The following is a 72089-nucleotide window of genomic DNA, read 5'->3' on the forward strand; positions in this document are numbered from 1 at the left end:
AATTAGATCTTCAGCCGTTCATATGATCAACCAACTTAACCCTCCTAAATCATTGAGAGGTCCTACAATCAAACGTATAATTCTTGAATTCATAAGTCAAATTCAAGGTAGACTTAAGAGTTAAGTCTTGAGAGTTGTTTTGAGTCTTTTTGAGAAGTCTTTTGAGATATTTTAAATTTGTTTTAAGATATGAGTACTTGAGTTAAGAAAGAGTAAAGTTGAGCTTCATTTTTTTAAAATGAATATATGGGAACTAAGTATTCCCAAGAAAAATGTTTTTACATTTATGAAAAGAGGAAACACCGATTTCCAAACGAGTTCATGAGGATTTTGAGCACTATATCTTCAAAGAGAAACCTTTTGAGTAATAATCTCAAAGTTGAGGAAGAGGAAATGCTTTTTTAAAAAACATATGTGCTAAGTTATATTTTGGGAGTAGTATTGAGAACGGATATAGGGGAGAGTTCTAACGATTCATAGCCCCCATAAACCATGTATCCAACGTGGGTAGAAAGGGTCATACTTTTTAGATGATTCCTTATTGGTTTTAAGTATAGACTAGTGGATCCGCTTAGTTGACAAGTTCTATATCATGGTAAGGTATAAGACAGTTCTGGTAGCGTGGGCGAGACGTTGCATCATCACATAGCTCATAGTGATGGTTGTCGGTTAGCGAATCTCCCAAATAGAGTTATTTTGTATTTTTACATACAAACAGACTTATTATTGTATTTTTAAATACATGGAGTTGCTATCTACTATTTTAATCGCTTTATATAAACTACATTTTTATCGTTGTTTTATATTGCATTGAGTTGAGTATCCATGAGTTCAGTAGAGTAGAGGTAAGTATGTTTCATATTTATCAGTTCAATCTCGCAGGTTATGTTCAGTGATCCCCTTACATACTCGTACATTCTATGTACTGACGCCATTTGGCCTACATCTTTCTTTATGCAGCTACAAGTAACCATGATTATCAACCATCATTTCGTTAATCAAGTCGAGTTCCAGATTTGTTTGGTGAGCCTCTTTGCTTCCGAAATATCCCTCAGTTATATGTGTCATGTTATTTCAGTTTGTTAGGATGATTCGGGGTCTTGTTCTGATATCCCTCATAGTATTAGAGTCTTCTTAGATAGATAAACAATAGTTCATGAGTTTTTTTTCATTTCAGTTAGTAATGCTTAAAGACTTGAGTTGCCTTTTTGGCCAGTTGAATATTTCCTTTAAAATATTCTGAGTTTGTATTTTGAGACAATTGAGTAAAGTTTATCTTATGTCGAGTAAGTCTTCCGCTGAGAGTTGAGCCAAGCCTAGGGTTTGCTTGGGGCCGATAATTGTTCTCAAGTGCCATTCGCGTCCAGGGTTTAGGCTCGGGGCATGACAAACTTGGTATCAGAGCCTAGAGTTCAAGAGTCCTAGGGTGTCTATGAAGTCGTGCTTGTAGAGTCCTAGTTATAATTGTGAAGTACGTCACATCTATAATTAGGAGGATACGACATTTAGGAACTATCTCACTTCTTGCATACTCTATTTCATGCGATAGAGTTCATCATTATAAAAGTCTCTCTAATTCGTGCTTGCGTGTATCTTTCAGATCATTCCTCCATGAAGAGATTTTTGAGGTCGTCCTGCTAGGATAAATGTTGATCCTCAAGATCAAAGGGTACCCAATAATGCACGAGAAGTGCAACCCCAAGGAGAGGTCACTAATGCAGTGTTCCGGGATGTTATCTAGATGTTGATTCAAGTGGTGGCCAACCAAGCTAGTCAGCAAAGAAGGGATCGATAGGATGTGGCTGATACATCCAGAATCCGTGATTTCTTGAGGATGAATCCCCCAAACTTTACTGGTTCATATGTCGCTGAGGATCCAGAAAACTTTATGTAAGAGTTGTAAAAAGTGTTTGAGGCTATGCATGTGGCCGATGATGAGCGAGTGGAAAAAGCTGCATAGCAATGGGAGGGTGTAGCTAGGGTATGGTTCGATCAATGGAAGAAAAGAAGATCTGAGGGTTCACCAATTGTGATATCCACATCTCTTTGAGCCCATAGAAATTCCAGATCAAGGTATTAATTCATTTCTTAGTACTATTTAATTGATATACTGAATGTGTTAGATTGGCTTGTCGGGTGTTTGAGCTGATTGTTAGATGTTACACCCTTAGCCTACTAAGAGTAATCTCATTCGAGGACGAATTTTCCCAAGGGGGAGATATTGTAACACCCCGTTGTTTGAAAGAACTAGAATTAGAAAGAAACCATTTTTGGAAATAATTAAATTTGGAAAGTTTGACAAAGTTAAGCTAAGTATGAGTTTTGGGTCAACTTCAAACGACCATAAATCCTAGCTCAGGATGATTTTGGTGTGCTACCAGATATCGTAGGAAAGATCTTTGAATTATCATTCCAACGCCACTAAGTTTGCTCAGGGAGATATGCCCATTTGAAGTCGGGTTGTCTAGATAAGGAAAGTCAAAACTGGATTTTAGAAGGGTATCATAGTCTTTTAACTACCAAATTAATTAAATTCATTCTTGGTAATTAAGTTGGGGTCTAAATTGATTGGATTCAATTTACGCTTCATCAAAATAAGATAGGGTTTTGAGAGAAGAGAAAAGAAGAGGAGAAGGAGCAAGGAATCGTCAAGTTCTTGAAGCTAGGCTTGTCGATTTCGTCAAGGGTTGATCGCTACGAGGTATGTGAGATCACATAGCGTTAGGTTCATTCACCCACGCGCTAATCATGATTTAATTAAGCAAAGTTATGTTCTTGAAAGTATAGAAATTGAGTTCTTGATGAATTGTGTTAAAAGATCTATTGGGTTCTTGATTGTTGAAGTTGTTGAGGGGTTCTTGATTTAAATCCATGAAATTAGATTTCTTTTTTAGTAGATTCTTGCATATTTTGGTTATGTATTTGAATCTATGTATTTGGGGAAAGAACCAATTGAATCTAGAGGGTTTTGAGTTGAAAAAGTACCAAGGAAATTCGTCAAAATTCTTAGGAAAACGGGTAGGGTGATGCGCCACTCAGAACTCCCCAAAATAGTTTCTGAAGTTTGGGCTCTGGGGCGCCGCGCCACTCAAAGCACCCCAACATAGGCCCTGAAGTTTGGGCTCTGGCGCCCTGCACCGCTCAGAGCGTCAGGGACGTCAGGTCTTCTACCCTTTCCCACTTCTTTTCGCTTAAGTTCCCTTGAAACGTACCTATATTTTCTAGTTGATTTCTACACTGTAAGATACGTCTAAACAACATGAAATCATCCATAATATGAGATCATAAGCCTTGAATCCATAATTCAATTCAAGGAAAGTTAAGAGTCAAGTCAAGAGAAGTTCATAGAGTCTTCCAAAAGTCTTTTACAAATGTTCTAACTTTGTTTTAAGGCTTGAGTTTTGAGTTGAGTAAAGAGTAAAGGTTGAAGTTCTTTTCTTCAATAGAGTATATCGGGACTATGAATTCACAAAGAGTAAATGTTTTCACATTTAAACAAGATAGGAAACATCAATTTCCAACAGAGCCTTTGAGCTAGTTTTTCTAGTAAAGAGTAAATGCTTTCACAATTAAGCAAGAGAGGAAACTTCGAATTTCAAGAAAGTCTTTGAGCTAAGTTTAGAGCAATTATCTCAAACCACAGAAAGACGTTATGTTTTTAAAACTATGAGCTAGTATCATTTGGGAGTAGTATTAAGCACCGATATGGGGGAGAGTTCACACAACTACCAACCCCCATAAACCATGTAGCCATCATGGGTTCAAAAGGGTCATACTTTTTAGATGATTCCTTAGTTCTTTTTAGCATAGACTAGTGGATTCACTTAGTAGTTAGGTTTTATGCCATTGGTAAGGTATAGGACTGCCCTGGCAGTGTGAGGCAAAATGTTGTATCATCACATAGCTCTAAAGTGATGGTTGTCGGTTAATTAAACTCCCACAGTTAGATTTTGTATTCTTATATACACAGAGTTAAATGTATTTTTATATACATTAGAGATTCTATTATATCTTTGCATACATATAGAGTTGCGATTGTATTTCTAAATACAAAGAGTTGTTATAAATATTTTAAAAGCTTTTCGTTATATTGCATTTATATTATTGCATTATACTGAAATGAGTTAAGTTGAATTGAGTTGAGCCCATGTATGTTCTTTCAGTTCCTTTCAAGCTTATGCGTTGTTTTAGAATTCCGCTCGCATGCTCGTACATTCAATGTATTGATGTTATTTGGCCTGCATTGTTGTTATGATGCAGATACAGGTAACCAAGATCAGCATCCAGTGCATCATTTATTCTATTTGAGCATTCAGAGTCATTTGGTGAGCCTCCTTACTTATTGGAGAATCCCCTTTTTATCATGTTTTTATTATTTCAGATGTTAGGATGATCGGAGGTCTTGTCCCGACATCCCTCTCGGTATTTAGAGTCTTCATAGACACTTAGTTATTAGTTCAGTTGTCTTGTTATTTCAGTTGTTTTGAATATTAGACTTGAGTTGCCATTTTGTCTAGTTGAATATTGATCTTTAAAACATTCTAAGATATTTGTTGAGACAGTTTAGTTTGATTGTATTTCAATACATTCTTTTATCATGAGTAAGTCTTCCGCTAAGAGTTAAGCCACGCCAAGGGTTCGCTTGGGGCTAGCAATGGTTCTAGAGTGCTAGTCCTACCCAGGATGTAGGCTCGACAGCGTGAGGCAAAACGTTGTATCATCACATAGCTCTAAAGTTAGGGTTGTTGGTTAGAGAAACTCCCACAGTGAGATTTTATATTCTTATATACACAAAGTTAATTGTATTTTTATATACATCCAGAGTTTATATTGTATCTTTGTATATAGACAGAGTTGCTATTGTATTTCTAAATACAGAGAGTTGTTATCCATGTTTTAAAAGCTTTTCTTTATATTGCATGTATATTATTGCTTTATATTGAAATGAGTTAGGTTGAGTTGAGTTGAGCACATGTATGTTCTTTCAGTTCCTTTCAAGCTTATGTCTTACTTTACAATTCCACTCGCATGCTCGTACATTCAATGTATTGACGCCATTTGGCATGTATTATTGTTATGATGCAGATACAGGTAACCAGGATCAGCATTCAGTGCATTGTTGATTCTAGTTGAGCATTCAAATTCATTTGGTGAGCCTCCTTGCTTTCTGTTGTTAGGATAATCGGGGGTCTTGTCCCAACATCCCTCTCAGTATTTAGAGGCTTCATAGATAGTTAATTATTATTTCAGTTGTCTTGTTATTTCGGTTGTTTTGAATATGAGATTTGAGTTGCCATTTTGGCCAGTTGAATGTTGATCTTTAAAACATTTTAAGTTATTTGTTGAGAAAATTTAGTTTGATTGTATTTCAATACTTTCTTTTATCATGAGTAAATCTTCCACTAAGAATTAAGCCAGGCCAAGCTTTCGCTTGGGGCCAGCAATGGTTCTCGAGTGCCAGTCTCACCCAGGAAGTAGGCTCGGGGCGTGACAAACTTGGTATCAGAGACCAGAGTTCAAGAGTCCTAGGGAGTCTATGAAACAATGTCTGTAGAGTCCTATTTATCGGTGTGCAGTGTGCACATTTATAATTAGGAGGCTACAACGTTTTAGGAACTATCTCACTTCATTCGTCCTCATTTCGGGCAATGGAGTGTATCTCTATAAAAGTCTCTTTCTAACTCGTGCTTGCGCGTGTCTTTCATATCATGCCTCCGCGAAGAGTTGTCAGAGTTCGTCCCGCTAGAAGGAATGTTGAACCACAGGAACAAGGGCTACCCAATGCACCTGAAGTGCAACCCCAAGGAGAGGTCACCAATGCTGAGTTCCAGGAAGCTATACGAATGTTGAGCCAAGATGTGACCAATCAAGTTGGACAAAGAGAGAATCGTCAAGAAGTAGCTAATACTTCAAGGATCCGTGAGTTCTTAAGGATGAATCATCTAGGCTTCACTGGTTCAAGTGTCACTGAGGATCCAGAAAACTTTGTTGAAGAGCTTCAGAAGGTTTTTGAGATCATGCATGTTGTCGATGCTGAGAGGTTTGAAATAGTCGGATACCACATGAAGGGTGTTGATTTAACGTTTCAAGGACACTTCATCCAATTATAAGTGTCAACGATCGCTAGTCAGAATATAACCCAACTAAATGCGTTGGGGTTGAATCCTATAGGGGGTGGTACGTGTTTAAGATTCAAAAGGAAAGTATGAATATGATCAAATCAGTCATAGGAATAGAATTTTACGAATAAAAACATAATTCAAATCAGGGGGTGACATGAATGTCAAATAAGGGGGTTTTGGTTTCAGTTATCAACTATAACAACAACAAATAATACGAAATAACAATAATGAGACGGGTTCTTGGGATGTGATTCGATTATTGGCTAATGTAAACAAATGGATAATTGCAATTGTTAGAAAATAGTTGTAAATTAGTTAATAAGCTAGACTATAGAGGAGGTAAACTTTCTCTCGAACAATTTACCCCGAATTAAGTTGATTTCTCTCGAACATCGACAAGCATGTAAAATTAGAATAGCCTACACTTTAGTCCATTCACTCTATCTAGCTAAATGTGTGGAAAAGGATTTAGGATTCACTCCCTTGAGATGAACCCATGACAACCCAATACCCACGGACCATCAATCAGTAATCTTGGTTCTTTAAACCTCTCTCTCGAGCAAGCCAAAAACACAAAGGTAGAACTACATTTGCAACTACAATTCTTTAAATTAAACCATAATTACTGATTGAAATCACTTCTAAACAGCCTTTAAACTAACAATTGGCAATACCCGTAAACTACATCAGCCCATAATCACATAATCACACCCCAATAATTGGGGTTTTAGCTAGACATCATAAAAATATAAAAATCGTTACCAAATTGAGTTTCCATCGACTGGGTAAGATTGATTTCATCTTTACAAAGGTCCAAATTGAAGAATCTCGAAGACCCATTTCCAATTTCTCAAAAGTGAAAAACTTCAACTCTTCAAACCTAAGGAAAACTTGTTTCAATACTCATAATTCAATACCTTGAAAGTATGATATACTTACTAATTGACTAAAAGCTCCTAAACTAAATGTTCAAAAACGTATTTATAGTCGCCAAAAATATGTTGCGAAGGGCCATTCGGCGCAGGAAGTTGGGCTAGCCGATCAACTCGGTAATCCGCCATTTGGTCAATTCCATCGCCTTTTTGCCTTGGCTTTCAGCATCCTCCAGGTCTGTAACTTTGGGCGATCTAACACTGCATCGCGGAACCACTCGGCGATCTGCCGACTGCTCTTTCTCTGGCCAACTTGATTTTCTCCTTCAGGGCTTGGCACACTGGAACTTTAGGTAGTCAAATGGCCACTGGGTGACTTGCCAAATGGACTTGGCAATCACCAAGCTCTCTTTTGTTACTTCTTTCAGCTCACTTTATTCCTTTTTGCAACTTAGTGTCCTTGCTTTGCTCTTTAATCCATAATCCTAAAAATCAAGGATTTTGCATCAGTTATTGGCACAAAATGAGCATTTGAGGACACTAAACCTATACAAATAAAACCCTAAATGAGTCCAAATCTTGGACTCATCAACATCCCCAACTTAATCTTTTGATTGTCCTCAAGTAGAACTTAAGTTCAGCAGTTCAAAAACGATGTCTCAAACAGTGCTACACAAGACTCAATCATGAATGCACACAACAAGACTCAACTTACTCATGCAAGGATCAATTCTACACTCAAAGATTCAAGTTGTGACCCACCACTATCAAAGATTCTCAATTTCACAATACTTGCTTCAAATGCAAGTTCAAGCTCAAGAAAAGTACTCAAATGCCCTCACAAAAAGATGATTCCATATTTACACAATTGTTCAACACTTTATAGTTCCAGAATCACAAACAACTCTCACACTCACAAAGATGAACACATTGCAGGACTTCACCCATAGGTTTGCCCTTATTTTCCAATCCACACTTGTTTCAGCTCACTCAAGATCAAAAAGGTCTTTCCAAGGCTTATAACAGGGTTGAGTGTAAAGGTATGGTCATTTAGGCTCAGTGGCTACTATCCTCATCAAATGTAGTATGAACAACACTTTCTTTATTTTTCTTCAACATTTTCACCCATGCTCAAAAGTCACCCCATTATTCCCTTCTCATGGAATCCCAGACACCCCATTTCTTTTGCACTTTCATAAATTTATTCCACAACTTTTTCATTCTTTTTTTTCTTTTCATTCTTTTTCTCTGTTTCTTCTTTTTTTTGTAGTGTGCATTGTTCATCACAAGAGACTCAGTTCGATAGTCGGCTAGTCACAACAAGATGCAAAAAGTTCACATATTGTCTATGCAGCTTCATTTGGCCTCATCGTAGCCGCACATCCATGTTTGTTCGATTAAGTGAACTATTCAAGTCATCGGTATTGATCATGACCGACACTCAAATTTTCACAAGAACAACAACAATTAAACAAAATCAAGTGGCAAATTTTTTTAAAAGGGACCAGAACCATTTGCAATTAAAACAAGGAGCAACAAGCTCATATATTCACAGCACAGTGCCAAAACACAATAGATAGCACAAAACCCAATATATACAAAAAATATCATCAACACAAGGGAAATACATCACCCCACCACAAACAACAAGTAATTTGTCCTCAAATGCAATACAAACACTAAAAATCAATAAAAGTGACAGATATGGAGGTAAAGAGAAGTCCTGTCTACGCAGCCGCTCCATCTATTGGGTCATCAATGCCCGGTGAATCACTCTGATTTTGGGCATCAGTGCCCGAAGTTACATTAACAATACCAGTTCCAGTATGGTCAGCTATGGGTGTGTCTACTAATGAGATCTATACAGCTGCATCTATCATGACCTCTTCAACCTACGTAAGGCCCTCATAAGAAGCCTCATCATCAACACCAAGTTGCTCTTCATCGGCCTCAGCCTCGGACTCAGCAGCAACCATCTCCTCAACTCGAACCTCATCTTCGGTGGTAGCCGGAGGCACATGTGGATCAACTCGCATATCAGGGATCTCTACTGTCCTAAAAATCATCGAAATGTCGGTGGACTTCAGCTGGTTCACATATCTTCTCAACTCAGCCATAACGGCCTTTAGAGCCATCACCTCCTCAGTGACCCCTTGACCTTGCTCATAACTATTATCCTTGCTGCAAGGGCATAAATAGTAGAACTCAGAGGTGTCACAACATCGGCAAGGGCCCTCTCGATCATGCAAGGAATGGTGGCCTTAAGTCTGGAGGCACGTCTATCAGCAGAATGGGCTAGCTACCCCATCCATAGTAATGCAACCTGGGTGAGTGGAGGTCGAGTAGCAGTAGTAGCAGTACTAGGTCCAGGAGGCAAAGAAGTAGTGAAGGAACTGGGAGTAACAAAAGAGATAGTACTAGATGTACCTGAAGGCCCAGGGGAATGAGTAGGCAATACTGCCTCTGCAGGTAGTGTCTGAACATCAACAACCTGGAATGTATCCACTGGGGCTGCCTTCTTCTTCTCGACCTCATCTTTCAAGTACTCCGCCTCAATCCTCCGGATGTCGGTAGAAGATGTGGGAATCACTTCCACATCCTTCTTCTCATCTAGAGGAACCCGAGCTTGTTTGCACAGCTTGGTATTCAACACCAAGAAAGGTAGAGATGTTTGGCGCTGCTTGGCCCTCATAAGCATCTTCTGTGCAATGATAATCGCAAAGTTCAACCTCGTCCCATCAATGATGCAACCAAGACAGGCTGTTTTGGCATGGTGGAGAATTGACTCGTTCTGGGATGGCATAATAGTACTGCTGATGAAGCCAAACCAGAATCTTGCTGCTATATTGAGATCCTTATTCGTAATGGGTGCTCCAACCTCGAGCCACTTAGGAGTACCATCTGATATCAGAGGAGCCAACCACTTCTTCATGTTTTCTAACGTATTTGTCGTGATCTTATATTGGCATTCATCCTCAATTCGTGTTGAAACCCTCAGGATTTCATTGATATCATCACTATCACATTTCACCTTTTTACCCTAACTACCACATAGTCAACCGACTTGAATTTGGCTGCCGGCTTCTTCCTTTGTGGCACCAGGGCTCCGTAAGCAGTGTAGAACTCTCGGACTCAATTTAGAACATAAGATTCTCGGGGTCGGGTGAACAACTGGAACTTGTGGGACCTTAAGCAGCTCATGATCTCCGAATACATGACTATGACGCTATCAGTAAACAACCGCTTCTCTTCTATTATGGTCCTCAGCCCCTCAGTCTTCAGTCTATTCAAAGACCGTGGAATAGGACCATGTACAGCTGGTGCAGGAACCAAAACCTGTGTTGGAACAGAAGGAGTAGTGGTGGCCTGGGGAGTCCTGATCTTTGATGGATCATTCACCCTCTTGGATCGCAGCTCCGCCCTCTGGGCTTCTAGTAGCTCATCAACCTTGGGCCCAGAATTGGTAGCCTGAGGATCTTGGTGCTCACCCCCACCCTCAGAAGTGGTGAGGTAAGTGGTATAGATCCTATCACTATCGGAGCTGGCCTCCGGTGACGCAAGAGAAGGTGTTTTTCCTTTCCTTTTTCCTTTCCCACTTGTGGTGGGATGTTTTGTAGCCTTAGTCTTGGATGCAGCTGCATCGTCGTTGATTTTGATTCCCTTGGCCCTCTTGTGGGGTGGCATGTCTCTACTAGCCACTTTTGGTTTAGCCATATCTGCAAACACATTATAGAAAGTAAGGAATAGTTCAAACAAAGTTGCAGAAAAATAGTTGCAGACGAACTTGCCGAACCGATCGGCGAGTCACCAAATCTTTTTGGTAAGCTAGATCAAGCTTGCCATAAGGATTGGCTAAAAAATTCTTAGAACAACTGGCATGTCGGCGATGGGAGGGGCCTTTCGGTGAATCGCCAACTGCATCCGCCGAGCAAGGATTAGCCCGCCGAAAATTACAGTGCATTTTAAGGGTTAGGGATGCAGAAAAGGCGATCAAGAAAGATTTTCAGTGAGTCTCCGAGTGCACTCGGTGAACTCAGGCTTCTGGCCGAAAGTTACAGTACCCAAACTTAACAATTGCTTGAAATTAAAGGCGATGCAGGGGGATTCAGCGAACTGTCGAGTGGTTCGGCGAGCTCGACCCAGCTCGCCAAACTGCCCAACGTGCTTACTTTCAACCCTGACTTCCAAAATCAACCCCGCAACCCCAGAAAATAGAATCAAATCACACACTAGCTCAATTAGACTTAGACCCATAAGACCCATGCCCCCCAGATACTCAAACTTCTCCCAGTTTGGCCAAATTTGGCCATTTGATGACTTTAGCCTTAAGAATGACATCAACCGCTCCATCATTGGGCAAAGTACGTCATTTAGCACAAATATAAGTTACTCAGACTTCACCCGACTAGACCCATTAACAACTTAGTACAACCCAATGATTTAGACCAATTTCTAAGCATAAATTTTAGGAAATCAACAATATTGGCATTTTAGGCACGACTACGAATTCAAAACAGGCAAAGAAGCAAACATTTATGATTCAGAGAGGCTCAGCACACATCACTATGATCTAAATAATTGCAAATGAGTAAAAATAGCTAAATATGAGTTTGGGGTTCGGAAAACCAACCTTCAATGATGAATAAATAAGTTAAAATTCTAGGCGGTAAAGATATCCAACTCCGACACACAACGACTAAGAAGTTGTAATAACATGAGAATATAGAAAAATATAGTACGGGTGTGAGTTTGGTAAGTTAAAAAGTGAGGAAATGTGAAAGAGTTTGAAAGTTTAAACCTTTGGCCTTTAAAACCATCTAGTTCTCACCCTTTTAACGACATTAGTCTTGCTCGCCGACCCACTCAGCGATCCGCCATGTGGGCATTTACCTCGCCGAGTTTTACTGGACCTCCAGTTAATGTGGGGGTCCAAACGGCGAACAAAGTCGTGATCACCGACTTGGCCGTCGATTCGCCAAGTAGTCTATGGGCTTGCCGAGTTTTACAGACTCCAACCTTAGAATTTCTTAAGTCCAACGACGGTCCAAGTCTGGATCGCCGACCTCTTCTGCGAGTCGCCGACTGGACATTTAGCTCGCCAATCACCACTTTTCAATCACATTCCACGTTTTCACCAACACAATCAACACATCATTATTTCAAAAGAAAAAATAAAGAAAATAAAACTTGGATTGCCTCCCAAGAAGCGCCTTAGTTAACATCATGGCACGATGCAAGTCCTCACTCAAACATCATTCTTGAGGTTGGCCATAGTGTAACTAGGCATCCCCCATGTTGTCTCGGGTTTAAATGAGACAAATAATGGCCCATTTGGGTCTCCAACTATTTGATAGAGACGGAATGAGAGGTAACCGTCTGGCTAAGGGTCGACACATCTTCCTTCATCTCTTTCAAAATTTTATCAGACCCCTCAACCTTGTTGAGAATACGAGACAGCATATCCTCAGACCGGCTACCCTCAGAATCCTTTCGCTTTTGACGCTCGTGGGGAGGAATGTACTTGTCCTTCTCCCCATCCCTTTCCTTCCAAGTGGGGTTACGATCCCTTTACTCTCTATAATGATCTCTCCAACCTTCATCCCTGTTCCAACCTTGGTTACCATCCTGCCTCAGGTAGTTTGCACAATAACCACCTCATTGGTTGGCTAGGAAATTCACCTCCTCATTGTGCAACGCTTCAAACTTGGCCTCTTCAGGGTTTACACACCTGACAACAACATCATTGACACTTCTAGCACCAGCTCCCATGACATTTGACAAAATGTCAAGTTGAGTCATGATCTTGGCCATGTTTTGGTCCCTCTCTTGGTCTTTGTCAAGTTGCTCCTTGGTCAATTTAAATGTGAGAGGGGAGACTTTATCTTCGCGAGTGTACAAAGCCCGATTAATTGTGGTCATACCATCTGAAAGTTAGGCTGCTATAATGTAAGGTTGTTGTATCAAACCTCCCAGAGAAAGTTGGCCAGCTTCACCCTTATTCACCGAATCAAGGCTTCGGTAAAAATATTGCAGCAAAATATTGTTGGGCAAACCATGAGTTGGGCATTGCAGCACCAACTTCTTGAATCGTAGCCAAGTCTCATGAATTGGCTAACCCTTCAAATGCTTGAAGCTTTGGATGTTGTCCCGAAGTGTCATCATCTTCGAAAGAGGGAAAAATCACACTTGAAATGCGATAACAAGCTCTTCCCACGAAGTGAATGATTCTCTTGGCAACCCAGCCAACCACTTACATGCTTCTCCCATTAAATAAAAGGGGAACAACCTCAACCGGACCGACTCTTGGGATATGTTCTTGAAGGAGAATGGCCCGCAAATATCAACAAAGTTTCTTATGTACTCATGGGGATTCTCATAATCCAACCCGCCAAACAACCCTTTCAATTTAAGAGCTGCAACATGGTACTTGTAATATGGAACATAGCGTTCCTTTCAGCTAGGGGCAAGCGAATGGCACCAATTCCACCCATTAGATTAGGGTCATTAACATTCAGCTCATTGACATCGTTGAGGTTGTCGATGTCATCTTGGTGGCCCACTTGGATACCATTGCTCGCATTGACACTCATTTCCTTTGTTTCAAATAACAACACACAAACCAAAACTAAAAATACGTAGATTCAACTATAACTAAAAAGAACAAAATTTAACTTAACCAAAGAATCTTAACCAACACCACCCCCTGAAAGTGGCGCCATTTTGATTTAACATTTTAAGGATACTTCATCTAATTCTAAGTGTCAACGATCGCTAGTCAGTATAGAACCCAACTAAATGAGTTGGGGTCAAATCCCACAAGGAGTGGTACGTGTTTAAGAATCAATAGGAAAGTATGAATATGATCAAGTCAGTCATAGAAATAGAAATTTATGAATAGACACATAATTCAAATAAGGGGGTGACACGAATGTCAAATAAAGGGATTTTGATTTTAGTTATCAACTACAACAACAACAAATAATATGGAATAACAATAATGAGAGGGGTTCTTGGGATATGATTCGATTATAGGCTAATGTGGACAAATGGGTAATTGCAACTGTTAGAAAATAGCTATAAATTAGTGAATAAGCTAGACTATAGAGGAGGTCAACTTTCCCTCGAACAATTTACCCCGAATCTAGTAGATTTCTCTCGAACATCGACAACCATGTAAAATAAGAACAACCTACGCTTTAGTCCATTCACTCTCTAGAGCTGAATGTATGGAAAAGGGTTAAGGATTCACTCTCTCAAGCTGAACCCATGAAAACCCAATACCCACAGACCATCAATCAATAATCTTGATTTTTGAAACCTCTCTCTCAAGCAAACCGAAAATACAAAGGTAGAACTGCATTTGCAACTACAATTCTTTAAATTAAACCACAATTACTAATTGAAATCACTTCTAAACAGCCTTTAAACTAACAATTAGTAATGCCCATAAACTACATCAGCCCATAATCATATAATCACACCTTAAGAATTAGAGTTTTAACTAGATATCATAAAAAGATAAAAATCGTTACCAAATTGAGTTTCCATCAACTGGGTAAGATTGATTTCGTATTTACGAAGGTCCAAATTGAGAATCTCAAAGACCCATTTCCAATTTCTGAAAAGTGAAAAACTTCAATTCTTCAAAGCTAAGGAAAACTTGTCTCAATACTCAGAATACAATATCTTGGAAGTATGATACTTACTAATTGACTAAAAGCTCCTAAACTAAATGTTCAAAAACGTATTTATAGTAGCCAAAAATATGTTGTGAAGGGCCATTTGGTGCAGTAAGTCGGGCTCACCGATCAACTCGGCAATCTGCCTTTTGGTCAATTCCATTGCCTTTTTGCCTTGGCCTTCAACATCCTCTATGTCTGTAACTTTGGGCGATCTAACAGTGCATCGCGAAACCACTCGGTGATCCGCCGACTGCTCCTTTCTCTCACCAACTTGATTTTCTCTTACAGGGCTTGGCACACTGGAACTTTAGGCAGTCAAATGGCCACTCAGCGACTTGCCAAATGGACTTGGAGATTACCAGGCTCTCTTTTCTTCCTTCTTTCAGCTCACTTTGTTCCTTTTTGCAAGTTAGTGTCCTTGCTTTGCTCCTTAATCAGTAATCCTAAAAATCAAGGATTTTGCATCAATTATTGGCACAAAATGAGCATTTGAGGACACTAAACCTATACAAATAAAGCCCTAAATGAGTACAAATCTTGGACTCATCAGGTGTCGCTAGAATCTAGTATGATCAGTGGAAAATGAATAGAGCTGAAGGTGCACCACTTGTGAGTTGGCCTTTGTTTGAAGAGGCATTATTGGGGCGTTTCTTTCCCCATGAATTGAGGGAAGCAAAGGTACTAGAATTCCTTACTCTTCAGCTGGAATCAATGACTGTTCATGAGTACAGTATGAAGTTCACACAACTTTCCCGCTATGCTCCGAAGATGGTTGCTGACATGAGGAGCAGGATGAGTTTATCCATTGCTAGGTTGTCTCGCCTGTCAAGGAAGGAAGGCAAGGCAGTTATGCTGATAGAGGATATGGACATAGAAAGGCTAATGATCCATGTGCAACAAGTCTAGTAGAATAAGTTGAGGGATAGAGAAGAGTTTAAGAATAAGAGCGCTAAGACGGTGGGAATGATTTTGAGCAACAAAAGAGTAATGTGAACTGGTCTTCCTTCCAACAAAAACAAAAGGGACCTACTTCATCATTTGCGAGTGCACCTGCACCAAGAAACAAAGGTGAGTTCTAGAATCAGAATTCACAGAATTTCAGAGCTAGACCTGCACATTATCAAGGTAGTATGGTAAAAGAGGGTACTAAGAATCTTTCATGTGCTAAGTATGGTGTGAGTTACGCAAGGGTGTATTATGAAGGCTTCACTGGTTGCTTCATGTGTGGTCAGAACGGTCATTTTATGAGAGAGTGTCCTACTAACAGGCAGGGTAATGGTAATAGGGGTAATAGAGCCCAATCTTCTTCACTTGCTCCACCAAACAGAGCTGCATCTGGAGGAGCTACTTCAGGGGCAGGCGGAAGAGCAAACTGTCTTTATGTTGTTACTAGTCGGCAAGAGCAAGAGGATTCGCCAGATGTTGTCACTGGTATGATCCAAGTCTTTAACATTGATGTTTATGCTTTGCTAGATCCAGGAGCAAGTCTATCTTGTGTGACTACTTATGTTGCGATAAATTTTGATGTTCTTCCTGAGCAACTTCTTGAGCCCTTCAGTGTTTCTATACCTATTAGTCGGTCCATTCTAGCTGATAGAGTCTGTCGTGATTGTACAATTTCCGTCAATAACAAGAGTACCATGGCTGACTTAGTTGAGTGAGTATGGTAGATTTTGATGTCATTTTAGGTATGGACTGGCTTCATGCCTATTATGCATCAATAGATTGTAGAACTCGAGTAGTCAAGTTCCAAATTCCCAGTAAACCAATTATAGAGTGGAAGAGTAGTTTAGTAGTGCCTAAGGGTCCTTTTATTTAGTACCTTAAAGCAAGAAAGTTAGTTTCCAAGGGGTGTGTCTATCACTTAGTCCGAGTTAATGACTCTTGTGTTGAGATACCTCTTATTCAGTCAGTTCCAGTAGTAAAAGAGTTTCCAAAAGTCTTCCCATATGATCTTCCCGAAGTCCCTCTGAGAGAGAAATAAACTTCGATATAGATATTCTTCCCAAGCAGAGTTAAAAAAGTTGAAAGAGCAGTTGAAAGATTTCCTAGAGAAAGGTTTTATTCGATCAAGGGTCTCACCTTGGGGCGCTCCGGTCTTATTTGTAAGAAAGAAAGATGGTTCCCTTAGAATGTGTATAGATTACCGTTAGTTGAACAAGGTTACCATCAAGAATAAGTATCCCCTTCCGAGAATTAATGATCTCTTCGATCAACTTCAGGGTGCCTCGTGTTTTTATAAAATACACCTCAGATCAGGCTACCATCAGTTGAAAGTAAGGGAATGTGATATTCCAAAGACAACATTTAGTACCCGTTATGGTCATTATAAGTTTCTGGTCATGTCTTTCGGTTTAATTAATGCACCTACAACGTTCATGGACTTTATTAATAGAGTATTCAAGCCTTATTTAGATATGTTTGTTATCGTATTTATTGATGACATTCTAATCTATTCAAGAAATGAGGAAGATCATGCTAGTCATCTCAGAATTGTTCTCCAAACTTTAAAGAACAAGGAGTTATATGCTAAGTTTTCTAAATGTGGCTTGAGTATGTGGCATTCCTTGGACATATTGTTTCCAATGATGGAATTAGAATTGATACTTAGAAAATAGAGAAAGTGCAAAATTGGCCTAGACTCATATCTCCAACTGACAATATGATTTTCTCGGGATTGGCTGGTTATTATAGAAGGTTCGTCGAGGGATTTTCATATACTTCATCTACTTTGACTAAGTTGACTCAGAAAATAGTTAAGTTTCAATGGTCTGAAGCTTGTGAGAAAAGCCTTCAGGAATTGAAACAAGAGGTTGCCTACTACCCAGTATTGACCTTACCAGAGTGTATGCAAGGTTTTGTAGTATATTGTGATGCGTCCAGAGTTGGTTTGGGTTGTGTGTTAATGCACAATGACAAAGTTAGAGCTTATACCTCCAGACAGTTGAAAGATCATAAGAAGAATTACCCAACCCATTATCTAGAGTTAGTTGTCGTAGTATTTTCTTTGAAAATATGGTGTCACTATCTTAATGGTGTTCATGTGGATGTATTCACCGATCACAAGAGCCTTCAGTATGTGTTTAGTCAGAAAGAGCTTAATCTCAGACAGCGAAGGTGGTTAGAGTTACTCAAGGATTATGACATGTGTATTCTTTATCACCCAGGTAAGGCTAATGTTGTTGTTGATGCTTTGAGTAGATTATCTATGGGTAGTACCACCCATCTTGAGAAAAAGAAAGAGTTAGCAAAAGATGTGCATAGACTTGAACGATTAGGAGTCCGACTAAGGGATTCCACTGAAAAAGGAGTAATGGTGATGAATGAGGTTGAATTATCATTAGTGTCAGAAGTGAAAGAGAAACAAGACCAAGATCCTATTTTGCTTGAATTGAAGGCAAATGTTCATAAGCAAAAAGTAATGGATTTTGAACAAGGGGGAGATGGGGTATTGAGGTGTCAAGGTAGATTGTGTGTACCAAAGGTGGATGAACTCCAAGAGAGGATCATGGAGAAAGCTCATAGCTATAAATATTCTATCCATCCAGGTTCCACAAAAATGTATTGTGATTTGAGAGAGGTTTATTGGTGGACTAGTATGAAGAAGGGCATTACAAAATTTGTTGCTAAGTGTATGAATTGCCAACAAGTTAAAGTAGAGCACCAGAGGACCGGTGGTATGGCTCAAAATATAGAACTTTCGGAATGGAAGTGGGAGATGATGAATATGGATTTCATCACAGGTTTACCAAGGTCTCGCAGGCAACATGATTCTATTTGGGTGATTGTTGATAGAATGAATAAATCAGCCCACTTTTTACCGGTAAAGACTACCCATTCAGCAGAAGATTATGCTAAGTTATATATTCAAGAGGTAGTCAGACTTCATGGGGTTCCGATATCGATTATTTCAGATAGAGAAGCACAATTTACTGCACAGTTTTGGAAGTCATTCCATAAAGGCTTGGGTTCAAAGGTGAACTTGAGTACCATTTTTCATCCTCAGACCGATGGTCAAGCAATGCTCACCATTAAGACTTTAGAATATATGTTGAGGGCGTGTGTAATCGATTTCAAAGGTAATTGGGATAATCACCTACCTCTCATTGAGTTTGCTTACAACAATAGTTACCATTCCAGCATCCAGATGGCTGCTTATGAAGCTCTTTATGGGAGAAGATGCAAATCTCATATTGGATGGTTTGAGGTTGGTGAAGCTGGGTTAATAGGACCAGAATTAGTCCATCAAGCCATGTTGAAAGTTAAAGTTATTCAAGAGAGGTTGAAAACAACGCAGAGTCGCCAGAAATCCTATACAGATGTTAGGAGAAGGGACTTAGAGTTTGAAGTAGATGATTGGGTTTACTTGAAAGTTTTAGCCATGAAGGGTGTTATGAGATTTGGTAAGAAGGGAAAACTTACTCCCTGATATATTGGTCCTTACAGAATATCCAAGAGGATTGGCAACGTAGCTTATGAGTTAGAGCTATCACAAGAGTTAGCAGCGGTTCATCCGGTATTCCACATCTCTATGTTGAAAAAGTGTATGGGCGTTTGATGAGTCCACAAATTGGACTCATTTAGGGCTTTGTTTTAATGGAAATAGTGTCCTTGAATGCTTGTTTTACCCCAATACCTGATTAAAATGCTGAAGATTCAGGTATTTGATATTTTAGTGGAAGCATGGATACTTAGGTACAAAACGGAGCAAATAGGGCCGAAAAGAACAAGAAATGGAATCCTACGAATCACTGAGTTTAACTTGGTGAGTCACTGACATGACATAATCCGCCCTTCGTTCCAGTACACGAAGCCTTGAAGGAAGTAGATCAAAAGGCGAGGAAAGGAGTAGTTGGCGGGTGGTCGATCAGTTCCGCGAAGCAGTACTGTACCGCCCAATGATCCAGAATGCAAGGTTGCTAAAGGCAAGATACTGAAGGCGATGAGCTGACCAAAGGGCGAATCACCGAGTTCATCGGCGATCTCGACTAATGTCGTCGAACAATCCTACGCAACACATTCTGTGAAAACTATAAATACTATTTAGAGTTGTAGTCTTAGGAGAGATTGGAGTGTGGAACAATTATTATTATTATTTTCACTTTAGAACATATTCTAGCTAATATTTTCTCTCAAGTTTGGAGAGGGTTTTGTGGAGACTTGAAGAAAGGTGTTCTTTTTCCCCAAGTTGGAAGTGGTCTTCTCTATTCACTTCCCTTTGCTTAATTCAAGGTTTAATTTCTTATACCCAGTTGATTTCATTATCATGTTAGGTATAATTTTTTTATTTCTTGATGTGTGGCTAAAAATCCCCATTCTTAGGGTGTGATTTAGCAAATATGGGTTGATATTCTTGTTGGGTCTTCATTGCTGATAGGTTAGATGTATGTTAATGGCGATTTCACCTAGTGGTTTTAGTTTAATCTAAAGGGTTTGTAGTTGCAAATACAAAGACACCTATATGTTTTCGGCTTGCCCGAGAGGGAGGTCGCGAAACCAAAACCACTAGACTAATGGCCTAAGGAGTGGGTCGACATGAGTTTCATCCCGAAAGGGTGAGCCCTAATCCCATATCCTAACACTCAGCTCGAGAGAGTGAGTGGGGTAAGGCGTAGGCTGGTCTTCATGCGGCAAATGGGTGTCCTAGAGGAACGCATTTGAAACGGGGTAAGTTGCCTGAGAGGGAACTTATTTCCATTTAAAGCTTAGCCTAGTAACTATTATCTTGCAAATTTCCTATTGAAAGCATGTACCCAGTAATTTATCTCAACTTGTATTGCGGTCACATCCCAAAAACCTTTCCCCATACTTGATTTTTTTGTTTATTTTGTTGTTTTAGCACTTGTTACTAAACCCCCATTTGACAGTTGACACTTTCATTTCATCCCCTTTAATTTACAATGTCTTTTATCGCAAACATTTTTAACTACGACTAACTTGAATGAAATTCTAATTGGTTATTAATTCTCAAAAACCACTCCCTTGGGACATGACCCCAACCCTCGATTGGGTTAATATATTATCGACGATCGTAGACACTCATATCATAGGATAGTGTCGTTGGTCATGATAAGCATCAGCGTTCCTTCACTTATCATACCTACTGAAGATATTGGTATCAAGGATAGCTTATCACATGAGGAGATTCCGGTTCATATTCTAGATCGTCAAGTTCGCAAGTTGAGGACTAAAGAAGTAACATCAGTCAAAGTTCTTTGGAGAAATCAGTTTATTGGGGAAGCTACTTGGAAAGCTGAGGAGGATATGAAGAAGAGATATCCACATCTCTTTGAGCCCAGAAAAATTCCAGATCAATGTACTAATTCTCTTATTAGTACTCTTTAATTGATATACTGATTATGTTAGATTTACCTGTTAGGTGTTTGAGCTGATTGTTAGAAATTACACACTTAGCTTACTAAGATTATTCTCATTCGAGGATGAATGTTCCCGAGGGGGAGATATTGTAACACCCCACTTTTTGAAAGAACTATAATTAGAAAGAAACCATTTTTTGAAATAATCAAATTTGGAAAGTTTGACAAAGTTAAGTTAAGTATTAGTTTTGGGTCAACTTCAAACAACCATAAATCCTAGCTCAAGATGATTTCGTGTGCTACAAGATACCGTAAGAAAGATCTTTGAATTATCTTTCCAACGCCACTGAGTTTGCTTAGTTTCGAGTTTGTACGAAAGGAGATATGCTCATTTGAAGTCGGGTTGACTAGATAAGAAGAGTCAAAACCTAATTTTAGAAGGGTATCATGGTCTTTTCACTACCCAATTAACTAAATTCATTTTTGGTAATTAAGTTGGGGTCTAAACTGATTGGATTCAGTTTACGCTTCATCAAAATAAGTTACGATTTTGAGAGAAGAAAAAAGAAGAGGAGAAGGGGAAAGGAATCATCATGTTCTTGAAGCTAAGCTTGTGAATTTTGTCAAGGGTTGATCCCTACATCAAGAGTTTATATTATCTTTGCATACATACATAGTTGCTATTGTATTTCTAAATACAGAGAGTTGTTATCCATATTTTAAAAGCTTTTCTTTATTGTGCATTTATATTATTGCTTTATATTGAAATGAGTTAAGTTGAGTTGAAATGAGCCCATGTATGTTCTTTCAGTTCCTTTCAAGCTTATGTCTTGTTTTAGAATTTTCCTCGCATGCTCGTGCATTCAATTTACTGATGCTATTTGGCATGCATCATTGATTCTAGTTGAGCATTCAGAGTCATTTGGTGAGATTTCTTGCTTTCTGAAGGATCCCCTTTTTATCATGTTTTCATTATTTCAGTTGTTAGGATGATCGGGGTCTTGTCCCGACATCCCTTTCAGTATTTAGAGGCTTCATAGACAGTTAGTTATTAGTTAAGTTGTCTTGTTATTTCAGTTGTTTTGAATATGAGACTTGAGTTGCCATTTTGGCCAGTTAAATGTTGATCTTTAAAACATTCTAAGTTGTTTGTTGAGACATTTTAGTTTGATTGTATTTCAATACTTTCTCCTATCATGAATAAGTCTTCCGCTAAGAGTTAAGCCAGACCAAGGGTTCGCTTGGAGCTAGCAATGAATCACGAGTGCCAATCCCGCCCAGGGTGTAGGCTCGGGGTGTGACATGTGATTAAGTTCTCAAAATGTAAATCTAAATATTCTTTTTTTCTTATTTTAAACTAGAATATGGATGAGAATCTCAAAGTTGATGGTGATGTGGATCCAGTATTAATGGAAGTTCCTCTAAGTTTTCTTACACTTGATAAATCAAAAGCTGATGTTTCAGAGGTAAGCTTTTGAAAAGTTTCTTTCATTATAAAGTGTTTAGCTTAATTTACTTTAAGACATGAACTAAAATTATACTACCCTCCCCCCCCCATCAAATTTATGTGATGTAATTTTAATAGACATGGAGTAAGAGTAAGCCTTTGTGATTTTTTTTTTTCAAATAAGTGGAACCCAACAATAGTAAAATATTGATAGTTTCATAAAATATTTGTCAAATAATTAAAAAATAAATCATGATTTTGGGACCGACTAAAAAGGAAACTATGTCACATTAATTAGAATACAAGGAGTGTATAAATAATAGAATTAATAAATATATCATTTTTAAATATTATCTTATAATTCTAAATTCTATACTCCAATTGTGCCCTTTTTTAGTTAGGTCCTACATACATCTAAAAATGATAGGTCTTTCAAGATAACTTTCGTCTATATGATAACACAAATAAATATTTTTGTTTCACGTCTAAACCACACATGACTTAGAAAACTAGGATGATGTCATCTCAGTATAAAATATATGTAACGTAATGAAAAAACTCAAACCTCTACCCTTGATTAATAGACATAAAATATACATTGTGATTTTGATTAAAATTTAACAAACACTGAAATTAGCGTAGAGAACATGACTTAACATCATTACTCACTTTAAACTAAGTTATAAGTAAATATATTAAAAGATTAATTTAATTTATTTACCATTAAAATATATTTTTTTATACAGGAATATGAAGTAAAATTTTCTTTTTATGTGAAGATACGAGAAGCGTTGCAAAGAAAATCATTGTTCTTGTTATTGAAAGCATAAGAAAACCATCTATTTCTTAATATTTTTGGATATTCTAGGAATTTTGTCATGTTTTTAAAATATTAACTTACATGTACATAAAATAGTAGCAAATTGGCAATTTTCATCATTATTTTCTTTAAATAATGTCTTTTCATTATTTTCTCCAATTACTTCAAACAATTTTTAATTTTACAAAACATATATCTAAGTGTTTCATATTTTTCTACTACAATATGGATAAGAAGCACAAAATTGATCGTGGAGATGCAATGGTGGTTCCCATATCTTCTATTCCACCTCAAGCTGGTGTTTCATTGGTAAGTTTTGAAAAATTCCTCCATTATTCAACCTACTTATTATAAGGTGTTTAGTTATTTTCCTATTTAGATATGTATAAAAATATTTTTATGTATTTAGAAATTACTTTTTCAATGTTAGTTATCTTATGGAATAAAAGCGTATGGATGAATAGTGATGGTTGTTGTGATCTGTAGTGATGGTTGTTATGAATGAAAATTGAGGATGGCATGTTGACTATTGATGGTGTTGTGGATAGTAGGTATTGCTAATGGTGATAGTAGAAGTTTATAACAGTAGTTTTGTGGTAGTTCATATTTGGATGATAAATAAGGGGGTGTTTGGATGAGTTTTTTTTAAAGAGACTTATAAGTCAAAAGCTAAAAGTTGGGGACAACACCCATCTTTTGATTTTTGGCTTTTTTGGTACTTTTTCAACCTTAAAAAAAGTGTTTTCCCAAACATTTCCAAAACTAAAAAATATCTTAAAAACCAAAAGTCACAAAAAAAAATAAGTCAATTCAAACATCCACTAATAGCTAATGGTTGCGGTAAATAATTATGGTAGACAATATATAGTGGTGACGAATGATGGTCATTGTCGATACTGCTTGATGATATTTGTGGTAATGATGATTGGTATCAATAATAATTGTAAATAGTAGCTAGCTAGTGTTAGTGTTAGTGTTGGCTGATTGTATTGATTCATAGTGATGGTGATTGAGAATAAAATCGGCACATTAACAACTTAGTGCTACTTGATATAATTGAATGCATTATATTTTGTACTAAGTTATTTCCAATATCTTGTGTACCACTTAATGTACAAATTATTGATGCTCCCAGCTCCACTAGGTAATTAACATTTCGAAATAAATTTTGGATATATTTGAATTCATAAAATATAACTTGTTTTGGTTGCATAATGAGAAGATTAAGAATAAGGTTATAGAGATGATACCAGAAAATATGCATTACCTGCATACACATACATTTAAACAGAGAAGGCAAAACTGGATCATCAAGAATAGTTCTCATCGAGATGGGTCAACAATTGATTACGTAAGTCTTTTCATCTAAATAATAGAAATCTTATTTTTGCCAATATTAATACCAAGCTATACTTTGATTGATGAATTATGTACTTCACATTTAATAAGTGTTGGCAAATAGGTCTACCATCATTTGGAGACAAAAGAAAAGTTTCGATCTATGATAGAGGTTTATAAGTTTCTTATATATGGAGAAATTCCTGAAAAAAATAAAAAAAATAAAGTGAAAAGGGAGAAACATTGCAGTTTAGCTCTAGCTCAAGAAAGTTAGATTAGAATAATAATGAAATTGGCTATATTTATGCATGGTCACTAAAACGGTTTAATTTTCAGGTAACACAAATACGTAAAACATGTATGCGCGGTAACAAATTGATCAAACACTATGTGGTAGGAACATGTGAATCTTGCAATGGAGTTTACATAAAAGATCACAGTGGAGTTAATTATTTATCCGAACGTGACATCCCTTCAAACATAGGTAAACAAAGTTAAGAAAATCAAAATAAAACAATTAGTTCCTTCATATATTGGTGTTATTATTGCTGTTTTCATATTTATTATCATAACTGTCTGGTTGATTCTTATAATTTTGTACATTTTTTGTGGCCAGTAAAAAAAAGAAAAAGAGAAAATGAAGATTTGTTTGGGCATCAACAGGTCAACTTGGGAAGTGATGCATTAAGTGCACAAGTGAACTCGGGAGATGTTGCAATAAGTTCTCCTGTGAAATCCTTTGTTTACCTTTAGGATTTTGAGCTCTTAACCTAGGGAACCTGAATGTCGGTGAATATTACTATCTTTCATTATTTAAGAAAAATATGGAATTCTGACTCTTTATCATTTATAGCACTAAAGATTTTGTTTAATGTAAAACTTATAGTACTGCTTTTGTCCCAATACTATTGTTGATATAAATAATTCAAAATATAATTAAATTGGGTCGAACAAATCTAATATTATATATATATATATATATATATATATATATATATTCTAAAAGTACGAAGGTAAATATATGCCAAGAAGAATATATTTATTAAGAGTTCTATGATAAGTCTATTGAAGAAGAATAATTTTTTTCCATATTTAGGTAATTCTTTCTTGGAGAAAAAAGTTTTTTTCTAGGTAAGATTATTTTCCATACTAACTCATATATAGGTCAATTGACCAAACCATTTTTATATATTATGAGTATTATTATAATTTATCTTTGTTATCGCCGTTCAAAGTTTCTTTGCTAATTTTGGCTTAATAACTTGGTGTTTTGATCCAATCAACATGTTCAGATTTTCAGTTCAATCATATTCTCTAATAGTACATCATGTGATTGGACTCATTAGATCAAGTTGTTCATGTAAACGTTGTTATCCTTCTTTTTTAGATTCAAAATAGATGAACAAGAGTGTGCTAAAAAGAAGAGAAGGTAAAAAAGAGACCATTGTGTAGCTCTAACCAAATTTGCTTTACATTATTAATTTATTGATAAATTTACAGTGGTATGTTATGCAATATGTGAAAAAATATAATTCGTTTCTCATCTATGATATAATTGTAATGATCCTTCAGTCATTTTTGTATTATTGCCTTTGTTTCTTCATTTATAGTGTTCCTATAGCGACCCTAAGTTATTTACGATTTGTTCAGACTGACAGTTCACCCGCTCCGTCATTTGTTTAGATTATGTCCATGTTTATGTGTTTTGGAGCTTTCAAAACTTGAACGGTTGACTTTTCTCAAAATATCTCGAAGACAGCCTCAGAAAGCATTTCTGATTTTTTTGTCAACTCCGAAACATTGAGTTTAATTTAGAAGGACCCCTGGTGCAGATTTGAGGCTTCTGAGCTCATCCTGAGGCCTATTGTGGAGTATGACTCAAAACAGAGGTTGGGTGTGGGACCCATTTTTAATCGAGAGTACCTCAATTCGAAGTTTCGACATCGCTTTTGAGTCTGAAATGCCGAATTTGGTGGGGTAGCATATCTCATTCGCACACACAGCGTTGAAACCTCATTTGGATATTTGAACACTTGATGTTCTACCTGATGAGCAACATTTGGTGCAGGTGACCTTCCTCATCACCGTCAAGATGAATCCTCCGTGAGCACAGAAGGGTACTATACTTGGCCATCATAGTTGCAATTGTGATGAGTAGTTGACCGGGGTTGACCGTGTATAGTCTTTGCAGTCACGAGCATTGACCTCTACAATTTTGTAGGTCATTTAACCTACGATACATGATCGCGACCTTAGACCCCGCGTTCATGATGAGTAAGTGCATTTGTTCCTTTAAATAAACACTAGAAGCAAACCAGCTCCATTCCTCAACTTCAAATTACGATTTTGGGAGCTTCACAACTCCAAATTGGGTGATTATTGTTGGTAATTGGATGGGATGTCCCAAGCTTTGTGTTCAACTATTCGGTGACTTCTGGGGAGACTCATGTGCAGGTAACTTTCACCTCGAAGGATCTAACTTATTGGTTTAATGGTGAATTCTTAGTGTTTTGCTTACATGTGGTTGTTTGCTTTTTTCCGAGCCTTGAATTGTGTCTCATTTTGGGACACAAGTTCAGTAAGCTAAATTAGACATTTTTGATAGAGTCAATGAAGGGATTCTCGGGCGGGTCCGAAATTCTCATTTTTGACTTGACTTTTGGTCCATCTCTAATTGTTGTGATTTTTGTGAACAAGGCAATATGCCTTCACAACATGGCATCAGCCTTGCCAATGCGGAGATTAAAATCAATGGCCTCCACGAAGTTGGCCTAAGGAATGTGAATGTGAAGCAGAACACGTGTTGCACCAGTTTGTTCAACATTAGCTGATGCAGCAATGCTCAAAATCCCTAACAGGATGCTCGAGATTAATTTGGAACCCCATGCATGCAAATGAAATACACTATCCTACAAAATTCAACATTTTGTACTCATTAAAGATGTCAAAACTTCCAAGTTATGTCTTCTCGATGAAAGTAGATCCCACACCCAAACTCCATTTTAATTCTAATTCTACAAGAGGTCTCGAGATGAGCTCGAAAGCATCAGGATATGCACCAAAGGTCCTTCTAGACCAAAACCAACATTCCGGAGCTAACAAAACTGTCCGAGTTCTATTCTTAGATGGTCTACGAAAAGTTTTTATCAAAATCAACCATTCAAATTTAGAAGCTCCAAAATATGGAAACTTGCACAAAATACAAATAAATAACAAGGTGATCAACTATCCGTTCCATCAAGTCATAAATGACTTGGGGTCACTACATAATAGCTCTAAATGTTGAAAATATTGAAAACCATAAAAAATGAATTGAAGGGTAATTATAGATGTAGATTCATGTGATACAACATAGAATACTTGACCACATATTATGTATATATAATGAGTTATTCATTCACCTTTTATAGGTTAATAATTTGAATGTTATAACCATTATAAATTATTTTTCGCATGAACTTAGACCCAAATTGTAGCACCTCAATATTTGGCAAGTGGAGTTGGAAAAGAAACTCTAAAATTTGGCTACTCATGTAGTTCTCGTGAGTCAACCTATAGACCGTACAAGGTCCTAGGGTCCATAGGGAGGCATTCATGGATGATTAATTGAGAATTTTGTGGGGCAGAAATCTTAATGTTCGCCATCTTAGACAAAAAAAATTGAAAAATGACACTGTCAACTTTGGCATAAAGGGACCGATTAGGAGATTCGCTGAATGACATTAGGAAAAATATATCAAGTCTGCCGAGTAGAACATCAGGTTTGGTATTTGTAAAGGAATCATTAGTGAGCTTAAGCTCCTTCGAAAATTCATCGAAGATGTTTGGCAGCATTAGTTTCAGACTGTGAATGTGCCTGGCAAAGAAAGGCCAAGAATCTCTTCTTTTTTAAAAGGCCCACCTTTGATCTTTTTGGTACTTTTCACTTCCTAATCTCTTAACTCTTAGCCTGAATAATAATTTCTACACTTTTAGCTTTGATTTACTTAGGTGGAGTGCTTGAGTGTTCGTGATTCTTGATCCAAACCCTTCCTCCCTCTTTATTATTGATCTATACCTGTCTGAAGTTGGTTCTCAAAGTTATTTTTAGTATTTTTGCTTAAATTTGAAGCATATTAATTGGGTTAGTTGTTATTGTTGATATTTTGTTGTGTGATTCATGTGGGTCGATTAATTTTAGTCGATTGCATAGTTCCAATGAACTAGGATAATTGATTTTTTGCCATAAATTACTTTAATTGAATATGAAGGTTAAAATTTGAAATTTGAATGTTAAATGGAATGGATTTTGTGTGACAGTTGTTTGGGTGGAGTCTGAGTAGCCTAGTGTTGTCTATTTTGCTTGTATTTTCCAAATGATTGATTGGGTGACGTCTTTCTTAGGACAAAATTGTCAATGTATTAATGCTTTGTTAGAATTTGGGGAAAATCTGAGTATGTAGGGGTAAATTCACATATGGTTAGCTTGTTAAACTACTTTGGGTGTTGTGAAGTGTTACATTTTGCTATGAAATTTTGAAAAATTGATGTTGGGCTGAAATTACCTGTTTGGCGAGCTTGTCTTAGCTTACCAAGGAAATAAGGTGAATCGCTGGGTGACCCAATGGCCTTTTATTTTCAAATTCGTGACCTAGGTACTGTTACATTTGGCGGGCTTTTCTTAGCTCGCCAAACTATCTCGGTGGATTGCTGAATTGGAACTGACATCGCCCTTTCAACCATACCCTTATCTGTTTTGTACTTTCATATTAAGCGGGCTTGCCTTAGTTCACTAAAACCAACTCGGCGTATCATCGAGTGTGAGATGACATCACCCTTTATGCCTGAGTCAAATTTTGTTTGGTCCTGTCAATTTCGGCGAGGTCGCTTAAGTTCGCCTAACCTGTTAGAAAAATCGCCTTTCTATTCGGCAAACCTTATGACATTGTTCTAATTGTGATTTTTGTGGACTTCTTTCAACTATTCTTCACGCGATCTTTGTTCTGACATGTTTTACTTTACATGAAATGGCCAAAGGTAAAAGGGTTATATTATCTGAATTCGACTCCAACTTCATTCCTACTCTACCTCCTCTAAAATGGCATAGGGGTAGTAATAAATAAGCCCTCTAAGTAGAAGCATGCCACTCCGCGTGTTTTTATGCATGTGAGTGAACCACAAAAGTAGGTTGTTGAGAGTAAAAGGAGCGCAATCCGCTCGAAGATACCTCAAGACCCAACCACAAATGCAAGCATGTGCTTCTGGGTTCTCTTGGCAATAGCTCCAAGGGCCATCAAAAGGCTCAAAGTAGCAGGGGAGCATATGATACTTGAAGAGAGGTGGTTGCCAATGGATAGATTCATAAGTAACTACCCAACATTATGGGACACGATTAGATTTCATGGGTTTGAGCCATTCACTAGAGCTCAACCCCCATATGTCCTGACATAGGTTCATGATTTTTATGCTTCCTATGCAAAGGCGTTGTCCAAGAAGATGAAGGTCATTGATTAGAGACCCTTGGAAGAGGTCAAAGTTTGAGGTAACATTCCTCAGTTCCATTGTGTAGCTATAAATGATGTTTTAGGAACAAAAGGCAACACGGCTGAAATATACAAGTTACATATGAAGCACAACTTGGATGTCTTGAAGGGATGGTTGGTACCTCTGCTATCCGATATTACTCCACCATGGATGGCACACAAAGTGATATAAAAATAGCTGCTTGGTTTTGGTTTGGGTTTATCACTAGCAATCTAATGATGTTCCAGAATGAGTTGATCCTCTGGATCCCGAAGGCTGTCTCACTGGGGACCATCATTGATCCGGAGGAGATTCATATTGGTGTTGTTATTAAGGACTAGATGCTTATGAGAGTCAACTAGGACCAAGATTCCCTACATTTCCCTTTCTGATCAGGTTGCTGTATGAGGCTGCCAAAGTGTCATTTCGAGGGAGATTAAATGTAAGATTTATCCCCGCCTCATCTGGCAATATTCATAAGATATAGTCTGACTAACTAAAGGATAATACGGCCAGAACAAAGCGACCACCACCTGACACCACACCAGTAGTGGATCCCACTACTCTATAGTCACACACTATTTGACCCACTCTTTTTTAGGAGCCTTAGGTATCACTCCACCCTCATTTATGCCTTCCATACCTTTTGCACCCTCCACTTTGATTGCACCTCCCCCTTTATCCCGACCTTGATTTATGAGATGGACAACCTTACCCATTCTGCAGATGTTAGGGCATCTAGAATTGAGAGGGAGGTGACGGATATGATTACCACAATAATTGAGTCTGCTTCATTTTTTAAGAAAGCTGAGATGAATAGCCATAAGCCTACTTTACATTTATCTGGGGAGAGGCTCAATAACCTCATAGCTAGAGTTGAGTTGATAGAGAGATATGATGGTAGCTTTACCAGATTGCCTGAGTTGTGGAGTGACATAGCTACTCTTAGGGATGATATGGTCCATGTGACGTCCACTAATGTTTTGATGCTATAGGGTGAGGTTCTCTTGCCCAAAATGCCTGCAAATGTTCTTCTTACTGAGTCAAGAGTTGATAGACCTTCTGGGTTAGGTGAGCAGCCATTGGGTAATGAGTTTGAGAAGGTTGAAGATGAGGATGTTAGTTCAACAATTGAGACTGATGAGGAGGAGTTCGTGAGGGACAATGAGCATATTAGTGTGTAGGACTTACTGGAGCTTCAGGGTTTAGAGGATTCAATTGTTCACATGACTTTGGAGAGATCTCGTCTAAAGACCTCCAAGGTTGGCACTAGTAGAGTTTGTTTGTCAGATTCTACTATTCCTCCTCTTGATGTGCCAGGCACTAATGCCCCGATTAATGCCATATTATTGCCTCTCACTTCATATGATCCAAGTACTGATCCCTAACATGGTTCTATTCCCTCCAAGTCACATGATCAGAGTTCTTCACAGGCATAACATGTCAGGGGGCTATTTATTGTTTTCTCTATCACTTATATTTTTATCGCATTAAGGACACAACTACTATTTTTTAGTGGGGTGAGGCCACCTATGCCTATATTCCCTTTTATGATATTGTATTTCGTTATTCAGTTAGAAGTTGAGATTTTGATGTTTTGGTTTAATTATATTTGGTTGTTTTTGGTTTCATTTTGTCTCTCTATCGATTACCCCATCCATAAATTGTGAAATGATTGTTGTTGCTAGAGAGGTCATTGTTATTATTCAAGGATTAATTTGGTTCAATATCAAGGTCTTGGATAGTGCTCTTGATGAGAGATATGTTTTGTGTTAATGTTGCAAGAGGAAATTAGTTTTACATTACTTTTGAATGATCTTTCAAAATATGCTTACTAATTGTGTTTAGATGTCAGCCTAGCAATGAACATCACAAACAAGCTTCTTAATTTTGTAGAGTTGTGTGATATGATTGTATTTGAAGTGTCATGTGTGGTGAGTTCCTACTTGAAAGCATGTTTGTTGATTCCTAGAATTTGTCTTGTTAAATTTTTTTTCCTTGGTGAATGTGAGAAATGATCTTGGGCACAAATTTTGAGAGGAAACATAAATCTACATACGTTTTGTGACTACCTTGAAAGGGTGTGCAACAAATTTGGCACCATTTGAGCCTATACCATTTGTTGTTGACCCCATTTAAACCTCTTGAGAAAAATATATCCCTAATTTCACATCCATAAATTCTTTTCTATGCATTGGTTTGTTTGAATAACCAACTTAGGCAAAAAGCCTAAGTTGGGGTGTGGAAAGGAAAAGGGAAAGAAAGCCGAGTAAAAAGGAAGATAGAAAAGTGAGACTCAACCTTGAAGTTTAATTTGTTGCAAAAAAAATGGAACCCCTCCTTATAAAACAAAGATGAGAAAAAAACATGAAAAAAATGTTTTGATGAAATAAAAGGGGTTTCCAACCACGAGAATGAAAAATTGAAGATTAAGTCTCCACGTGAAAAGAATGAAAGAAACTTGAGAAGATGTGGAAATGAGTACAACAATACTTTGAGAAGGTGAAGTCACTGCACCAAACCGACAATACATTTACTCTCATCCCCATTACCCTTGATATCTTTCTAAAATTGGGTTTTGTGATCATTTGAAAATATGGATAAACATATGGGATGAAGCTTGTATTAATTTCTCGTTCGGAGAATGAGAGGTCTATTGATTCCTAAGTTCTTTTATCGATGCTCTTTTTGAGAGAATGGAATTGTTTTTGTTGTGAAGGAACTTGAATGCTTTTGTTGAAGCATGATTTTGCATTATAAGGGAGCTTTAGTGAACTTGAGCTTGTGTTGATACTGACTAGTCATCAGTTGAAGCTTATTGAGCATGATGGAGTTATTGCATATACTTGTTGGTAGTCTTGTAATGTTGCTTGCATGTTTCCTCACATTGAGACCTATTGTAGAAACCCTTGTTAAACTGATTGTGTTTTTTATTTACTTAAAGACAAGCAAAAGTTTAAGTTGGGGGGAGAGTGTTGATGAGTGGCATAATTTCACTCATTTCAGGCCTTTTTAGTTCAACAAATAGTACCCTCAATACCTATTTATATCCTTATCTAATGATATTTTTATATTGTATAACTATGAAGGCTAAAGGACTAGGCAAGGATTAATCTATGAAAAAGAGGCCAAAAACATTGAAAAGAGGGTAAACTCCCAGCTAAGGGACACCTAACAAAAAGGGCGGATTGCCCAATAGGTCAAACACCGCCTAAAGTGATAGTGTTCAGGTTTGAAAATAATCAAGGCAGTTCGGCGAACCAAAGTGGAATCGGTGATTCACTAAATTCATTAGGTGAGCTAAAAGTTCCATCGCTGAAGGTGACAAAACACTAAATTAAACTAAAGGTTGAATAGGCGAACAAAGTGGTGCTCGATGATTCACCGAATGTGAAACGCTGACTCAATCGAGTATACCTACTGAGATTCAAACACCTAAAGCTTGAAGCCAAGGAAGGGCAAGCTAAAGAACAAATGGTCATCCATCAAACATTCTAGGTGAGCCTGACTAACGTACCAAGCAGGTCGCGCGTGGAATTTCAAACTAATTTTTGGGAAAACTATAAACTACCCAAAGGAAAGAGAATTTTATATCTTTGAATAACTTTTTATCATATTTTTACATCCATTAGCTTTAGTGCTTTTGCCAATTCTAACTTTTTCATCTTGAGAAATAGACTTCTTAGTTTTAGGGTGTTTTTGAACAATCTTTTATTTGACATTTGAGTGTTCAATTCAAAGTGGGTGTTAAAAACTATTGTTTATTTTCAACTCTCTAATTCATGAAAATATAATTGGTATACTTTGTTTTCCTTTTATGATGGTTGGCTTTAACCCCAATTCTAGGGGTGTGATTATGGGGTTGGGTGTTGATTTAATTTAGTGGGTCTTGTGTCTTAATCTATTTTAATGTTGTTCATTCATGGATTTGAGTTAATTATCATAGGGATAATTTATGAGTTACGGTTGTAAACTTAATCCTAGTCTAAATATTTGATTGATTCTCAAAAGAGATCAACAGAAGTGGGTGAATAGCTTAATGCATGCAAATTTAGGTTTGGTTTCTGTAGTTTGCTCGAATGTGAAAATATGGTTCAATTCTAATTGCCAAATCTGCTCGAAAGAGAGATTTTAGTAAGGAATTGGGTTGCTTTGAGTTTTACCTAGATGAGACCGGAAGGAGATTCTTCCATGATATGATGCGTTAAGATAGAAAATAAATTAAGTGATGGCAGATTACCCATCTTATCCATATTTATCTAGCATTATTAAGCAATCACTTGTATCCCTATTTGACATTGGTATTAATCCCCACACCCCTAGATCATCTTTTATTTGTTTAATCCCCTATTTTTAGTTGATTTATCATAATTGATTTCAAATATCTCTTGTTAATTTGGTGGGATCATACACCCATTTGTCTTAATTACTACAATGAATTGGTTTGCATAATAATTTCCTTATTGAATTGTTATCCTTAGATCACTCCTTGTGGATTTGACCCCGACACTTTTGTTGGGTATTTACATTGCTAGTGATCGCTTACTCTTTAATTTTATTTTACAGTTGTTTGAGTGTTATCAGTAGTCCAAACGATGACCCATCCTATCACTCGTAGGTAAATTTACTAGGAACTGAAAATTCCAAAACTCAACAATGATCCTACGACTTCCTTTCTACGAATAGTATAACTTCCTACGGTCCATAGATTGGACTCGTAGTTCACTGTTTCAGTGTCAAAACTAAAATTTTCCCTTTTTAGTCCAACTTTCGAATTTCCAAGTTGTTACATAGAAGGATCCGAAGGATTTGGAGTTTATTATGATCCTTCATGGACTGTTCTTGGTTTTGTCTTGATGCAACATATTAAGGTAATTTCTTATTCTTCGAGGCAACTAAAGGTGCATAATAAGAATTATTCGACTCATTATTTGTAGTTAGCGACGGTGGTTTTTTTATAATGATTTGGAGACATTATCTATATGGTGTTCATGTTGATGTGTTTACCGCATATGTGTTTGAAATATGTGTTTAAGAAAAACGATTTGAATTTTCTCCAAATAAGGTGGCTTGAGGTGTTTAATCATTATGATATGTGCATTCTCTATCATCCATGTGAGGCAACTATGGTTGCTGATACTCTTAGCCAATTGTCGATAAGTAGTATGGCTCACATTGAGGATGGTAAGAAAGAGTTTGTTCATGATGTACATAGACTAGATCGATTGGGTATTCACTTGGTTGACTCCAAGGATTGGGGAATCATTGTTAAGAATGGCTCAAAATCATCTCTTGTTTCAGACGTGAAAGCTAAGCAAGATCTTGATCCAACTATCGTTGATTTGAATAAACTGATTTCCAAAAAATCCATTGAGGCTTTATCTCAAGGGGCAGATGGTGTGTTGAATTACCAAGGTCGGTTATGTATTTTGAATGTTGATGAGTTAAGGCAATAGATTTTATCCGAAGCTCACCATTCTCGGTATTATATTCACTCAGGAACCACAAAGATGTATCGTGATTTGTAGGAGATCTATTGGTGGAATGGCATGAATAAAGATATAGCTAAACTTGCGGCTAAGTGTCCTAATTGTCAACAAGTGAAATGTGAGCATCAACCACTAGGAGGTTTAGCTCAAGACATTATCATCCCTACTAGAAGTGGATGGATATGAATATGGATTTCATTACGGGCTTACCTCATACTTGTCGACAATTTGATTCTATTTTGGTTGTAGTTGACCTAATGACTAATTCGGCTCATATTCATCCCATAAGAACTTCAATTTTATCCGAGGACAATGCTAGGTTTAATATTAGAGAAATGGGAAAGTTGCATGGAGTACCTTTATCCATTATTTCTGATAGGGGCACTCAATTTACGTCTCAATTTTACAGGTCATTTCAGAAAAGTCTTAGTACTCAAGTGATGTTTAGTACACCTTTTCATCCTCAGAACGATGGTCAGTCCTAGCACACTATTCAGAATTTTGAAGATGTGTTGAGAGCTTGCAGAATTGATTTAAAGGGTAATTGGGATGATAATTTACCTTTATTGAGTTTGCTTAAAATAATATTTATCACTCAAGTATCCAAATGGTTTCATTTGAGACTCTCTATAGTAGGAGGTGTAGGTCTTCCATTGCTTGGTTTGAAATTGGTGTGGTCACTTTGACAGGACCCGAGTTGAGTCATGAGGCAATGAAGAAGGTTCAACTTATAAGAGAAAGGTTGAAAATTGTTCAAAGTCGGACAAAGTCTTATGCTGATTACTTGAAAATCTCACCTATGAATGGTGTGATGATACTTGGAAATAAAGGGAAGCTAAGTGGTCGTTATACATATCAAATTTTGAGGCGTTTCGGTAAGGTAGCATATTAGTTGGATTTACCTTTTAATTTGGCGACATTGCTTCCGGTGTTTCATGTTTCGTTATTGAAGAAGTGTATTGGTGATCCTAGATCTATTTCCATTAGAGAGTGTTGGGGTTAAGGAAATTTTTCTTATGAAGAGGTTCTGATTGAAATCTTGAATCTTCAAGTCTGACATTTGAGAAACAATGAAGTTGCTTCCGTGAAGTTCTAAGGAGGAATCATTTAGTTGAGGGTGCAACTTGGAAGTCCAAAGCCGATATGATGTCCAAGTATCCTCATTTTTTTCCTTCATTCATGTTTAGCTTGAGGTACTAGCTCCTCATATTTACTCTTCTGGATTCATACATTTTACCTTTTCTCATGTTTCCATATGCATGCATGTTCATGAAAACTTTATTTTTGAGTTATGTTTTAGCTTGGGGATGATTACTCCTTGTTTATGTGCTTTTTCATATGATTTGCATTCAAGTTGGGTTGCTATAGTCGATTAATCTTTCCCTAATCTATTCATGTTAGCTTGAGTGTTGTTCGAGAAGGAATTTTCCCAAAGGGGATATATTGTAACACCTCGGAACTTAACAAGTTGATTTCGAAAGGACACTCTAAAATTTTCCTACTGATGCAGTTCTCACGAGTTTACCTACGGATCTTACAAGGTTCGGCGGTCTGTAGGGAGGCAATCATGTATGATGACTTGAGAAATTGGAAAATAACAAGTCCCAAAAACTCCTACAAACCACCAGGATGGTCCGTAGGTGCTTGTACGACCCATATGAAGTGGCCATAAGAAGGGGTCCAGACATTTTGAAATTCTAATTTGAACATGGGTTCCGCGGTTTAGACATACGGCCCGTAGAAGAACCTATGGACCGTAGGATATACTTCAGTTGTCTTTGACTTAAATTTTTGTCTCCGGTATCTTTTTATGCAGATGTCTAGCACGGTCTAGAGAAGGTTATACAAACCGTAGGTTAGTCCGTAGAGTCCCTTCTATTGTTTTTATGGCAGGGTTATTGGGGTATTTTCCTACTCTTTTTACACCTAAACTATGTTGTTTTGATCTTTTAACCAACTATTACAACCGGCTTTAATATTCAAAATCTACCTATTTCCCTCTCATTCACTCAAACCCTAAAACTCCCTCAAGGTTTTCTCTCCAAATCCTCTCCAAGGATTTGTTTCAAGTGGATTAGGGTTCTTCATCCTTCCAAGTTCTCTTCTCAAAATTTCAAAGTTTAGTTACTCAAGGTGTATGTGAAGTTTATCGATGAATTCTATATCATCCATTGATTCCCAAGGATTTTCTCTAATTCTCTTTTAATATTTCACCCAAATTTTTAGGGTTTTTATGATTCTTCACGGATTCACTTATTTATTGTTGAATTGATTATATTTGATCTTCTAATTTATGATTTATTTCAAATTACTTATTTTCAAGGTATTTCATATGAACTCCTGCTATATACCTATTTTATGATCATAAATTGAGTTTTGAAGATTATGTTGTGCATAGAGGGATTATAGATACCATGATTCTTGGGTGCTTTTGAATAGAGTATCTCAGATTTATGAAACTAGGTTGCTTCAGATTGAAATATTCATACTATGAAAGATTTGTATGATTTATCCACTTCCGATTGAAATGTGATTTTAAAAAAAAGATTATCATTATTTAGATGATTTTGATTAAGTGTCTATTAAACATTAAATATGTTATGAAATCATGATATATTAAAGGAGTTATTTGTCATGACCCAAGGAGCTATGAAAGAAGAAGATTCTACTTTCCAAGGTAGAATCCCTACATATCATCTTTTTCTAAAGTGGATCTACTAGCTAGGTCATTTAAGACAATCCTACAGGGGCACATAGTTTGGGACTAGAGGTTGCTACTAAAGACTACCCTATTTGAGCATCCACCACAAAGCTCTCTCGCTGCTAAGTGAAATAGACAAAAAAAAATCAAATATTATTATGACATAGGAAATTCCACATATTAAAGATCAAAACATAAAATAGATCCTTAAATTATAATTCAAGCATAGGTGAGAAAACATTTCACCAATGTGAATCCATATGTGAGAAATACCTTTGACAATCATGATCATATTTATATGTGAGTAAAGCTTTTACAACAACATTGATACTTTCATATAAAAGCACCCTATCATTATAAACATCATTTTCATAAGACATGTGTATAATCATTCAAAATTCATTGTTCATTTGCTCATGGGTTCTTAATAGGTTCATAGTTGAAAAGTCATGAATCATACATGAGTCAATATGATTTCAACTAAATATCATGTAATTACATTAAATCATGGAATAGAAAATTGAAACAACAATTTCAATAATAATTTGGGTGAAATCCCAAGCAAAATTAAAAAGAACCCTAATTTGACCAATTAAATTTGAGTTGAGGAATTGAAAACCTTGGGTATACCATGGAGGAATGGACTACATTGGTGAATACCCACATACCATGCTACTAAAATCCCAAGATAAATGGTGAACTAATTACCTTGGAGTAAACCGTAGCTTCTTCTTCTCCCTTAGGTTGAGAGGGAATTTAGGAGAATGAATTTGGTTGGGTTTTGGGGAAATAGAAGAATGAGTTTGAAGTGGTAAATATAGGAATTAAAGTATTTATATAGCGCTTAGGATGAAGGCCAAAATAACATAGCATAGGCTTAAATCATAGAGGAAAAGACCCAAAAGCCTGTAAGAAATATCTGGCAAAAATGGTCTACTAGTGTGACCTACGGACCGTAGAACTTTCTACGATCCATAGACCAAGTATTGGGACCTTGAAATCACCCAAATTCTGACGAGACCTTTCTACGGTACGTAGGACATCCTGCAGTCCATAGACCCCAACCATAGAACTCAATTTTAACCCCAAAATTTTACTAAATTTGGTTAGCTTCTAGGGGACACATTTATGACCCGTTGATCACTCGACGGACCGCAATGGTCAACCAAAGGATGGGATACTGGAACTTGATTTTCAAAAAATATTTTTCTATTCGTACGAAATTGGTCTACGACCGGTAGAAATTTCTACAAACCATAGACTTGTCTCGTAGACCTAAACCAGTAGCCAAAATTCATGCAACCTTTTTTCTAAATCCAAGGTGTTATAATATCTCCTCCTTGGGAATATTCGTCCTTGAATGGAACTCAAGGCAACGTACAGAGGGTAGGTTAAGAGATCTAACAACCAAACATGAATGCAATCACATAAATGCACATAATCAAAGAGGAAATCTACTCCAAGTTAAAACATACTCAAACATCATTTCATAACACATACATGTATGCATATGGAAACATAAGAATGACTAAGAGATATGAATCTGGAAGAATAAACCATGGGGAGATAAACACTTCAAGCTAGAGTAGGATCAGAGGGAAATAGATGAGGATATGAGACATCATACTGGCCTCGGCCACAACACCTTTACGGATGCAACTTCCTTGTTCCTCAACTTTCTAACTTGCTGGTCAGAAATATCAATTGCATCTTTTTCATAAGAAAGAATTTCCTTTATACCAAGACTCTCTGATGGTACAATAGATGTCAGATCACCGATACACTTCTTCAATAAGGACACATGGAATACCGGATACACCGATGATAGATCAAAAGGAAAGTCTAATTCATAAGCCACCTTTCCTATCTGCCTCAACACTTGATAAGGACTAACATAACAGGGATTAAGCTTTCCTTTCTTACCAAACCTCATGACATCCTTCATAAGTAAAATTTTCAAGTTAACCCAATCATCAATATCAAACTTAAGATCCCTTCTTCTAAAATTAACATTGAACTTTCATTGACTTAGAGCCGTTTTCAGCCTTTTTCTAATAAGCCAAACTTTCTCCATAGCGTCATGTACAAAATCAGGACCTATCAAAGCAACCTCATCAACTTCAAACCAACATATAAGAGATCTACACCTCCTACCATAAAAAGCTTCATATGGGGCTATACATAAACTTGAATGATAGCTATCATTATATGCAAACTCAATTAAAACCAAATGATCATCCCAATTACCCTTGTAGTCAATAACACAAGTTCTTAACATATCTTCCACATTTTGAATAGTACACTCTGTTTGCCCATTAGTTTGAGAATGAAAGGTTGTATTAAGCTTGACACCAGTACCATGACCTTTTTGGAAAGACTTCCAAAATGGAGAAGGAAATTAGGTACCATGATCAGAGATAATAGATATGGGTACCTCATGCAACCTAACCATTTCCCTTAGATATAACTTGGCATAATATTCCGCCAAGTAAGAAACCTTGATGGGAATGAAAGGAGCCAACTTTGTCATATGATCTCTAATAACCCAAATCGAGTCATATTGCCGCCTGGTGCGGGTAATCAAACAATAAAGTCCAAATTTAAATTTTCCCACTTCCAAGTAGGAATACTAATATCTTGGGACAAATGTTCACAATTAGGACATTTACCCACAAATTCTGCAATATCCTTCTTCATCCCATTTAACTAACAGACCTTATGGAAGTTGTGGTACATCTTTGTGGATCTCGGGTGAATTGATATCCAAGAACAATGGACTTCCGATAAAATTTGTTTCCTCAAATCATCAGTAGGGAAAACACAAACGACCTTGATATCGAAGCACACCACAGTCCCTTTGGGAGAACGCCTCAACAGACTTCTTAAGCACCGCTCCCTTTAACTCAAGAAAAATTGGATCATGAGTTTGCTTGGCTTTCACATCCGACATAAAAGACGATGCGGAGCCCTTTTTAACAATAACACCACCCCATCAGAATCAACCAGCCTATGGACATCACGAACAAATTCCTTCTTATATTTTTCAACATGAGAAACACTATCCACTAATAATCGACAAAGATCATTTGCTACTACATTCGCCTTACTGGAGTGATAGAGGACACTCATGTCATAATCATTTAGCAACTCAAGCCACCTCCTTTGGTTAATATTTAGATCCTTTTGCTTGAATACATATTGTAAACTTTTTTGGTTGGTAAAAATATCAACATGGACAGTATATAAATAATGCCTCTAAATCTTTGAAGCAAAACGAACCGCTGCTAATTCCAACTTATGGGTAGGATAGTTCTTTTCATGAGTCTTGAGTTGCCTCGAAGCATAAGTAATAACTTTCTCATTTTCCCTAAGAACACACTCTAATCCAATCATTGACGCATCAAAATACACAACGAAGCCATCTAACCCTCCTAGAAAAGTCAACACCCGAGTAGAGGTAAGCCTATCTTTCAACTCTTGAAAACTCTTTTCACATGCTTCTGACCATAAGTACTTAACCTTCTTTTGTCAATGGAGAGGAAATCAAAGAAAAACCTTCCACAAACCTTCTATAATATATATATCCGGCCAAACATAAGATGCTTTGAATATCCGAAGAGGATAGGGGTCTAAGCCAACTCTTAATTTCACGACCCAAAGTACACCATAGTCATAACATGACGTATAGGACCCAGAAAGACCCTACACAAGCAACTTAGCATATATCATACAAGATAAAAGAATTTAAAGAGTTCAAAAGATAGTTTTATATCATAAAGAGTTTGACAAAAAGCAGAAGTCTACCATAAGTCTCAAAGCCATGTAGTACATCATAAGAAAAGGATTGGGACGTAACCCATGCATCACATACAAGTCTGAAACGATAAAGACATAAAGAAATAAATGAGTCTTGCTCCTCAAAATATGAGGACTCACCAATTTTCAAAGCTCAAAAGGGATCAACTGGCCACTAGTGTGCAGACCGGAAGTGCCAGACCCTACATTAGTGAAACACTGTAGGTAAAAGTATGCATTAGTACATGGAATGTACTAAATATGATAGCAATGCATAAGATTTATGAAATCATGCTAGAAAGGACTTTACATGACATGCAATGACCAAGCTAAATCATAAGGAAACATGTTAGAAAACATGTCTTAATCAAGGTCAATGCAAGCTAAACATCTTTAAAACACATTTGAGGTACTTTTAGAAGTAAACTTAGTTCATTATTCTGGGAAGTTCTCCATTAATCGACATAGCCCATGTGAGCTAGAATATGAAATCCAGTGTACTGCTCCTACACCGACAAGAGAGTGTCCTACTTTCAAAGGTAAGGACCATGAACTTCTAGCTTAGGTGGATCCACAAGCTAATTTCTATCTGAGACAACATCATATGGTGGCACATAGTTTATGGGACATGTGTAACGCCGCTAGTCCACTCGGTACTAAGGAAAACATCCCACAGAACAGTCTTTAATAATATTCTTTTTATCATCCATGGAAAGGTAGAATAAAGAAACCAATCCAAGAAAAAGTCACATTATCATCCATGGAAAGGTACAATTAAGCAACCAATCCAAGCTAGAGACATTGTAGAGTAGCTCCTTAGACCATGCGTGAGAAAACCTTTCACCATCATCTTTTCATAATAGCTTTATAAGGCCCATAATCATTAACTTCATACTATAAATGCCTTACTACTAATGGAAATAGTTTTAAAAGCGTGATTGATAATGATTGATGGCATATCCAGATACCGTACTAATAAAGACATAATTTAGAAAAATAGCCCAAATGCATTAAGGGAAAATCTAGATGTCATTCATGTCATGTGGCCAAGCTTCATAGAACATATAGATACCTTCATCTATAAGCTTACTTGAGTCACAAACATTGCTTCCATAAAAACATGTGTAATTTCATAATTCATACTTCGTGGTTTTATCATAATATCATGGCTGAAAAGCATAATTAAAGCATGGGGAAATGCAATTTCTACTAAATATCATAGATTACATCAAATATTGCATTAGAAGACTTAATGGATCAAAATAAATCATAATTGGAAGAAACCCACATTCCATGAATTGAAACCCTAATTTGATAATTGAAGAATTGAATTGGAAACTTGAGATCTTTAGGGACCCCATGGAGGAAAGGACTCCATGGGTGAATGCACACATACCTTGATACCAAAGCCCAAGAAAAATGGAGAATTTTGAGACTTGAATGGAACCCTAGCTCTTCTTCTTATTCCTTAGACTTGAGAGAATTTGGGAAGAAGGACTTATTCAAGTTTTAGGAAATTATGAGAATGAGTAAATTGGGAAATTTGGGGGTTAAATTTTTTTATATAGGGACTAGGGTAGAAGGTAAAATGACATTGTATTTGGTTAAAACAATTACAAAAAAGACCAAAAAGCACTTTAATATAACTATCGAGCCTCACCTACGGTTCAGACCTAAGGTCTATAAGTCCTACTACGGACCGTCCTGGTAAACCGTAGGTTAGGTTCAGGGGCTTGAATTTGGACCATCCATCGATGGGCCATGTACGATTGGTAGGTCTACCTACGGACTGTATATGTCCACCATAGGTCCTAAAGATTTCATTCTTTTCCCTTCTACCTATGGATGCCATCTATGTTTAGTAGATTCTTCTACAACAGTAGGTGGGAGCCGTAGGTCACACTTGCAACCCAAAAACTGCATTTTTCCATTCTTTTCAATTCTGAGGAATTACACTTAACCACATCTGTCTTCTTAGTATCTACCTCAATATCCTTATTGAAAATAATGTGACCAAGGAAATCCACAGATCTCAACCAAAACTTACACTTATTAAACTTTGCAAATAGTTTTATGTCCTTGATGACTTGTATCACAATCCTCAAATGATCGGATGCTCATATCACTCCTCGAGTAAATCAAGATTTCATCGATAAACATAATTACAATCATATCAAGATATTGTCTAAATACTCTATTCATCAAGTCCATGAATGCAGTCAGAAAGTCATCTTTGAAATGTCACTTTCTTTCACCCTCAATTGGTGATAACACGACCAGAGATCAATCTTAGATAAGAAAGTTTCACCTTGGAGTTGGTCAAATAAATCATCAGTCCTTGGAAAATGATACTTATTCTTAATTGTAACCTTGTTTAATTGTCGGTTATCAATACACATGAGAAGTGAACCATCCTTCTTACGAACAAACAAAACTGGAGCACCCCATAGAGAGATACTTAGTCGGATGAAACCCTTATCCATAAAATCTTTCAATTTCTCATTTAATTCCTTAAGTTGTACAGGAGCCATACAGTAAGGAGGAATAGAAATACGTTGCGTATCTGGAAGAAGTTAATACCGAAGTTTATTTCCCTTTCGGAAGGAACACCGACAAGATCATCGAGAAACACTTTCAAAAACTTTTTTTACAATGGAGACCAACTCAAGAATAGTGGTTTTGGAATCCCTATCCCTAACCCTAAGAAGATGATTTATGAAACTTTTAGAAACCATTTTCTAGCTTTAAGACAAGAAACATAGTGACCCTTAGACATAGAATTTCCCCATTTCCACTCTAGGAAGGGCTCATTTGGAAACTGAAAATTAACCACTTGGGTTCTACAATCACAAGAACCATAAAAAGAATGGAGCCAATCCGTACCAAGAATAACATCGAAATCCAACATAACAAGCTCTAAAAGATCAATATAAGTGACTTTACGGGATTAGGAGATGGGACAATTTCTATAGACTCTCTTGGCCACAATATATTCACCAATAGGTGTAGAGATAGAAAAAGGGTCTATTAACACATCTGGAGAAACATAAAATCTCATAGTCACATATGGTGTCACAAAAAACAAAGCAGCACTAGGGTCTAGCAAAGCATAAAAATCAAAATAAAGACTTTCAACATACCAGTAATCACATCGAAAGAACCCTCTTAATCATGTCATATTTGAAGTGCATAGAATCAGTTTTGCTTTGGAGCACTTGAACGCGAACCAATAGGCGGAACTTTCCTACCATCTTTTCCCTTGTCGATCCTAGGTGGAAATATATCAAGCGGTGACAATTTTTACCTTAACCAAAACAATTATCCATACCCATCAAACATTTTCCCGAATGACTCTTGCCACACTTTTGGCATGAGGGAACCGAAGATCCATTCCAACCACTATTTCCTTCTTGAGGCATAGGGTTAGACACACTATCTTTGTTGAATTTAGGAGCTGGAGCATTCAAGGAACCTTAACCGAAAAACCTTTGTTGGAATCAAGAATGACCATGTCTATTGGACCTCGAATGTGAAAAAGTCACCATCAGTGGTCTTTGTTCTCTTTTCCTCCCTAGACCTTTCCTTAATTTGTTGAGCATGAATCATTAGGTGAGAAATATCCAATTCCTTAATGAGCATGGTAGTACGATGTTCCATAACCACCATTTCAGACACTCTTGAAATAAATTTGCACATCTTAGACCTAGAATCGGTAACCATGGAAGAAGCATATATTTAGTCAATTATGTGAATTTCGAGGCATATTCCTTTACACTCATATTTCCTTGACGAAGATCAATGAATTTGAGTACCTTTGCCCCTATCATCTCAAGGGAAAAGAGCCTTATAATGCTCAAACTACAGTTCAAACTAATTTAAAAAGTAAGCGATCGTCGTCACTGAAAATACCCAACGAAGTGTCGGGGTCGAATCCCACAAAGAATTATACAGGGCTAGGAATTCTATCAGGAAATTTGGAATGTAAATTCATTCATTTGCAGCAATAAAACAGGTGTGTGGATCATTCCACCAAATTTAATTAAAAGGATTTTGTTGTCACAAGTCGCAATTGAACCAAGCTTCTAGTAATTCAAATAAGTAACAAGTAATCTAGGGGTGCGGGGATTTATAATTGATGTCGCATAGGGGTAATAGTATTGCTCTATAGTGATGAACATTCATAGATAGGCTCGGTCATCTTCAATGACACTAATCTTCTTTCGATCTCAAAGCATTATATCATAGAATCTTATTTCGGTCTCATCTATGTTTTATATTGAACAACCCAATACCTTACAATATTTTCTCTTTTGATACATCAGTAGGGAAAATAATCTGACACATAACCTCTATTTACAAGAAAGTTACAGACATCAAGACAATGTTGAAAAACCTCAAAAACTAGAAGGTGTTCTTTAGAAGGTAAAGTTTTTCTCTCTCCAACTATTATTCAAAACTATCAAAATCTTCAACTCTTTTCCTGAACTCTTTTTTTCTCTTTCCTTTGGGATATTTATAATTTTCCAAAAATTTGATCCAAAACTCAATGAGTGACCCATTGGGTGACATTAGTTGGGCTCGCCGATCACACAAGGTGGATCGCCAGCATCAACTCGCCTTTCTCTTGATCTAGTCTTCAAGTGTTTTAACCTCAGTCGACAAGCTCATTTGAGTCTACCTTTCACATTCAGCGAATTGTTGAGTACCAACTTTGTTCGCCTTCAATTTTTCTCCTTGTATTGTTGCCTTCGGTAATGGTTAGTATGTTCGCTTTTTTTGTTCGACGTATCGCCATTTCTCTTTGTGTTGGCCACCTACCTCAATAAATTCATGTTTGTGCACTACCTATTTATGTGAGGTAAAGCTCATTGGGCGATCTTCCCATCCTGTTAGGTGATCAACAATATGGAGTTTTCACTTCTTTTCATATTTTTGGCCATTCTTTCAAACATTCATCATTTCTTTGTCCTTTAGACTTCATAGTTGCACATAACCAAAATATATTTAGTATAGGACAAAATTAGGCACTGAAGACACTAATTATTGAGCTAAATATGCCTCAAATGAGTGTAAATCTATCACTCATCAACACTTCCAACTTAAACTTTTGCTTGTCCTCAAGTAAATCAAGAACACAATCAACTCAACAGGGGTCTCTGCAACAATACATAATGATAGCTCACATGCAAGTGACATTGGAAGACTACTCTCAACGACATGCTACACTCAATCACAATCTCGAAGCTTCAGATGATGACTAGACGGTCTCAACACAAGCTCAGTATAGCATTTTTATAATGTAAGACCATGTTTAAACAAATGCATTCAAGTGCCCTCACATAGAGAGCGATTCCATGCTCTCACCAAGAAAATCAATAAAGTAGTAAGGAATCAATGCAAGTCTCACTCTCCCAAAAGAGAAATACATGAAATCTTCATCTCAAAGGTTTGCCCATATTTTCCAATCATCACACGGCCTAGTTCATGCAAGATCTCAAGGGTCGTTTAGGCTTGTAGTGGGGCTGAGGGTTAAGGTATGGTCAATTAAGCTCAATGATTTCACCTTTCCAAAGGATTGTTGCAATCATCTTCACCTTTTCTCAAGTTTTTTTCTTTCATATCATTTGAGAACTCAAACTTTTATTTGTTAATTAATTTATTTGGTATCCCCTTTTTATTTCACCAAACTTTCCTTTTCATTATTTTTCAAATGTTGCTCATCACACACATTTTTTTATAAGGAGGGGTTTCATCTTTTTTGTAACAAACTTCAAAGTTGAGTCTCCTTTCATCTTCCATTTTCTTTCACTTGGCTTTCATTCCTCCTTTCTTTCCACACCCCCAACTTAGATTTTTGGCCTAAGTTGGCTATTCAAACATACCAATGCTTCAAAATGATTTAGGGTGAGAAATTAGGGACAATTTAGCTCAAAAGATTTTAATATGGTTGCCAACAAATGGTTTAGGCTCAAATGGTGCAAATATAGATGCACACCCTCACAAGATAGTCACACAAGGATACGTAAATTTGGGTTCACTCTCAAAATTTCTGCCCAAGATCATTCCTTACACTTACCAAGGCTAAATAATTAGACCAAGGCAAATTCTAGGATTCCACAAACATGCTTCCAAGTAAGATCTCACCACACATGGCACTTCAAATACAATAATTTCTCTCAACTTGAAAATATAAAAGGCTTAGGTTTGATGTTCATTGCAAGGCTTACATCTAAACACAGCTAGTCAACACAAGATTCAAAAAGATTGTTCAAAAGTGAAACCAAATCAATTTCTTTCTTGCAACACCAACACTATACACCATGTTTATCATTTATGCTATTCAAGACATTGATATTGAACACAATTGATCCTCGAATAATTACAATAAAAACTCAAGCATTCCACAATTTCAAAACTCATGGGGTAATCTCAAGTGTGAGAGAAAACAAAAGAGACCAAAAGAGATAAACCAAACCAATTGAAACACTATCATATAAACTAAAACAAAATAATACATTATCCAAAACTAAAAATAACAAAATAAATGAAAAATGGGAATATTGGCACATGTACCTTCATCCCACAAAAACGTAAAGTGCAGTGTCTTCAATGCAAAAGTAAAGAGTACAGGACCTGACAGGCTATGCATGTTGGGTGCTCTTATCAAGAGTTTTAGGAGGAACGACATTTGGGGCATCAGCGCCCCGCTATAATATCACATGAGGAAGCAATGTAGCATAAAGTGGAGTATTAGTGTCTGGTACATAAATAGGAGGGATGGTGGAGTCTAAAGGGACTCCACTGGTGCCAAATAAAAAGGTATCCCGAAGGGATCTCTCAAAATTAGCCTGGACCATCACCTGCTCTGTGTTCTGCAACTCTGTGAATTTTAGTGCAATCCACTGCTCATCCTACTCTCTCCTTATCTCATCCTAATCACTCTCCTCGGCCAAATCATAGTCATCCCTTTCATCATCCTCACCAATATCATCAACAACTCTCTCAGCTACTCACTCAGCTGCACATTTAAAGACGACTCACTGCTAGACATCAAGGTATGTGTATCAGATAGGAAAACGTCACCCATAACATCGAAATAACAATAGACCCCAGTTGTTCTACATCTGCCCTCAAGGTAGAAATCTAACCCCTCATAGTAGCAAGAACCTCTGAACTATCCTTGGCCTTTTCCCGAGCCTCTAGTATAGTTGTGACATTATCTAACCTCACCCCGTGTGGGTCAATCAATCTTTCAAATTGGGTTACCTATATCTCAATGGATTGATAGACCGCTTAATCGCCCTATCAGTTAATGAGGGTATGTCCTTCTCAACCCTCACATCTCTAACATCCACAGACCAGGTAAAACTGCCTATTTGGTAGATCATGGCCTAAGTCAAGGGGGATGGGAAGTAGGAGCGGGGGCAGGTGTAGCAGCAGCAGTGGTGAAATTGGAGGGAAATAAAGGAGATGGAGGTATACATGATTGCTCCATAGTAGGAGCAGATGTGGTGGCCATAGAAGCCACAGTAGCGGGATCTACAACTGGTGTGGTTTCTGGTGGTGAAGGTTTCCTCAGAGCCGCATTATCCCATAATAATCACCCTCAATCCTCGAAATATCATTAGAGGAGGCCAGGGTTATCGGTACATCAATTTTCCCTCAAAAGGGAACTCGAGCCTCCTCATATAGTCTTGTGATCAAAACTTGGAAAGAAAGTGAGGTCTGCTCTTGTTTGCCCTTGGTAATAGCTTCTCGACAACAATGGACCTCACATTTATCTTCTCCATATAAATGATGGTTCTTACTAACATTGAATTGGGATGCCAGATGATAGATTCATTCTTGGAAGGCATGATGTTGTTGCTTATGAACCCAAACCAATATCGGGCACCTATATTCAAATCTTTCTTCTTAATTCTTACACTGTTAGCCATCCAAAGTGGAGAACTATCATATATCAATGGTGCTAACCACCCCTTTCAGAGCTTCAAGCTCATGATGCATCTGAATCTTGAACATAATTTGAGTGGGTGGCAAGGGTTGGGTTTAACGCATCTACATGGCATTGAACATTGTTACCCCGCACTTCGCCTTCATCTAAGGGCTTTCAAGTTGTGCCTTTTCATTTCTTTGGCAAGGAATGAGCATAAGTTGTGTACTATTATCTAACTCGTGATGGAACATATGGTTTTCAAAGTCTTGTGAAACCCTCAAACCTGTGGAATGGAATTGTATCCCAAATTACTGGGTAGACACTCAAAACACCATCAGTGAAAAGTCATATCTCCTCCAAAATTGTATGCTCTCCAGCTGCTATGAGCCTATTGAGGCCTCTTGGAGCGATGATTAGGAGAACTCTTTAATTTGGTGCTTGAGTAGATGAAGGTGGCACCAGTTTTGACCGGATGTCTACTCTTTTTCTTACAACCCCCTTTTTAGATTGCTCACTCGCACACGTTGAGGAACTCGAAGTGGTTGGTTATGGCCAAGGAGCCTCAGATGGCTCATTGATAGTGATGCCCCTATGATTTTCAAATGAGGGGGAGGAGGAGAGGAGTACCTATCTAATTCTATATCTTAAGATACTAGATGTTTACCCTTTTTTTCTAGCCATAATCTGAAAAGCACAATCATTCAAACATAGAATTTGTGAAGGTTAGTTGAAATCAATCTCAATTGAAAGCACAGTTCAAAAATTGTTCTAAGGCTCGCCTAATGAGAAGGCGGTCAACCTAATTAACATGATGAGCGAGCTCCAGTGAGCTCACCGAATTAGACAGTACCAACAATCAAATAATTCAAGCATAATGTGTGGAGTAACTTCCAACTCGGTGATCTGCCAAGTTGGTTTTAGTGGACTAACACAAGCTCGCCGAAACAAACAGTGCAAGATGAAAAGAAGCATTTATCAAGGGTGATTTCCACTTCCACTTGATGATTTTCCTAGTGGGTTAGGTAAACTAAGACAAGTTCACCAAATGGGACAATACCCAAGGTCACATATTCACTCTAGAAAGCAAGTTGGGGCTTACTCGGTGATTCACCTAATCGACTTGGCAAACAAGCCCACTGAAAATGTGGTATTCAAACTGGTGCCTATTTTCATAGATTAAACTAACATACACAACAATCTCTAGTTCCCCCTCAACTTTAAAATCTACCCACATCCTTTTTTTCCCATGGGTACTCAGATTTCCCCCAAATTCTACAAAGTATTGCTCAAATTGATGATTTGCCCTTAAGAAAGTTGTCAATCTATCTATAATTTGGAAAAATCATTCAATCAGGTCAACACTAAGCTAATCAGACTTTACCCATATCAAATTCAACTAAGATCCAACAATATTTATTAGCCAATTTCAACAAGTAACCAACACATTCAAGTTTAGCAATTTCTAGGCACAAATAAAAGCAATCAACTCATGGGCACAGTTAAATATGATCATTTAGCACGACCCAATGAAATCAACTAACAACATGCATCACATGGGCTAATTCCCATACATAAAACATATTTTAAGCTCAAATCATAAGATAGCAAGTGAATATCAACCTCAAATAGAAGCAAAATGTGAAAATACAAGAAGTTAGGGTATGGGTCAATTGATCTAACAAGATAATGCATTCCATACTCGGCTAACCTTTGTCATGTCATGTAGCAACAATGTTCCTACCTCATACGGTTATCTAATTAATCCTCTTTGCACCAATTGATTAGTCACACCTTTATTGACTGACTGAAGTCTACAATAGAAGTATTGCAGAAGAAAATTGTCTGAAATACCATGTGTTGGACATTGCAAAAGTATTTTCTTGAATCGCAACCAAGTCTCATGTAGAGGTTCACCTCCAATTCGCTTAAAATTTAGGATTTGGTTTTCAAGTTTAACCATCTTTCGGGGGGAAAGAATCTTTCCAAGAAAGATTCATCTAACTCCTCCCAAGAAGTGATAGTCATTTAGAAATTCCGCCAACTATCTTATAGCTTCACCCGCCGAAGAGAACGAGAATAACCTCAACCTCATGAACTCTTGTGAGATTTTTTTAATAAAAACGACCACATACCTCTATAAAATTCTGAAGGTGTTCATGGGGATCCTCATGAGCTAAACCCCCAAACAATTCTCGTAGTTGGAGCAATTGTAGCATTGTGCAATTACATGAAATACTGCTCTCCCAACTGTGGGAGGTATCTGGATGGCTCCCATGGTTTGAATGATGTTCACATGCATATCGTTCAAATCGCCCATGTTGTCATTTTTCCCGTAGTGACTATCGTGTCACTACCATAATTACTCATGTCTTAAACCTTTAAATCACCAAACCACAACACCAACCAACAATCTACTACAACTAAACAAACATACAAACTAATTTCTCAAATGGAATTTCTAGCCATCATTCCCTGGCAATGGCACAATTTGTGATAACACTCAAACTACTCTTCAAAACCAACTAAAAGAGTAGCGGTCATCCTTAATAAAAATACCCAACAAAGAGTCAGGGTCGAATCCCACAAAGAATTATACAGGGCTAGGAATTCTATCAGGAAATTTGGAATGTAAATTTATTCATTTGCAGCGATAAAACAAGTGGGTGAATCATTTCACCAAATATAATAAAAGGATTGTGTTGTCAAGAGTTGCAATTGAACCAAGATTTCATAAATTCAGATAAGTAACAAGTAATCTAGGGGTGCGGAGATCGGAAATCAATGTCACATCAAGGTAATTGTGTTGCTCTATAGTGATGAACATTCATGTATAGGTTAATTCATCTTCTATTACACTAATTCAATCTCAAAGAATCTCATTTTGGTCTCATCTATGTACTATATTGAACAACCAAATACCTTACATTGTTCTCTCATTTGATGCATAAATAGGGCAAGAAGATCCGACCCATAACCTCATTTTTTAAGAAAGCTACCGACATCAAACCTAAATTGCAAGTATCATATGACTTACCTAATCCAATCAATCTCTTTCAAGCAACAATTGGAGATCAAAAGTAGGGATTAAGTTTGCAACCTTAACTTATAAGTTAACCCTATGCTAATTTGCCAAAATCCATGGATGATGTAACACCTTGGATTCATAAGGGAGCAAATGACAGACTTTACAGAACCTGCAGGTGCCACCGACTGAGGCCACCCACGGCCCGTGGGTAGGATCGTGGACCGTAGGTGTGGTCCATAAGTCGGCCACCCAGGATTTTCAGAAAAGTCTAGAACCACGCCAGGACCTACGGACCGTATGTGAGACCACGGTCTATGGTTCAGACCCCCAGCTTTCAGCTTTTAGGTTTCTGACGCCAATCGATGACTGACAGAACGGACCATCAGTCGACCTACGGTCCATCGGTCAGGCCTGTCGATGGCTCCGACAGATTTTATATCAGGGTCGTTTTAGTCTTTTCCCCTATGTGTTGGACACCTAAACTACATCAATTAACCCCCTAAGCTATGTTGTTTTACTCAGTTTAAGCCTAGTAACTTAATTAGAACCTACCCTAGTCGATTCATTCACCAAAATTCATCTAACTTAGAACAAAAAGAAGAGAAAACAGGCGATAGCTTTCTCAAGAACGCGCAGTAAGTTTCTTCAGTTCCAACCCTGAAATTGAAAGATTTATCCGTGAATTTCATCACTAGGCATGTGGGATTTAACTAGTGGACTCCTTTCATCCACTAGGTCCCTATAATTCAATCAGATTCTTGATTCCCTATATCTTGTTTAGACCTAGGGTTTCTAGAACTTTAAATAACTATTGTGATTTAGCTGTTATAGTATACTTAATCAGATAATCACATTTTCGTGAAATCTTGGTTTCATTCCTTACATGAAATTCAGAACCATAGTTGTGTAGATTTGTTTTGTTCGTGGATTAAACTTGCTAGGTCAGTTAAACAGCTATACATGTTCTAGTTTCGAATGTTTCATTTTCAGTACTTAAATGTTGCATTCTCATATTTGCATTTCAGAATATTGAGCTATCCAGTATATTTCAGTTATGTTGTATTGTACACATTTCCAGTTAGGAGTAGGCTTAACACCTAGTTGGACTAGGGTTCAGCGTACCCCTATAGTTTCAGAACTACGTGCCCCCGTAGGAGTATAAGTACCCTCTGTTAGGCATCAGATTTAGTGATCACGACAGTCATGCCTTTATAATCCAGACAAGGTATATTGGGTCCTCTCAATGGGGCGTATACATCGGACTCCACGTTTAGCTCACGTGGTTTTATGTCGGTTATTAGTAGCTCCCAGAGTCAGGCTTTAGTGCATTTGACCAGGTGTTCAGTTTACACTTCAGTATTCAATCAGCATGTCATATTCATGATTTAGTACTTGGTCATTGCATTCAGTTTAGTTTCTCAGTTATCTTTGCGGTATTTACATTCATATTCAGTTATATCGTTGCTCAATTACACTTTGTTCAGTTTATATTTTTTTTCATTTATTATCTACATCATGCATGCTCATTACATTCCAAGTACTGACGCATACTCTACGCTACATCCTTTCATGATGTAGGTTCAGGTACTCAGCATCCAAATCACGCCTAGATCGGTTCCCAATCTGTATTCAGCAACTTTAGTGGTGAGTCCTCATATTTCACGGGCAAGAGACATGTTTTTCATATTCAGTCTTTTATTTCAACTTTCAGTTTTGCTAGGGTTAGTTGGGGGCATGTCCCAGCAACTCTAGTCAGTAGAGGATTTTCCAGACATAGTATTAGATTCAGTTATCGCATTTGAGTGATTGTTCAGTATCACTAAACTCATAGTACTTTATATATATTCTGATCAGTTTTGGATATTCCCCACTTTGAGTTATTTGTTGTTTGAAGCTTCCACGTAGTATCTCTATATTTAGTTGTTTTAGTACACTTATGATATGCCAGCTCAAGGTTAGCTTGGAATCACTCGTGATCGTAGGTCCCGTTTTTACGTCAAGGGGGTAGCCTCAGGGAGTGACATATGAACAGCAGCAAAAGAGAGTACGAAATAATACCCACTACATTAAATCAACACCCAACCCCATAACTGCACCACTAGATCTTGGAGTTTTAGCCACCCATCATAAAGAGTAAAGAAATTATACCTTTAATGAAAGAAGACATAAGTAACATGAAATTAAGCTATTACAAGAAAACCCACTTTGAATTAAACTTTAATTTATCAATTTCAAGAACAAAATTGAAAAACCCCAAAAACTAGAAAGTGTTCTTCACAAGGTAAAAATTTTCTCTCGCTAACTATTGTTCAAAACTATTGAAATCTTCAACTTTTATTCCGAACTCTCTTTTTTCTTTACTTTGGGCTATTTATAATTTTCTTAAAATTTGGCCCAAAACTCAGTGTGTGATCCATTAGGCTACATTAGTCGGGATCGCCAATCAAACTAGGCATATTGTCAACTCCTCCTCATCCACCTTTTTACTGCTCCAGGCTTCAAGTGCTTGAACCTCAGTGACTTTCATATTCGGCGAATCATCGAATACCGTCTTTGTTCACCTTTTAAGCCTTCAATTTTTCACCTTGAACTGTCGCCTTTGGCGATGGTAAGAATGTTCACCTTTCTCATTTGGCATATCATCATTTCTCTTTTTGTTCACAGACATGCCTCAAAAAATTCAAATGTTTGGAACTATCCATTTGGGTGAGGTCAAGCTCATTGGGCGATCTGCCCTTCTTTCTAAGTGATCAACAATATGAGGTTTACACTTATTTTCATACTTTTGGTCATTCTTTCAAATATTCATCCTTGCCTTATCCTTTAGCATTCATAGCTGCACATAACAAAATTATCAGTAGAATAGGACATAATTAGGCATTGAGAGAACTAATTGTTGAGTTAAATAGGCCTCAAATGAGTGTAAATCTACAACTCATCAGAACTTATCAAGAAAAGAAACCTTACACTTCTCCCAATCTAAAGGACCCGTAACAACTGCCCTCTCTTCCTTCTATTGATTAAACAAAACTTGAGAAACACCCTTAAGTTAATAAACGGCTAATTCTGACTTTTCCACCGGAGTCACTCCCATGTTCAGCAAAAACTTATACATCTCATCAATGAACTCTTGAGGATCTTCCTCAGCATTGGAAGCATGAAACTCCGGGGGGATTCATTCTAGTGAAGTTCTTCACTCTAGTTGTCATCGTACCCATATTTGGGTTCACGGGGACCACAACCTCCGTATTGTCTTGAGTCGTCATGTCTTGAGCCAACACTTGAAAAGTGGCTCAAAACTCTACAGTAGTCACTTGTTCGACCAAAGGGTTGGCCAAAACTTGAGGAGCTTCTTATTCCACATTCTCATTCGCATTCATTCTGACATATGCTCTTTGAAGGGTTATATCCTGAAAAGCATTGAATAAGGATTAGGAGAGATACATATAAGGTTAAACTCTATCACATAAATTATTGTGATGAAAGAAGTGGAATTTCCTAAATGTATTATATCTTCCTATTCATAAATGTAGCGCGTTTCACTCTCATGAACAAGGATCTACTTGATGTGGCCTGTGATACATCCTAGGACCTTTCTAAACCTTGTGATCAGATACCTAGTTTGTCACGTTCCGAAGTATACTTTAGGTGTAGCATATAGTATAGGACCTTGAAAGGGCCTACACAAGCCATTTAGCATACACCATACAAGAAAATAGAAGAAATGATTTTAAAAGAAGTATTTTTCATATCATAAAAGTGTTTGACAAAGCGGAAGTCTACCAAAGTCTCAAAAACCATCTAAACATAAACAGAAGTGGTTATGACGTAACCTATACACTACATACATCATCTGAACACTATAAAGACACAAAGAAAGTAAAAGTATCTCGGTCCATGGAACATGAGGACTCACCAATTCTTGAATCCAATAGAATGATCAACTAGCCATGAGTGTGAGAGGTAGAAGTGTCGGACCATACATTAATGATACAATGTAGACACAAGTATGCATTATTACATGGAGTGTACTAGGTATCGGGCAATATACATAAATAGACATGATAGCATGAGGAGTTTAAACATATGAGATATGACCAATATTTGAACATTTAAAGGCTTAAAGAAGCAACGACGTATAGATCATAAGATATGGTCAATGCATTTCAATATAAGAGACATGGGAAAGCATTGATGAAACATATTTATTTTGTGGGATATTAGCTTTAACTGACAATAAGACTATGAGAGTTATGTCATGGAATTTGGTATATCCCGCATACCGAAAAAAAGGATTCTACTTGCCAAAGTAGATACCTTACACATCATCTTTTGCTAAAGTGGATCCACTAGCTAGGTCATTTAAGACAATCCTACAGGGGCACATAGTTCGGGACTAGAGGTTGCTACTAGAGACTACCCTATTTAAGCTTCCACCAAAAAGTCATCTCGTTGCTATCTAAATCCCAACGGAATAGAGAAAAACAAATATCATTATAACATAGGAAAGGCGATAATAAATACCAATATATATCTTAAAGATGAAAACATAGACTAACTCCTTAAATTACAATTCAAGCATAGGTGAGAAAACCTTTCACCAATGTTAATCCATATGTGACAAAAATACCTTTCACAATCATGATCATATTCATATATGATTAAACCTTTCATAACAACATTGATACTTTCATCTACAAGAACCCTATCATTATAAACATAATTTTCATAAGACATGCATAATCCTTCAAAATTCGTAGTTCATGGGTTCTTCATAGGTTTATAGATGAAAAATAATGAATCATGCATGGGTCCATATGATTTCGACTAAATATCATGTAATTACATTAAATCATGCAATAGAATAGTGAAACAAAAAATTGAATCATAATTTGGGTGAAATCCCATGGAAAATTAAGAACAACCCTAATTTGACCAATTGAATTTCAATTGAGGAATTGAAAACGTTGGGGACCCATGGTGGAATGGAATCCACGGGTAAATACCCTTATACCTTGCTATGAATGATCTTAGTCATATACACTTATTTCTGGGAGTGGAGGTCAAGTATTTTGAAGGAGGAATTCACTTGACTCAAAGTAAGTATGTTGTGAGTTACTGGATAAGACAGATAGACATTGGCAAAGGTTGTAGCTACTCATTTGGCTTAGCAGCATGGCTAACAAGAAGCTGTGGGAAGTTTGGTACATGCCTCTCTACAAAATGATAGTACGGATTCTCTGGTATTTGACACTCACAAGACCTGATATAATTAATGCAGTGAATCTAGCAAGTTAGTTTATGCAAAGTTCTAATACTGAACACCTTCAAGGATTCAAAAGAATTCTCAGGTACATCAAAGGTACCCTACAGTTTGGACTTAGAATTATTTCACAATCACCTTGAAGGTTATATGGACATTCAAATGTTCATTCATTTGGTTAAAGTGAGGCATCAAATGCCGATCATGCCGATCCAGGTTTGGGTACTGACATGAGTTTTTGAATTTTAGGACAAGGTACGAACCATACATATGATGCATGTGTTGTACATTTCATATCTACGACGAAAACTATTTAATTATAACCACAATGACTCAACTTACATATTGTACAATTGACTTACAATATGTACATAGACCTGTAGAGGAAGTATGATTACATATTTGGAAGATACTAAGTATAAGAGGCATATACAGGCCTAAAACTAACATACAGAGCATACATGAATCCGTAGGACAAAGATACCTAATAGGAGCTACTTTTTAAGGAGAGTGCCCATGAATAGACAAACCTACAAACCGTAAATGAGAATCTGAGCCATAAAGGCACCATATACGTGACACAATGATATTTAGGTAACCAGTCATTATTCACATACATACCATATATGTCAAGTATAGACACTCCAATACCATATGTTGCACATGACAAACTCGGAGACACCTAAAAATGATGTGATACACAACCGTAAAAATCTATCCATGGGTCATGCCGGTTAATCTAAGCAAGCATGTCATATCTTGAAGACGTTGTCTAAAGACTCAATACCCATGTACTTTCTAACCCATATACCATATATGATATCTGTGAAGTATACATTGTACCCTATGTTACAATATGTGGTACAATGCCAATAGTTAAGTATGTGTCCTTAAGTTTTTTTGCGTCATTCTTCAACCTTCCATACCCTAGAATGAGTGTTTCTCTTATCTTCCTCCTACATCAATGTAAGCATATTTTATATATTTTCATGCAATTATTGTAAAATAGGATCACGTGGGTATATTTATATTTGGTTTAATATTTATTTATTAGCTATTTCTAGTTGGATAAATATGGGGAGTTAATTTTGGTTATAACTCCCTATTATGGGAAGTTAATTTTGGTTATACCTCTCAACTACCTACTTTGATGGAAAGTAAGATTAAAGTAACCGGTCCTCTCTCTGTCATTAAAATCTGAAAATTATCATATCTTTCATCAACATGTTTTCAGAAATAAATCAGTAAAAGAAAAGAGAGAAAATAGATAAATTTTGTCTAGAACAAAGAAAAGACTTTCAAGTCAAGATTATATGACTGATTCCGGTATGTTTTCTTAACTAAATTACTATAGTAGTAGATTTATGTAAAAACTATATAGTTCTACAATCGTAAATGGTTAATAGGATTTATGATTAGATTGTTAATGTTTTACAATCAGAATTTAGATAAATTCGGTATCAATGCCAGATTTTCAGAACTAATGATTCTTCATAAATAATAATATCTTCTTCCTTGCAAATGACATCGGGTAGAAGATTTGTTTTCATCGCATGGTGATTAGAAAAGAAGTGCACTTGTGATTCTTTAATTGAAATCATATTAGAACTCTGCTTCATATTCTTCATGTATGTATGTACTGTTATATTGTTTATGCCTTTAGTCGTTATTGATTTAAGAATGTCTTTTGTAGTTATAAATTTTGATACTAATCTATGATGAATTTGGAAATGTCATATTTATGATTTCTTCATACCTCACATACTCATATGTTCCTTGATACTTTAATGAGTAAAACTTTATTTGGCATGAATTTTTTTTTATTAATAAAATATAAGATTGGCATCATAACTTTCCTTTGAATTTTTTATTGCTCTTGAATATCTATAATTGTCTTATTAACAATTTCTTCGAGAATTTATTTTTTTTCAATATGTATAAGGATATTTATTTTGGATTCGGGAATTAAATGTTTAACAATTAACTTTCTGAATTCATAAGTTTTAAGATTGTAAAATCTGTATCTATTTGGAATTATGTATGTGAGATTTGTTAACCACCAAACTGATCTAATCTTTGAAGAATTAATTCCAAAATAATTATTAAACTTATATTCAATTACTCGTTAATTTTGATGCTTATAATCGATATAACTCTTATAGGTAAATTGAATTTTGTTGTTTATAATGAATCACTGAAAGGTTGATTGTTTGTTATATAACCATTGAACATTAAAGATATAAATTAGATGTATCGTTAGTTTTATTTATTTATCCAAAGATAATAAATATTATTAATTGATACATTATTATTTAATTACGTTAAATTCACATTTAAGCATCATTATATCTAAAGTTGTATTTTGATGTTTCCCTCAAAAGATTAAACCCACATTAAAATAACAATTTCATCGTCAAACAACAATACCCATACGATAATTAGACAAATAAGCACATGATCGCACCCAAAGAATTAAGGTTTTAGCTACACATCATAAAAACATAAAAATGATTACCAAATACATTTTCCATGATCTGGGTAAGAGTCTCCAAGCCTTTACAATGATTTCTAAGAATAAAATTAAAAGACCCACTTTCCAAATCCTCCAAAATTATGCAATTCTAACTAAAAAATCAAGAGAAAACTCTAAGTCTAGAATGGGAACTGTAATATATGGGAGAGAACTTGGAGAGCTCCTCAAAATTACATTTAAAATTCAATTTATAGTTTCCCAAAAATTAGCCATAAGAGATCATTCACTGAGGTAAGTCGGAGTCGCCGAGTGGTTCGGCGACATTCCATTTTCTCCCTTCTATCGCCGTTATGCATTGGTTCTCAGCATCCTCAAGTCCAGTAACTTTGGGCGATCCATCCTATCATCGCAGAACTGATTGGCAATTCACCGACGGCCCTTTTTATGTCGCCGACTTGGTTTCTTCCCTCAGGGCTAGCAAACTGGAACTTTAGGCGGACTGAAGAGCCACTCGGCGATTCGCCGAGTGGTCTTGGCGATCATCAGGATTGCTTTTCTCCACTTCTTCAGTTTGCTTTGTTCCTTTTTGCCTATTAGTGTCCTTACTTTGTTCCTTAGTCCACATACTTGAAAACCAAGGCTTTAACGTTAGTTTATAGCACAAATTAGGCATTTGACTACACTAAAACTATAGAAATAAAGCCCTAAATGAGTCCAAATCTTGGACTCATCAACACCCCCAACTTAAACTTATGCTTGTCCTCAAGTAAAACTCAAGATCGGCAGTTCGATAAGGATGTCTACAAATAGTGCTGCATAAGACTCAACATAAATACACATAACAAGGTTCAAACTACTTAATCAATGATCAACTGTTCACTCAAAGATTCAAATTGTGACTCACCATTATCAAAGATGCTCATGTTCACAATACTTGCTTAAAATGCAAGTTCAAGCTCAACAAAGGTACTCACATGCCCTCACAACAAAGATGATTCCATATTCACACATAACTTCTCAACAATTTAAAGTCCCGGAATCACATACAACTCTCACACTCACAAAGATGAACACATGCATGACTCCACCCATAGGTTTGCCCTTATTTTCCAATCAACATTCGTTTCAGTTCACTCAAGATCACAAAGGTCTTTTCATGGCTTGTAATGGGGCTAAGTGCAAAGGTATGGTCATTTAGGTTTAGTGGCTTATACCTTCATGAAGTATGGTTTGAACATTACTTGCCTCCTTTTCTTAATCATTTCAACCATGCTCACAATCCACCTCATTATTCAACTTCATTTGAACCATAGAATACCCCATTTCTTTTGCAATTTTCACTACTTTATTTCACAATTTTTCGGTCATTTTCTTTTCTTTCTTCTTTTTCATTCTTTTTTCTCTTTTCTTCTACTCTCTTTTTTTTTACATGGAGGGGTTCCATCTTTTTCAAATCAATCACAAAAGAGGGAAATTTCTCACACTTCTTGACTTTCCTTCTTTTTTCACCACACTCCCAACTTAGGCTTTTGGCCTAAGTTGGCTATTCAAACAAACCACGCTTCATGAAAATTATGGGTGAATGGATGAAGAGAGGTCACTATTGCTCAAGTTTCTTCCAAGAAAAGGGATAAGGCTCAAAAGGTGCCAAGCAAGGTTCACATATCTCACAAGGTTGGCCACAAAAGAGGTATATTGTCAAATTGTTTTCACTCTTCAAAATTCTTGGGTAAGATAATTTCAAGTGCTTGCATCAATCAATCAACCAGACCAACGGGGAAAATTCTAGGTGTCATCACACACAATGTTCAAAGTAATCTCATCACACAAGGCATTGGTACCAATATCAAACAAGACTCCACACTTTCTAGCTAGCGTGCAATGTTCATTAGAAGAGACTCATTCGACAACCGGCCAGTCACAATGATATGCTAAAAGTTCACATTTTGCCTATGTAACTTCATTTGCCTCATCGTAGCCGTACATTCATTTTCTTCAATTAGGAGCACTATTCAAGAAATTGGTATTGACCACAACCGACACTCAAAATTGCACAAGAACAACCACACTCAAACACAAAAGAGGTGGCAAAATTTTTAAAATTGGGTTCTAAACCATTATCAGTCAAGACAATGGGCCACAAGCTAAAACATCTACAAGATCAAGATCAAAACATATATATATCAACAAAATAGTCCAATATTCACAAACAAGTTAAAATCACAAGAAACAAGAGGCAGGTATGGAAATACCTCACCCCACCCAACAAAAAGAAGAAGTTGTCCTCAAATGCAACAAAAAGAACAAAAAAGTATCACAAAATAACAGAGAGGGAGGGGGAAAATCCTGCCAGTCTAAGTCTGGGGTGACGTCTACATATCAGTCGCTCTATCTGTCGGGGCATCAATGCCCAAGGTCACACTCTCAAGTTGGGCATCAGTGCCCAGTGTCTCATCAACTTTGGCTCCACTGAAGTCGGCCATAAAAGTATCTCTCAAGGAGGCCTGTTTAGCTATCTCAAACATGGCACCCTGTAGATCAGTGAGGTCCTCATAAAAAGTTGCATCACGCACCTCAAGATGTTCCTTATCTCTCTCGGCCTGGAATTCAGCAGCAGCAACATTAGCCGTAATATCCTATCTAATGGTAGTTGAAGGTACATCAGTACAGGCTGGAACATTAATACTCGGATCATCTGGGATCTCTACCATCCCAAATAGTGAAGTAAAGTTTGTGGACTTCAGGTAGTCCACATCCTTCCTTAGCCCAATAAAAGTGGAACTGGAAGTACCTGAAGGCCCGGAGGCCGGATTAGTTAAAGTTGCCTCTGTAGGTAATGTGTCAATATCAACCACCGGGGATGTATCCAACGGAGTTGCTCTCCTCCTATCAGCCTCATCTCGTGTATACTCGTCCTCTATGCATCGGATGATGTGGGTGTACCTCAAAATCCCTTTTCTCATCATGAGGAACTTCTGCCCGACAACACATCTCTATGATCAGTACTAGAAAAGAAAGGGATGTCTGGCGCTACTTATCCCTCATGGCCATCTCCTGTTTGATAAGTAACCCCAAATTCAGCTACTTCTTGGCTATGATGGACCCGAGGCAAACCGCCTTTGGATGAAGGAGAATGGTCTCATTCTATGACGGCATGATTGTGTTGCTGATGAAGTCAAACCAGTATCGAGTTGCTATGTTTATGTCCTTCTTTTCTATTGGCGCTCCAGCCTCAATCCACCTCGGGGTGGTTTAAGAAATCAAGGGAGCTAGCCTACCCTTCAGGTCATCCAGAGTCTTTGTCGTGATCATACTCTGGTATGCGTGGTCAATGTTTGTAGCCCTCTCAAAAACTATGTTTATCTCATTGTTGTTGCATCTCACTTTCTTTCCTCTGACCAACACAAATTCCACCAGTCTGAAGGCACTAGCCTTTTTCTTACCTTGGGGTACCAGATCACTGTAAGCTTAATAGAATTCCCGGACCCAGGTGGGAATGTATGGGATATGGGGCCTAGTGAAAATATGGAATCTGTGGAACCTAAGGATGTCCCACACATTTGGATGTTCGTCCACTACACCATCCGTGGACAACCTCTTCTCTTCTGGGATGGTCCTCAATCCCTCCGCCTTTAACTGGTTGAGCAACCTAGGAGGAGGACCCTGAACTAGTGGTACTGGAACCATCGTCAATGCTTGAGCTGGCACTTAATCAAAGGTAGGAGGGGTCGGCTCCGGAATCCCAGACGGATCATGACGAGCTTTTGAACGAAGCTCTGCTCACCGAGCCTGTAGTAACCAATTATCCTCAGGCTCAGAGAATAAAGCCTCAAAATCAAATGATTCTCCCTCGTTGTCGGAGTTGTGCTCCGGTGTCTCAGCTATGGGCGCTTTGCCCTTTCCTTTGGCACCCTTCGGAGGTAAGTTCTTTCCCTTTGCACTGGAAGCAGTTGCTTCCTCATTAATCACGATCCCTCGTGCCCGCTTTTGGGGTAGCATGCCACTATCATCCAAGTTTGTTCTAGCCATACCTGCAAAACACATAGAAAAGTGTTCGAAACAGTCCAAGAAAAGCGCAGACATTAAGTTGCATAAAGACTCGCCAAACAAGTCACCGAGTCACTTAGGCGAGCCAGATCGGGCTTGCTGAGAGTATCGACATAAAAAAAATTCTAAAATCAAGACAGGTCGGCGATGTTCAAGGCCATTTGGTGAATCGTCGACACCAATCGGCGAGCTAAAAGTAGCCCACCAAAAGTTACAGTGCATTTTAAGGGTTAGGGGAGCAGAAAGGGCGATCAAGAAATCCTTTCAACGAGTTACCGAGTGAACTCGGCGAGCTTAGGAATATCACCGAAAGTTACAGAAAAAACTCAACTATAATTTGAAATCAAGGGCAATCTGAGAGGGACATCGGCAAACCGTTGAATCACTTGGCGAGCTTGACGTAGCTTGCCACCATGCCCTCGGGGTACTCAAACATCCCCTGATTTGGCCAAAATTGGCCATTTGATGACTTTTGCCCTTAAAAATGACGTCAAATGCTCCATCATTGGGAAAATTACGTCATTTTGCACAATTCAGGGTTACTTAGACTTCACCCCGCTAAACCCAACACAAATAAACCGCAACACAACAATTTAGTATCGATTTCATGAAACAAGACACGGGAATCAAACATTTTAAAGCATTTAAGCACAAATTCCAATTCAAAATAGGCAAACCAACAGATGAAGCACGATTATAGCAACTACCCAACATCAAACAACACCAAATTTACCTATTGCATTCGATTTCAACCACAAACTTAAAGCATGGATTTCGAACAACCAACTTTTGTGCCAAGTTTCAAGTTTGAATAGCTAGGCGGCAGGGTAATCTAATTCCGAACACGAATTCACACAAAAATATAGGGAAAAGCAATAAAATATGGTAGATCAAAAGTTGGGTGACAGGGTACGATAGTTAGAAATGAGGGAAAGTGAAGGATTTTGAAATTTTAAACCATTTGGCCTTTAAAATCTTTCCGTTCGCGGCACCTTCAGCAGAGTAAGTCGTCCTCACCGAACCACTCAGCGATACACTCAGTGGTATTTTCCTCGTCGAGTTTTACAGGACTCCCAGCAATTTTAGGGGTTCAAACGGCGGACAAAATCGGGATCACGGACCTGTTTGGCGAGTCACCGATTGAGCAAATTGTCCGCCAAGTTTTACAGAGTTCCCCTTCAAGCTTGGTCATTCCAACAGCGGTCCAAAGCGGGTTCGCCAACCTCTTCGGCGTGCCGCCGAATTGACTTTGGGCTCGCCAAACTACCTATTTTCCAACACTCTTCATTTTTCAACTCGAAAAATCAACACCCGTTATTCAAAATCAAAAACTAAAGCATTAAAAACTTGGGTTGCCTCCCAAGAAGCGCCTTAGTTAACGTCGTGGCATGATGAGGATACCAAATCAAGCTTCATTTTTAGGGTTTGTCATTTTGTCACTAGGCAATCCCCCTTGTTGTCTTGGATTCAAATGAGAAACAATTTGACCCATTTGGGTCTCCAGCTGCTTAATAGAGACTGAGTGAGATGTCACTGTTTGATTGAGAGTCGAGACATCCTCTTTCATCTCTTTCAACACTTTGTCTGACCCTTCAACTCTGTTGAGAATGCGTGAGAGCATATCTTCTGTACAGCCACCTTCAGATTCCTTGGGCATTTGACGCTCATGGGGAGGAACATACTTGTCCTTGTACCCCTATCTTTCCTTTCCAGGTGGCGTTACGATCAAGCCAATATCTGTCACAGTCTCTCCAGCCCTCATCTCTGTTCCAACCTTGATTTCCACCTGGTCTTGGGTAGTTTGCACAATAGTCTTCTTCTTAATTGGCTAGGATGTTCACTTTCTCATTGTACAACGCTTCAAATTGTGCTTCATCGGGGTTAACTCCACCAACACCCACAGCATTAACACTCTTTGTACCAACACCCATGACATTTTCAGCTAAGAGATTCAGGTGGGTCATCATTTTAGCTATGTTTTGGTCTCTCTCTTGATCTTTTTGATCTAGTCTTTTGTCATTCTAAACATGAGAGGAGACACTTGATCTTTACGAGTGTGCCATGCCTTATTGATCTTGGTCATATAATCAAGGAGTTGAGATGTTACTTCATATGGTTGTTGCATTATACCACCAAGAGATAGTTGATCAGCCACTCCTTTGTTCACCAAATCAAGACAGCGATAGAAGTGTTGCAGCAATACATTATTTGGAAGTCCATGAGTTGGGCACTAACACACCAACTTCTTATATCTCAATCATGTCTCATGGATTGGCTCACATTCCAAGCTTTTGAAATCTTGTATGCCATCTCTTAGAGTCATCATCTTTGATGGGGGAAAGAACCTTACTTGGAATGCTGTGATAAGCTCATCACAAGAGGTGATGGAATCCCTTGGTAACTCAGCCAACCATTTAGTAGCTTCACCCATCAAGGAGAATGGAAAAAACTTGAGGCGGACTGATTATTGTGATATGTTCTTAAATGAGAACAGACCACAGACATCCACGAAGTTCCTAATATGCTCATGAGGATCCTCATGAGCCAACCCCCCAAATAATCCTTTAAGTTGCAGGAGCTCAAGCATTGTGCTAGTAATGTGGAAAACAGGGTTTCCTTCAGTCGTAGGTAGACGAATTGCACTAACACCACCCAATTCAATTGGGTCATTAACATCGTTAAGATTTCCAATGTCATCTTGGTGCCCCACTTGGGTACCATTACTTTCATTTACACGCATCTCTTCCGCTTTTTAACACAAACAACACAAAACCAAAAACTAGAGTAAGTAGATTCAGCTACAACTAAAAAGATCACAATTTAACTTCACTAAAAGAATTTTAAACAACACCACTCCCCGATTCTAGAGTAAGTAGATTCAGCTACAACTAAAGCGGCGCCATTTTTATTAACATTTCAAGCACACCTCATCTAGTTCTAGGTGCAAACGATCATTAGGCAGTATAAAACCCAATGGAGAGTTGGAGTCGAACCCACAGGGAGTGGTACGTGTCAAAAATTCAATTAAGAAGAACAAATGTATTCTAAACAGTTATAGAAATAAAAATTATCGAAAACATACAATTAAATCTAAAAGGGTGACAACTAATGTCAGATGGGGGATTTGATTTTGCAATGAACAGCTGAAATAACAATGAAAGCAGGGGAAAATAACATTATGGAGAGGAGTTCTTAGGATGTGATCGGTTATAGGCTAATTATGCTATATGGGTAATTGAAATCTAACAATAATTTGTTGAAACATTGTGCGTAGGCTGGACTTTAAGTGCAATAGTTTTCTCTTGACCAACTATTACGATTCATGTAATTTCTTTCGAACATCAACAAGCTTAACAAGATAACCAGCCCACATCCTTAACATATCCCCTCTTTCGAGCTAGATGAGTAGGATTGGATTTGAGATTCACTCCCTCGAGTTGAACCCATATTAACCCAATACCTACAAATCATTAATCAGAAGCTTTGGTCCCAAAACCTCTTTCTCAAGCAAGCTAAGAACTCAAAATTAGAATTGCATTTGCAACTACAATTTATAAATTAAAACTAAGCTAATGGTTAAACCAACATTAAAACAGCAATTTCATCGTCAAACAATAATACCCATACGATAATTAGACAAATAAGCACATGATCACATCCCAAGAATTGAAGTTTTAGCTACACATCATAAAAATAGAAAAAAGATTACCAAATACATTTTCCATGATCTAGGTAAGAATCTCTAAGCCTTTACAATGATTTCTAAGAATTAAATTCAAAGACCCACTTTTCAAATCCTCCAAAATTATACAATTCTAACTCAAAAATCAAGAGAAAACTCCAAGTCTAGAATGGGAACTGTAATATATGGGAGAGAAATTGGAGAGCCCCTCAAAATTACATTTAAAATTCAATTTATAGTTTCTTGAAATTAGCCATAAGAGACCATTAGGTGAGGTTAGTCGGGGTCGTCGAGTGGTTCGGTGACACGTCATTTGTTCTCTTATATCGCCGTTATGCATTGGTTCTCCGCATCCTCAAGTTCTGTAACTTTGGACTATCCATTTTGTCATCGCGGAACTGATCGGTGATTTGCCGACTGCCCGTTTTCTATCGCCGACTTGGTTTCTTCCCTCAGGGCTGGCACACTAGAACTTTAGGCGGACTGAAGCACTCAACGATTCGCCGAGTCGTCTTGTTGATCATCAGGATTCCTTTTCTCTAGTTCTTCAGCTTGCTTTGTTCCTTTTTTCCTGTCAGTGTCCTTACTTTTTTCCTTATTCCACATACCTGAAAATCAAGGCTTTAATGTCAGTTTATAGCACAAATTAGGTTTTTGAGGAAACTAAAACTACCAAAACAAAGCCCTAAATAAGTGCAAATCTCAAACTCATTAGTGGGAACTAGCATTAAATAAATATGCAGTTGTTTCTTTATCATCCGCAGAAGCTAATTATCATTTCATGTGATGTCATGTTGTTGAGGTCACTTAATCACTAGTGTTCTTACGGGTCTCTTAATCATCATGAATCTTGTTTTTCATGAGTTCACAAAGCATGTTCAATAGGATTGTCACATCTTACATCAATTATTCTATCTAGGCGCATTGAAATGAAATCACTCTATTCAATTTTATGTGGCACTATTTGACTTGGCAGGTGTTTAAAAAAAAGACTTTTGGAACTGTGGTCTAAAACAATTCCTAGTTATTTTTGTGGTTGAAAATCATTTCATTAAGGGTAAAAGAGATATTTTAAATTTAAATCGTTTCTAATTATAGTAAGGTAACATTCTTTTTGGGACGGATTAAAAGGAAAGGCTGCCACATATATAAAATGGGACTGAGGGAGTAGATGTTTCCTTCACTTTACTCGCTACCTTTTCATGATAAAATCATTAGAACTTTTTACTCCCACAATTGATTAATATATAAGAGGTTGTTGACATTGGAAAGAAGACTCAAATACCTTTAATTTGATAGGTTATTGTCCATATAACTCTCTATATTCTAGGAGATGGTTATTTGAAGTTGACCATTTCATGATTTCATGGAAAACATAATTTTTAGGGAAGCTTTGAACTTGAATTCATGTTAGAGGTCCCTTATGACCCTTAACCTCATAGGATATAATGTTCACATTTAGGAATGGACCTTAACACGCATGTACATGTAGGACATCACCCTTTCCAAGCTTATATACTTACGATGAATGGTTTGAATCCTTAGAGTTTAAGTTATGGGGTGTTAAAATATCTCCCCATTGGGATCATTTTCCCTCGAATGATGATCAAGCTAATGTAATCAACTTAAGCTATCTTTATTTTAACTAAATTCTTCTTACAAGGTCATAAGCATTTGAAGGACTACACAAGGCAAGAATGTAAAGTATAAGCTAGAACATTCAAATACAAGGAATAGGTCTTGAATCTGAAATAAGGGAAGGACTCTTACCTTCAATATATTCATTGTGAGGAAGGACAACTGAGGGTATATGTCTTTCATATCCTCTTTGGCTTCCCATGTAGCCTCTTTAATAATTTGATTCCTCCATAAAACCTTCACTAATGCAACATCCCTAGTTCTTAACATATGAACCTATTGATCAAGAGTTTTAACTAGGACCTCTTGATATGACAAGATACCTTCCACACAATTATTTTATGTGGGAACTAAGAGTGAGGGTCAACTTTATACTTGTTAAGCATTGAAATATTAAACACTAAGTGGACAACTGCTAACTATTCTTGTACTTCTAACTCATAAGATACTTTATCAATTCTCTTTGAAATTTGGCACAGATCAACATAACGGGGATTGAGCTTTTCTCTCTTTCCAAATATCATCACATAGGTGAGACCTTTATCGTAGACGCAATCATCCACTTTGAATTCCAAGTCCATGCATCAAAGATGAATATAAGACTTTTGACTACTTTGAGTAATCTTCAATCTAACCTAGATAGTCTTAAAATTATTCATAGCCTGGTGAACTAAGTATGTCCCTATCAATTTTCCTTCACCAACTTTGGACCAATCAATTAGATATCTGCACCTTCGCCCATAAAGTGCCTCATAGAGAGTCATATGAATGTTGGAGTGGTAACTATTATTGTATGTGATCTCTATGAGAGGCAAATGGTCATCTCAACTTCCCTTGAAGACAATGAAACAAGCCCTCAACATATATTTTAAAGTATAAATGGTACACTCTTCCTGACCATCTGTCTTCACATGAAAAGTAGTACTAAATTCACTTCCAAACCTAAACCTTGACTTCAAAAACTGGGTGGTGAATTGCACACCCATATCTAAAAGGATAGACAATGGCACTCCATAAAACCTTACTATCTCGTGGATGTACAAGCTGGCATAGTACTCGACTGAGTCCATAGTCTTTACTGGCAAGAGTTAAGCTAATTTGGCCATTCAATCTACAATCATCCAAATTGAGTCATAATGTCGACGAGATTGCGTTGAGCTGGTAATGAAGTCCATATTTTTCATCTCCCACTTCCACTCCAGAAAAGCTATATTCTAAGCCATGCCACATGGCCTCTGGTGCTCAACTTCAACTTGTTGAAAATTCTGAGACCTAGCAACATAATTTGCAATGTTCTTCTTTATTCCATTCCATCAATAGAATTCTCTTAAGTCAGGGTACATCTTTTTGGAAGTTAGGTGAGTCAAATACATGGAATCGTGCACTTCTGCCTTAATTCTATCTTTCTGAGAAAATCCATATTTGGAATGCTAACTTGCCTTGGTATTTCAATACATCATCTCTCCCTTGTTAAAAAGTCATTATTTTTTGCTTATGAACTTCTTCATTTAACTAAAGTAAGATAGGGTCATTCCCCTACTTCTCGTTCACTTCCATCACTAAGGATTATTCTGCTCCATTCTGAACAAGGACACCACACCACCTTCCTCTGAGTGTAAAAGACAAAGCTCTGAATAGGCATGTCTATGCACTTCGATAGTAAACTCTTTCTTTCCCTCCTCTACATGAGATTTACTTCTCATAGATAATCTACTAAGTGAATTAGAAACAATATTAGCATTACCTAGGTGGTAGAGAAAAATCATATCATAATCCTTAAAAAGTTCTAGCTATCTTCTATGGCTAAGCTGCAACTCCTTCTAAGTGATAACATACCCGAGACTTTTGTGATCAGTGAATACAGCCATGTGCACTTGATGAGTCTGGGATTTTGACTCATTTAGGACTTCTTATTCATAGAATTAGTGTCCTCGATGCCT

General features: G+C 37.4%; 1 pseudogene; it reads left to right on the top strand.

Annotated features, from left to right (window-relative positions):
* The first annotated feature begins 15258 nt into the window (after positions 1–15258).
* LOC125833052 (uncharacterized) lies at positions 15259–25372 on the top strand (annotated as a pseudogene).
* The last annotated feature ends 46717 nt before the right edge of the window (positions 25373–72089 follow it).

The sequence above is a fragment of the Solanum verrucosum genome, unplaced genomic scaffold (assembly GCF_900185275.1).
Source record: "Solanum verrucosum unplaced genomic scaffold, falcon-dt-bn FXZP01000202.1, whole genome shotgun sequence".
Lineage (NCBI taxonomy): Eukaryota > Viridiplantae > Streptophyta > Magnoliopsida > Solanales > Solanaceae > Solanum > Solanum verrucosum.